This window comes from Apodemus sylvaticus, chromosome 4 (genome assembly GCF_947179515.1).
Source record: "Apodemus sylvaticus chromosome 4, mApoSyl1.1, whole genome shotgun sequence".
Lineage (NCBI taxonomy): Eukaryota > Metazoa > Chordata > Mammalia > Rodentia > Muridae > Apodemus > Apodemus sylvaticus.
In genome coordinates, this window is record NC_067475.1 from 136,042,130 (window position 1) to 136,114,218 (window position 72,089).

At 38.8% G+C, this 72,089-nt stretch overlaps 1 pseudogene; it reads left to right on the forward strand.

Moving 5' to 3' along the window:
* The first annotated feature begins 2,976 nt into the window (after positions 1–2,976).
* Positions 2,977–51,095, forward strand: LOC127683718 (heterochromatin protein 1-binding protein 3-like; annotated as a pseudogene).
* Positions 51,096–72,089: the final 20,994 nt, after the last annotated feature.

Here is a 72,089-nt window from a genome sequence, read left to right on the forward strand (position 1 = left end):
TGTTGATTTTCTCAAAGAACCAGCTCCTGGTTTTGTTGATTCTTTGTATGGTTCTCTTTGTTTCCACTTGATTGATTTTAGCCCTGAGTTTGATGATTTCCTGTCTTCTACTCCTCCTGGGTGAATTATATTCTTTTGGTTCCAGGGCTTTCAGGTGTGTCGTTCAGCTGCTAGTGTATGCTCTCTCGTTTCTTTTTGGAGGTACTCAGGGCTATGAGTTTTTCTCTTAGCCCTGCTTTCATTGTGTCCCATAGATTTGGGTATGTTGTGTCTTAATTTTCATTAAGTTCTAAAAAGTCTTTGATTTCTTTCTTTATTTCTTCTTTGACCAAGGTATCATTGAGTAGAGTATTGTTCAGCCTCCATGTGTATGTGAAATTTCTGTCATTTTTGTTGCTATTGAAAACCACTCTTACTCCATAGTGATCTGGTAGGAGGCATGGGATTATTTCGATCTTCTTATATTTGTTGAGATCTGTCTTGTGACCAATTATATGATCGATTTTGGAGAACGTACCACGAGGTGCTGAGAAAAAGGTATATTCTTTTGCTTTAGGATGAAATGTTCTCTCTCTATATATATCTGTTAAATCCAATTGGTCTAAAGCTTCAATTAGTTTCACTGTGTCCCTGTTTAGTTTCTGTTTTCCTGATTGATCCATTGAGGAGAGTGGAATGTTGAAGTCACCCACAATTATTGTGTTAGGTGTTAGCTCAATGTGTGCTTTGAGCTTTAGTAAAGTTCTTTTATGATTGATTTTGGAGCATAGATGTTCAGAATTGAGAGTTCTTCTTGGTGGATTTTTCCTTTGACCAGTAAGAAGTGTCCTTCCGTGTCTCTTTGGATGACATTAGGTTGAACGTCAATTTTATCTGATATTAGAATGGCTACTCCGGCTCGTTTTCTGAGACCATTTCCTTGTAAAATTGTCTTCCAGCTTTTTACTCTAAGGTAGTGTTTGTCTATGACACTGAGGTGTGTTTCCTGTATGCAGCAAAATATAGGGTCCTGTTTCCTTATCCAGTCTGTTAGTCTATGTCTTTTTATTGGGGAATTGAGTCCATTGATGCTAAGAGATATTAAGGAATAGTGAGCATTACTTCCTGTCGATTATATGATCGATTTTGGAGAATGTACCATGAGGTGCTGAGGAAAAGGTATATTCTTTTGCTTTAGGATGAAATGTTCTCTCTCTATATATATCTGTTAAATCCAATTGGTTTAAAGCTTCAATTAGTTTCACTGTGTCCCTGTTTAGTTTTTGATCCTGTCATTTTTGATGTTATTTTTATATTTGAGTAGTTATCTTCTTTTGTGTTTGATGAAAGAAGGTTACTATCTTGCTTTTTTCCAGGGTGTTGTTTCCCTTCTTGTATTGGAGTTTTCCTCCTGTTATTCTTTTTAGGACTGGGTTTGTGGAAAGATATTGTGTAAATTTGGTTTTGTCATGGAATATCTTGGTTTCTCCATCTATGGTGATTGAGAGTTTTGCTGGGTAGAGTAGTCTTGGCTGACATTTGTGTTCTCTTAGAGTCTGCATGAGATCCACCCAGGATCTTCTAGCTTTCATGATCTCTGGTGAGAAGTCTGGGGTAATTCTGATGGGTCTTCCTTCATATGTTAGTTGGCCTTTTTCTCTTACTGCCTTTAATATTTTTTTCTTTGCTTAGTATATTTGGGGTTTTGATTATTATGTGATAGGAGGTATTTCTGCTCTGGTCCAATCTATTTGGAGTTTTGTTGGCTTCTTGTATATTCATGGGCATCTCTCTCTTTAGGTTAGGGAAGTTTTCTTCCATAATTTTGTTGAAGATATTTGCTGGCCCTTTAAGTTGTAAATCTTCACTCCTATCTATACCTATAATCCTTAAGTTTGGTCTTCTCATTGTGTCCTGGATTTCCTAGATGTTTTGGGTTACCAGCTTTTTGCAATTTACATTTTCTTTGACCGTTGAGTCAATGGTTTCTATGGTTTCTTTGGCATCTGAGATTCCTTCTTCTATATCTTGTATTCTGTTGTTGATATTTGGATCTATGGCCCTTGATTTCTTCCCAAGGTTTTTTTTCTCCAAAGTTGTCTCCCTTTGTGATTTCGTAGTTGTTTCTACTTCTGTTTTTAGATCCAGGATGGTTTTGCTCAATTCCTTCACTTGTTTGTGTTTTCCTGTAATTCTTTAAGAGATTTTTGTGTTTCCTTTTTCATGACTTCTGCTTGTTGACTCAATTTCTCTTGCATTTCTTTAGGTGATTTTTTTTTATTTCCTCTTTATTGGCCTCTATCGGTTGATCCATATTCTCCTGAATTTCTTTAAGTGATTTTTGTGTTTCCATTGTAAGAGCTTCTAACTTATTCATGTTCTCCTGTATTTCTTTAAGAGATTTCTTTATGTCCTTTTTGTGTTCCTCTAGCAGCATCATGACCAGTGATTTTAAATCCCAATCTTGTTTTTCTGGTGTGTTGGTGTATCCAGGACTTGCTGTTGTTGGAGAATTGGGTTCAGATGCTGCCATATTGCCTAGATTTCTGTTAGTAATGTTTCTGCCTTTGCCTTTTGCCATCTGGTTATCTCTGGCATTAGTTGGTCTTGTTGCCCCTGGCTGGTGTTTGAACCTCCTGTGAGCATGTAAGGATATTTCAGCACCTCTGGATGACTGGGTTTCCCCTGGCACAGATTGCTGATGTGCTGCCCCCTTCTTGGGTGCCCTTGGAGCCCTAGTGTGTCCTGCCCCAAGTTGTCTCTGTGAACCTGGTGCTGCCTGTCTGCTCCTTCAGGGAGTGATGATGGCGGATGCTACAGGGACCTTTTCCAAGTGCTGATCCCTCTGCAGGGCAAAAGATCCCCCAACCGGGTTGGTGCACAAAGAGCCCACCAAGCTTCCTAGGCCCCGAGTCCAGGTAAAAGCCTGACAGGCTTAGGCCCAAGTGATGTTAGCTTCAGGCTATGTCTTCTAGCTGGCTGTCTCCAGTAGCCATGATGGCAAGGTGTGCCCCTGCAAGTTCTGGGCAGTCTGCAGGGCAAACGACCCCCAGAAGGTAATGAATTTCTCATACCCATTTTTGCCCTCAACTTTCTGATATAATTTAATAAAAATTGCTGATAAGTGGATGAGTATTCTGAGGATTTAAAGTAGAAATGATGGGTTGTTTTTATATAAAAGTTTAATCTTGTGATTCTTTTAAGATTCTTAAAAGATTACTATTATAGATAAATAATAAAGCAATTGACCCTTTCTTTGTAACCACAAATTGTTGCCTTCCAGTTAGAAAAACTGGTTGAGCTGGGCGGTGGTGGTGCACGCCTGTAATCCCAGCACTCTGGGAGGCAGAGGCATGTGGATATCTGAGTTTGAGGCCAGCCTGGTCTACAGAGTGAATTCCAGGACATCCAGGGCTATACAGAGAAACCCTGTCTCAGAAAAAAAAAAAAAAAAACCAAAAAAAAAAAAAACATTAAAAAAAAAGAAAAAAACACATCAAATGAGGTACAAGAAGAACGGAGGAGTGGCCCCTGGTTCTGGAAAGACTCAGTGTACCAGTATAAGGCAAAACCAGAACAGGGAAGTGGGAAGGGGTGGGAGAATAGGGGGAGGGAAGGGGGCTTATGTGACTTTCGGGGAGTGGGGGACCAGAAAAGGGGAAATCATTTGAAATGTAAATAAAAATATATCGAATGAAATAAAAAAAAGAAAAAAATAAATTAAAAAAAAAGAAAGAAAAACTGGTTGAGAAAAGTACCTCTCTTGCTCACAATTTGTTAATCTATAACAAATTGCTTAGTTATAAATGTACTTGGGTTCTTGGGAATAACTTTTTTTTTAGCCTGTACTATATAATTTTTTTTTCATGTGAAGGTATTGGAGAACACACTGTTTTTTCACAGTCATTTATTAAAAGAAAAATAGAATGTAGTCACATTATAATTCTATCCCACTTGAAAAATTTTTGCTGGGATATGTAAGCTGTGGGAGGCAAACAAAAGGTGTTGGAGCCTACTTATTTGAGTTTGCTCCATCCACCAATATGTATGTGTGTATATATGTATGTATGTAAAATGGTTGGAGCTGCTTATTGGAGTCTGCTCTATTCATCCACTATGTCTGTCTGTCTCTCTATGTGTGAAATTGTTGGAGCTTGTCTTGCTTTATTGACTCAATGTGTCTCTCTTTGTGTGTGTATGTATATGCATGATTCCACCCTCCATTTTCTCTTCTCCTTCTTGTCAGTCCCCAAAGAATTTAAAGACAGTTTCTCACCTGTCACACAGAGAACCAGTCCCAGTAAATCAAGCTCTATTTCCTCGGAGGAAAATCAGCTGAGTAACTCTAGTTACTGGCTGTCATCCTCAGGAGTCCCTCCCCACTCCTCCTCCAATTTCCCAGTCTGCTTTCTGAACCAGTCCTCTATTAGCTCTACCAGTAGTGGCCTCCACTGGCTACTATTAGCACTGACCCTAATCCCCAGCTCCACATTTGGCCCTCCTCAGTTAACCCTGTGGTCTTGAAGATGGCTAATATTTATTAAACAGATACTTTTGAACATATTATTGTTAACATATTATTATATTATACTATATTACATGATATATTATTATACATGCTCGAAAATATAAATTATTGTTAGATAACATTATTAAGCATACACTTAAGCTGACTTATTTTCTCCAGCTGTATACATAGTCCCTGGTTCCCAGACCAGGGAATTTTAGATGTAGAAACATGGGATACAAAAAGAATAGACTTTAAAAACTGGTATAGTAAGAATGGAGGTAAAGACACAGCTCCTGCTATTTTTTTCTACTTGGAGCATGCTGAGAGACGTACTAGCAAGTAATAAGGAGCAAGATTCTGACCTAAAATCCCATCTCATGAAGATGATAGAGGACCTCAAGGAAGATGTAAATAATACCCTTAAAGAAATACAGGAGAACACAATTAAACACATGAAGGAATTAAACAAAAACATCCAGGACCTAAAAATGGAAATAGAAACAATAAAGAAATTACAAATGGAGGCAACCCTGTAGATGGAAAACCTAGGAAAGTGAACATGAGTTGCAGAAGCAAGCATCACAAACAGAATACAAGAGATAGAAGAGAGAAACTCAGGCATAGAAGATACCATAGAAAACACTGATATAATAGTCAAAGAAAATACAAAGTGCAAAAGTTCCTAACCCGAAACATCCAGGAAATTCAGGACACAAGAAAAGATCAAACCTAAGAATAATAGGAATAAAAGAGAGTGAAGATTGCCAATTCTAAGGGCCAGAAAACATTTTCAACACAATCATAGAAGAAAACGTCTAGGGGTGATAGAGCTTGGTGCCTAGCCTGGAGGACAGCAGTCTTGGCGGTAGTCCTCTGTAACATGGCAAGCCAAGTAGAACATAGGTGCCAGAGCTCAGAGGTTGATCCTTCACCACACTGAAGCCATTAGGAAAAACCCCTTGTGATTAACAGCAGAGGCTTCAGTGTTTCACCAGTATTCAGGCCTATAAATTATTTTGAGTGGCAACTGATATGTCTCAAGGTGAGCTCATCCATCCTAAGGCACTCCTACTTCTAATAGGAGCTCAGCTGATGCACAGGGACAAGTTAGGTGAGAGAGCAGAAGAGTTGTAAATTCTACCCAGGAAACTCCACCCAAAGCAAACTTGCTGAAGGGGAGAAAGAAAAATCAGACCCAAATGGAAGTTCAGAGGACTCTATCTCTACTGTAGAAGAGCATGATAATGAGAACACCCCCCCCTACATTCAGTAAGGTAGTAAGTAAGTGCCCAAGGGGGACCCTGAGAGCAGAGAGAATGAAGAGAACAAGTCTGCTGAGGAAACAAATGAAGATGGGAAGGATCAGTCTAAAGAAAAGGAGAATAAAGTGAAAAACAAAACAAAACAAAACAAAAAAAATGATCTTTGCCTGGGCTACTCTCTCTGACAGCCAGCTAGCTAGGACCCAGAACAAACACTAATGGCTTCCTCCCCATTGCCCATGATGGATCCAATCTTAACTGAAATTATTAAGATACGCTTCCAGAAAAGTGATGCATTAGTGGTTGCTATTCAAAAGTACATCATTCATAAGTACCCTTCTCTGTATCTGGAGAGAAGAGGCTATCTCTTTAAGTAAGTACTGAAAAGAGAGTTAAACAGAGGAGTCATCAAACAGGTAAAAGGAAAAGGTGCATCTGGCAGTTTTGTGGTGGTCCAGAAACCAAAAACACCTCAGAAATCCAAAAACAGAAAGAAGAAGGGTTCTGCAGTGGATCCAGAACCACAAGAAAAACTGGAAGATGTTCTTCCATTGACTTTTACTTAACTCTGTGAACTTAAAGTAGTTTTCTATAGTCTCATCAGGAAATATGTGTCTCAGTATTATCCTATGCTCAGAGTGGTCATCAGGCTCCTGTTGTGGAAGAATGCTCTGCAGAGAGCAGTAGAGAGAGGCCAGTTAGAGCAGATAACTGACAAAGGTGCTTTGGGGATATTCCAGCTGAAGAAATCAGGAAAGAAACCCCTGCTTGATGGAAGGCTAATGGAATATGAAATCTTGTCTGCCATTGCTACCATGAATGAGCCAAAGACCTGCTCCACAACTGCTCTGAAGAAGTATGACCTGGAGAACCACCCAGGGACCAATTCTAACTATCAAATGAATTTGCTGAAAAAAAAAAACTTCAGAAATGTGAGAAGAATGGGCAGCTGGAGCAGATCTCTGGGAAGGGCTTCAGCAGCACCTTCCCGGTTTGCTTCCTCTATTACCACAGCCCAAGAGTTCTATTTCCAAAGGAAGAGTCAGATGGCTCTGAGGATGAAGATGAAGATGAATCATCAGAAGACTCTGAGGATGACGAATCACCACCCAAGAGGCACTTATAGAAGAAAACACTAGCCAAGTCCCAAGGGAAGATGGTATCCATGAAGCAGAGAGGATATAAGCCTGAGTGTAAATTCCTTGCTGTCCAGAGAGGGAAAGTGAGGACACTGCATTAAAAAGGTGTGTCCAAGGCCAAGACCCCTGCCAGAAAAGCCAGACCCTCACTCTCAGACATCAAGAAGTGGCTTTTTGGAGGAGCTCCCACAAGGAGGGAAACAACCCTAAGATTTCACCTTACACCAGTCAGAATGGCTAAGATTAAAAATTCAGTAGACAGCAGGTGTTGGAGAGGGTGTGGAGAAAGAGGAACACTCCTCCACTGCTGGTGGGGTTGCAAATTGGTACAACCACTCTGGAAATCAGTCTGGCGGTTCCTCCGAAAACTGGGCACCTCACTTCCAGAAGATCCTGCTATACCACTCCTGGGCATATACCCAAAAGATTCCCCAGCATGTAATAAGGATACATGTTCTACTATGTTCATAGCAGCCCTATTTATAATTGCCAGAAGCTGGAAAGAACCCAGGTATCCCTCAACAGAAGAGTGGATGCAAAAAATGTGGTATATCTACACAATGGAGTACTATTCAGCCATTAGAAACAATGAATTCATGAAATTCTTAGGCAAATGGATGGAGCTGGAGAACATCATACTAAGTGAGGTAACCCAGACTCCAAAGATGAATCATGGTATGCACTCACTAATAAGTGGATATTAACCTAGAAAACTGGAATACCCAAAACATAATCCACACATCAAATGAGGTACAAGAAGAAAGGAGGAGTGGCCCCTTGTTCTGGAAAGACTCAGTGAAGCAGTATAGAACAAAATCAGAACAGGGAAGTGGGAAGGGTTGGGTGGGAAAACAGGGGGAGGGAAGGGGACTGATAGGACTTTCAGGGAGTGGGGGTCCAGAAAAGGGGAAATCATTTGAAATGTAAATAAATATATCAATAAATTAAAAAAAAAAGAAAGAAACACACACAAGAGGGGTAGATGGCAGGAAATACTCAAACTCACTGCTGAAATCAACCAATTAGAATCACAGAGAAAAAGCCAAAGAATCAACAAAACTAAAAGTTTTTTTCTTTGAGAAAACCAATAAGATTTAAACTGTGAGCTAAAGTAACAGACAGCATCCAAATTAACAAAGTCAGAAATGAAAAGGGATATATAACAATAGAAATTGAGGCTATTTAAAACAATCATCAGATTCTACTACAAAAGCCTACACTCAAAAAACCTGGAATATCTAAATGAAAAGGATCATTTTCTAGAAAGATACTATGTACAAAAGTTAAGTCAGAACCAGATAAACCATCTAAACAGTTTCATAACCCCTATGGAAATAGAAGCAGTCATTAAAAGTCTCCCAACCAAAAAAAGACCAGGGCCAGATGGTTTTAGTTCAGAGTTCTATCAGACCTTCAAAGAAGATTTAATTTCAGAAAATTGAAACGGTAGTAACACTACCTAATTCGTTCTAGGAAGTCACAGTTATGCTGATCCATAAACCACTCAAAGACCCAAGAAAGAAAGAGAACTTCAGACCAATTTTGCTTATGAATATTGATGTAAAAATACTCAATAAAATTCTTTCAAACTGAATCCAAGAACACATCAAAATAACCATTCACACAATCATTAGGCTTCATCCCAGAGATGCAGGGATGGTTTAATATATGGAAACCCATCAATGAAATCCACTATGTGAACAAACTCAATGAAAAAAATCACATGATCATCTCACTAGATGCTGAAAAAGCCTTTGACAAAATATAACATCTCTTTATGTTAAAAGCCTTGGAGAGATCAGGAATTCAAGGCACATACCTAAACATAAAAAAAAGGAATATACAGCAAACCAACAGCCAATATAAAATTAAATGGTGAGAAACTTGAAGCAATTCCACTAAAATCAGGGACTAGACAAGCTGGCCAGTCTCCCTATTTACTCAGTATAGCACTTGAAGTTCTAGCTAGAGCAATTAGACAACTAAAGGAGATCAAAGGGATACAAATTGGAAAGGAAGAAGTCGAGATATCACTGTTTGTGGATGTTATGATAGTATACATAAGAGATCCAAAAATTCTACCAGAGAACTCCTACAGCTAATAAACAGCTTCAGCAAAATGGCTGAATATGAAGTTAACTAAAAAATCAGTAGTCTTCTTCTACACAGAGAATAAATGGGTTGAGAAAGAAATTAGGGAAATAACACTCTTAACAATTCACAAATAATATAAAATATCTTGGTGTCACTCTAACCAAGTAAGTGAAAGGTCTCTATGACAAGAACTTCAAGTCTCTGAAGAAAGAAATTCCAGAAGATGGAGAGATCTCCCATGCTCATGGATTAGTAGGATTAACATAGTAAAAATAGCCATCTTGCCAAAAGTAGTTCAATGCAACCCCCATCAAAATTCTAACTCAATTCTTCCCAGAGATAGAAAGATCAATTCTAAATTTCATATGGAATAAAAAAAAGCAATTCTCAACAATGAAAGAACTTCTGGAGGAATCACCATCCCTGACCTGAAGCTGTACTATAGAGCATTGGTGATAAAAACTGCATTGTATTGGTACAGAGACAGACAGGTTGATCAATGGAATAGAATCAAAGCTGCAGAAATAAACCCACACACTTATGCATATTTGATCCTTGACAAAAAAGCCAAAAACATACAGTGGAAAAAATAAAGCATCTTCAACAAATGGTGCTGGTAAAAATGGCAGTCAGCATGTAGAAGAATGCAAATTGATCCATTTTTATCTCCTTGTACAAAGCTCAAGTTCAAGTGGACCAAGGACCTCAGCATAAAACCAGATATGGTGAATCTAATAGAACAGAAACTGGGGAAGAGCCTAGAACGTATCGGCACAGGGAAAATTTCCTGAACAGAACACCAATGGCTCAGGCTCCAAGATCATCAATTGACAAATGGGATCTCACAAAACTGAAAATATTCTGTAAGCCAAAGGACCCTGTCAGCCTAGGAAAAAATGGCAACCTACAGATTGGGAAAAGATATTTACCAATCCTATATCTGATAGAGGACTAATATCCAAAATATACAAAGACCTCACGGAGTTAAGACTCCAGAAACCAAATAGCCCAATTAAAAATAGTATACAGAACTAAACAAAGAATTCTCAGTCGAGGAATCTTGAGTGGCTGAGAAGCACCTAAAGAAATGTTCAAAGTTCTTGGTCCTCAGGGAAATGCAAATCAAAACGATTGCATTTTACACCAATCAGAATGACTAAGATAAAAAACTCAGGTGACTGCAGATGATGGTAAGGATGTAAAGAGGAATACTGCTCCATTGCTGGAGGGATTTCAAGCTGGTACAACAACTTTGCAAATCAATCTGGCAGTTCCTAAGAAAATTGGAAATAATTCTACCTGAAGACCCAGATATACCAGTCCTTGGCATGTACGGAAAAGATGCTCCACCTTATTACAAGGACATATGCTCCACTATGTTCATAGCACCCTTATTTGTAATATCGAGAAGCTGGAAACAACCCAGATGTCCCTCAATGGCAGAATGAATGCAGAAAATGTGGTATATTTACACAGTGGAATTCTATGCAGTTATTAAAAATGAGGACTTCATGAATTTTTCAGGCAAATGGATGGAACTATAAAGTATTCTGAGTGAGGTAACTCAGACCCCAAAGGACATATATGGTATGAACTCACTGATAAGTGGATATTAGCTCCAAAACTCAGAATATCCATGATACAACTCATAGATCATATAATGCTCAACAAGAAGGAAGATCTAAGTGTTGATGCTTCAATCCCACTTAGGATGGGAAACAAAATAATCAAGGGAGGCTGAGGGAGTGAAGGAGATGTGTGGGAGAGGTGAAGGGAAGGGAAAAGGGGGAGAATAAGATCAGGTATAGGAGGAGACAGGAGAGAAGTCCAGAAAGCCAAGAGAATGAATAGAAATATGTAGCAGTGGGGTGTGGGGACAGGGAAGAACCACTAGAAAGTCCCAGATACCAGGGATGCTTGAGGCTCCAAGATTTCAGTGGGGATGACATTGGCTGAAATGCCCAACAGCAGGGAGATGGAACCTGAAGAGATCAACTCCAGTATATAGAACATGGATGGGCCTCTACCCACCTCAAAATTTTTAACCCAAAATTGTTCCTGTCTAAAGGAAATGCAGGGACAAAAAAATGGAGCAGAGACTTAAGGAAAGGCCACCCAGAAACCATCCCACCTTGCTATCTACAGACAACAAACTCTGACACTATTGCTGATGCCTAGATGTGCTTGCAGATAGGAGCCTAGTGTGGTTGTCTTCTGAGAGGCTCTGGCAGCACCTGACTAAGACAGATACAGATATAGTCAACCATTGGCCTGGGTCCGGGGACCCCAATGGGAGAGTTAGGGGAAGGACTGAAGGAGCGGAAGAAAATTGTAACCCCATAGGAAGAACAACAGTATCAACTAACCAGACCCCTCAGAGTTCCCAGGGACTATGCCACCATCCAAAGAGTATACATGGGTGGGTCCATGCCTTCAGCTGCATATGTAGCAGAGGACTGACTTATCTGACATCATTGGGAAGGGAGACACTTCGTCCCGTGGATGCTTGATGCTTCAGAGAAGGCAAATGCTAGAGGGGTGAGATGGGAGTGGGTGGGTGGGAGAGCACCCTCTTAGAGGCAAAGGGGATGGGGGATGGGGTGAGGAGAACATTTGAAATATACATAGATAAAATAATTTAAAGAAGAAATGTATTAAAATTGTATTTAAAATTAATTAAATGTACAAAATATTTAGTGGGTCAGTTCTACTACATTTAAATACAACATCTTTGTAGAAAATCATGAAGCAAAAAGAGGATCTTTTCTCTCAGAGTCTAAAGAAAACTTAACTTTAAAATGTTACACAATGGTATTCTTATGGGTATTTTTTTTTCTTTTTAAGCCTTGCTTTTTGTTCACCAATATTTTGTTGTTGAAAATTCTGGTCTATTTAAAAACAAGAACTGAAACTTCAATGTACTTGCATATTTTTTTCAAATGTCAAATATGTGATAAGGTACATCTTTTTAAGCAGATTTCCATTCATTTCCCTAAATGTTCTCTGAAGAAGTGGAGTGCAACAATGGAATTTCACAGCTGTCTAGGTGGTAACTTGTTCTTTATCTGAGGCAGTAGTCATCTTTGTGGACAGATTAGTTTTCTTTCATCTAAATATCAGAAAAATAGGTTTCTAATATGAAGTAAAATTGAGCCAAAGAAAATAGAAAAAATGTATTCTTATCAATTAACAACCTTCATGAGATCTAAGTAACAAATAAGATCTTGAGGTTTAGAAATTTGTCAATTGCCTACTAGAAAATACTTAAACACAGCAAATATTAGGGAAAAGTCAGTGCTACAACAGATGAATGGTCAGGAGTCTACCGTGGGCCACACTTTAATTTCTTTCCCTTTTATTTATTCTTTTCTCATATATTATATCCTGACTATAGTTTTATGTCACCCAACGCTCTCTCCACCACCTCCCCTTTCTTTCAGATCCTTTTCTATTTCACTTACATTCAGAGAAGAGTAGTCCAGAGATATTGATCAAATATGGCATAACAAGCTACAATACAACCAAGTACATATTCTCACATTAGGGTTGGATGAGGCAACCCAGTGGGAGGAAATGGGTTCCAAAAGGAGGCAAAAGAGTCAGAGACAGCCCCTGCTAACACTGTTGAGAATTCAATAAAAATACCAAGCTGCACAACCATAGTTATATATAGAGAGGACCTAGGTCAGGCTCATAGGCTCCCTGATCTCTGTGAGCCCATTTAGTCTCAGTCAGTTTATTCTGAGGGCTGTGTTCTTGTGGTGTCCTTGATCCATCTGATTTCTTCAATCTTTCCTTCCCCTCCTCTTCGGGACTCCTTAACCTATTCTTAATGTTTGTCTGTGAGACGGCATCTGCTCCCATCAGTTCTTGGATAACGTTTCTCTGGTCTCTCTCTTGGTGATTATGGCTCTGGTCCCCACCCTATCCTATAGCCATAACAAATTGAGGGTTGGAGGTACTGTGCCTTGTTTGGTGCCTCAATACCTTTAGTTGAAGCCTTGCCTGGTTATAGAAGATGGCACATTCAGGTTCAAATGCGCAGAAAGTATTTTCAACAAAATCAAAGAAGAAAATTTTCCTAACTTAAAGAAGGACATGCCTACAAAGATACAAGAAGCTTACCAAACACCAAATAAATTGGGTCAGAAGTGAAAGTTCCCTTGCCAGATAATAATCAAAACACTAAACAGACAGAACATAGAATATTAAAAGTTGCAAGAGAAAAAGATTAAGTAACATTTAAAGACAGACCTGTTAAGAATTATACCTGACTTCTCAACGGTATATATTTGAGACTCTCAAAGCCAGAAGGGTATAGACTGAAGTGCTACAGATTCTAAAAGACCATAGATGCCAGTCCAGACTACTATATCCAACAAACATTTTAATTACCATAGATGGAGAAAACAAGATATTCCATAATAAAGTCAAATTTAAACAATATATATCCACAAATCCTATCCTATAGAAACTCCAACTGAGGAGGTTAACTATACCCATAGAAAGAAAGGAAATAATCTTACCAGCAAAACCAAAATAAGGAAACACACACACACACACACACACACACACACACACACACACACACACACCCCGCTACCACCACCGATAACAATAAGAGCAGAACATTTCACCCAAACACAAAATATATCTTCTTTTCGGGAACTCATGGAACTTTCTCATATCAGCAATTGACCACAGACTCAGACACAAAGCAAGTCTCAACAGAGACATGAAAATTTAAATAATTCCCTGCATTCTGTCAGACTTACCTGGATTAAAGTTGGATATCAACAAAAACAGAAACAATAGAAAGCTTAAAACTCATCAAAAGTGTGCAACTCTCTACTGAATCAAAAATGGGTCAAGACAGAAACATAGATAGATGGCTAGAATTCAATGAAAATGAATATACAGAATATCCAAATTTATGGGATGCAATGAAAGTAGTTCTATGAGGAAGTTCATAGGAATAATTGCCTACAAGAAAAAAATTGAAGAGATGTCATACTAGCAACTTAACAGCACACCTGCAGTCTCTAGAACAAAAATAAAAGAAAGAAAGAAAGAAAGAAAGAAAGAAAGAAAGAAAGAAAGAAAGAAAGAAAGAAGGAAGGAAAGAAGGAAGGAAGGAAGGAAGGAAGGAAGGAAAGCACGCCCAAGAGGAATAGATGCCTAGAAGTAATCAAACTGGGATGTGAAATCAATAAAATAGAAAGGAAAAGAATCATACAAAGTTAGTGAAACAAAAAGTTGGTTCTTTGAGAAAATAAAGAAGATAGACAAACCCTTACCCCAACCAACTAAAAGAGAAATAATAGCCAAATTAACAAAACCAGGAAAGAAATGTGGAGCATAAAAACAAAACCCAACACCCCTTCATGATAAAAGTCTTGGAAAGATTAGGGATACAAGGAATATTCCTTGTATATAATAAATGTAATTTACGACAAGTCTATAACCAATAACAAATTAAATGCAGGGAAACTCAAAGCAATTTCATTAAGATCAGGAACAAAACAAGGCTGTGCATTCTCTCCATATCTATTCAATATAGTACTTGAAGTTTTAGCTAGACATAAGACAACTAATAGGTTGCAGGGAATTATTTGAATTTTCTTGTATTCGTTGAGACTGAATATGAATTTTCTTGTATCTGTTGTGTCTGAATATGTGGTCAATTTCTGGTTTGAGAAATTGAGGTCCAGCAGAGAAGGTATATTTGGAAACAAGTCAAAATATATTTTCTTTTGGCAGATGGTATGATAGTATACATAAGTGACCCTAAAAATTCCACCAGGAAACTCCAACAACTGATAAACACTTTTAGAGAAGTAGCTGAATACAAGATTAATTTTAAAAAGTCAGTAGCCCTCTTATATACAAATGACAAATGGGCAGAGAAAGAAATCAGGAAAATAACACCTTTCATGATAACTTTAAATAACATAAAATATCTCGGGGGTAATTCTAACTAAACAAGAGAAATATTTGTATGATAAAACTTCAAGTCTTTAAAGAAAGGAGTTGAAGAAGGCATTAGAAGATGGAAAGGTCTGCCAGGTTCATGGGCTGCTGTTTTAACATAGGAAAGATGATCATCCTACCTAGAGCAGTCTACAGATTCAATGCAATCTCCATCACAATTACAACAATTCTTTACAGAACTTGAAAGCAATTCTTAACTTCATATCGAGAAATAAGAAAAACCCAGACTAGCTAAAATAATCCTGAACAATAAAAGAACTGCTTGAGCCATCATCATTCCTGACTTCAAGTTGTACTACAGAACTACACTAATAATAGAGTATTGGCATAAAAACAGACATATTGATCAATGGAATTGAGTTAAAAACCTAGACATAAACTCAAACACATATGGACATCTGATTTTTTGATAAAGAAGCCAGAAATACATACTAGAAAAAGGCAGCATCTTCAACAAATGTTGCTGGCCATACTGAATTTCTGCATGTAGAGGAATACATCACCCTGCACAAAATTCAATTCCAAGTGGATCAAAGACCTAAACACAAACCAAAATCCACTGAACTTGCTAGATGAGAAAGTGGGGAATAGCCTTGAACTCATTGGCACATTAGGTGATTTTCTGACTAGAATACCAATGAAGCAGACACTAAGATTAACAATAAATGGGTCATCATGAAACTGAAAATCTTCTGCAAGGCAGAGGACACTATCAGTTAGACAAAGCAGCAGCCTACAGAATGGGAAAAGATTTTTCCTAAGTCTACATCTGACAGAGGACTACTATCCAGAATATAAAGAACTGAAGAAACTAAATATCAAAAATAAAACCAAACCAACTAACCAACCAAATAATCCAGTTTAAGTGGGGTATAGATCTAAACAGAAAATTCTCAACAGAGGAATCTCAAATAGCTGGAAAACATGTAAAGAAATGCTCTCTCTTCTTAGTCAATAGGAGAATGCAAATCCAAACTACTTTGCGTTTCTATGTTATACCTGTCAGAGTGGTTAAGATCAATAACACAAATAACAGCTCATGCTGGATGGGGAAGACTCCTCCGTTGCTGGTTGAAGTGCAAACTTGTATAGCCATTATAGAAATTAATATGGCAGTTCCTCAAAAAATTGGCAATCAATCTACCTCAAGTCCCAGCAGGAGCACTCTTGGACATGTTCCCAAAGAATGCTCCATCCTTCCACATGGACACTGGGTGGCTTTTCTTTCATTCTCTGATCCATCTTCATCCCAGCATTTCCTTTAGACGGGAAAAATTCTGGACCAAACAATTTGAAGATAGGGTGGTGGTCCCCTCAACTGGGGGCCATGTCTATCTACTGGAGTTGGTAGCTTCAGGTTCCTTCTCTCTAATGTTGGACATTTTGGCTAATGTCATCACTTTGAGTCCTGATAGTCTTCCCCATCCTAGGTCTCTGAGATTAACGGTTCCACCCCGCCTCCATCCCACCCCACACTGCTACATATTTTGATTCATTCTCCTGACACTCTGGACTTCTCTCCTGTCTCTGCCATACCTGATTCTGCCCCTCCTTTTACTCCTCCTCTCTCCTACTCAGGTCCCTACCTCCCTCTGCCTCCCATGATAATTTTGTTTCCCTTTCTAATCGGGTTTGAACTATTCACACTTCTGTTTTCCTTCTTCTTGTGAGTTGTATCATGGGTCTTTTCAATATTTTGGCTAATATCTACTTATCAGTGATTATATATCATACATGTCCATTTGGGTCTTGGTTACCTCACTCAGAATGATATTTTCTAGTTCCATCCATTTGCCTGCAAAATTCATGATGTCCTTGATTTTAATAGCTGAATAGTATTCAATTGTGCGAATATACCACATTTTCTGTATTCATTCTTTAGTTGAGGGGCATCTGGGCTGTTTCTAGCTTCTGGCTATTATAAGTAGAGCTGCTCTGAACATAGTGGAGTAAGTGTCCTTGTGATTAGGTGGAGGTTCTTTGGATATATGCCCAGAAATTGTATAGTTTCGTCTTTAGGTAGAACTATTTCCAGTTTTCTGAGGAACTACCAGTTTTATTTCCAGAGTGGTTGTACCAGTTTGCAATCCCACCAGCAATGGAGGAGTGTTCCTCTTTCTCCACAACCTCGCCAGCATGTACTGTTGATGGAGCTCTTGATCTTAGCCATTCTGATTGGTATGAGGTGGAATCTCAGGGTTGTTTTGATTTGCATTTCCCTGATGACTAAGGATGTTGAACATTTATATTTTATGATGAAAGAATCTATGTTCAACAACAACAAAATGGAGGCTGAGCAAGCCTTGATGAACCAGCGAGTAAGTAGCAATTTTTGATGGCCTCTGTGTCAGATCCATGTTCCTGCCCTGCTTGAGTCCCTGTCTTCATGACTTTTGATGGTGAACTGTTACATTGAATGGTGAGTGAAAAAAACTCTCCTCTTCCCCAACAAAATAAAATACTGTTAAAAGTATAATAGAATAATAATAAAAAGAAAACAACATGGGGATACCCCCACAAAACCCCCCAAAAGAATAAAGATTGATAATGAAAAATATTAAAATTAGGTTAATGTATTAAGAGAAAATTTTAAAATCCAAAAAAAGTGATGTTTGAAGTACTAATAATATTTAGTAGAAAAAAGTTTGGAAATCAGGGGGTACAAAGAAAAGGTAAGGAAAAATGAAACAATTTCTTTTTATATCCTCAGAAACTAAGATTGGCATTCAAATGTTGGGGTACAAGGACTGGGCTAGTTGTATCTGTGGACTCTCCTGTCCTGATTTATGCGGGTGTCTGCCAGAGTTGCCTTCATTTGGTTGTGAGCCAGTACTTCTTCTCAGACCACACTTAGCTTCAGTCTAAGGGCTGAGCAGGATCTCCCACCTTCCGAGAACTCCTACTTCATATTCCCTGGGGTGGCTAATGTTCTATCTGTGGGTATCTCTGAAGTGTTTCGGGAGTGCAAGAGGCTAGCAGGGCACTGAGATCCACACAGGTGGAGGACTCTTCTTGCTACAAAAACAAAAACAAATCACAAAACTTGATGAGCATTAATCGCTCTGCTGTGGGTTGCTCCATGGATGTCTAGTAGGTCTGTATGGCATTAGTGTTTTCAGATGAAGAGCCAGTGAGCCTCATGGGAGATAGGTGACATTAGAGGTTGATCCACCTGAGCTGCACAGGCTGTAGTTCTCAGTTGGCAAGGTCAGCTTACCACCAGGGGAGGGGCTTCTTTTACAGTGCCTGGGCTGACCCCTCTGCTGCAGGCTGCTTGTCATCGGTCAGCCTTTCCACTCTCCACAACTGTCTCAAAGATGAGAGTGAGGCATATTGACTATAGACACTCTGTTTTGTGGTTCTTTTTCTCTATACTGGGAACCAAACTTGGGTCTTAAGGAAAAGTAGCAAGTGATTTCACGTGCTGAGCCATTTCTCCATCATCCTTGTCCTGTGTTTGTGTGCCATCTGTTGTACTCATTTTTTTACTGTTATTAATGCATTTTTTTAAAAAAAATTCTGTATTTCATAATATACATAATGCATTTGGATCACGTTCACTCTCTCTGGCTGCCCTTCTCCTCATCATCATCTCCTTCTTCTTCTTTCTTTCATGTCTCCTTTTTCATGACCCTATGATTTTAATTAGTGTTACTAATTAAAAACTCAGATAAGGCATTATTTACAAGAGCATTGGCAATTACCACCCCTGCATCAGTGATGAAAGTGTCTCTTTCTTCCCCATTACCTTTTGAAAAAATATGTGCATTTTGCTTAAATAGTCATCATTACTATTTCTCTTATATATATTTTTAGGAAATACATGGAGTTTACATATGGTAAAAATATAGTGTTATACGTCACCAGCTCTTACTCTGAGTGCAAAGTACACAGTAATAACAAAGTGTAAAGGAAGACACATAACCTTTGGTGTTCCTCATTATATTTTTAAATAGCCTACTTGGTTTCATTGACTTAAAACTAGCTATTTCTAAATTGAATGGTGAATTGGGAAAGTGCTAATCATTGTCTTAGATATTTTAAAAATAAAGCCCATCTGAAACTGGACTGTTAGAACACTTAGTCTTTAATTCTATATCCTTTGTCTGCTTTGGCCTTGTCTTGACTATAGCTAAAATATCCAAGTTTTATTATGGCCCCATTGATGGTGAGTCACCAGTGACCTGAAAACCTTATTCACATCTGAGTAAATATTTGTGAACTAGATTAAATGTTAGAAAATAAATCACATAAATCACATTAAAAGAAATACTTTATTAGCTAACATCAGGATTACTCTTGTGAAAAGAATTGTATTGCCTAAAAATGCATCCTGATAAATTACTTTAAGAATAGGAGGATGCTTGAGAGAAAGCTGTCCAAATAATGAGCCAAGGTGCAGGTAAGCAAAGTGGAGGGCTAAAAAGCTATTTTATTTGTGTGACATAGGTTCCCAAACCAGTGTGACAGGTGGTTTGTCAACTCAGGAGGAAGGAATAAAATTTGACATAACAACAGCCGCATGTTTAATTCTACTGATACCCCACTATAATCTACCTACTGATATATCCAATCTACCTACTGAAGTCCTAGCTGTGATTGTTTGTATTTCTGTAAGACCCCAGAGGACATGGCTTACTGAGGGTAGTGCATGATCCAAACTGTGAACCTACCACTGTGCACCCCAAATTTGTTCAAAATTACGTGTAAAAAATAACCTTAAGGGGGATTTTAAGAAATATTAATAATGGAAATTAGGAAGAACATACTGTTTTGTTGATTTAGAGCAGGAAGAAAAGAATGATCATAGAAAGTGAGACATAAAATACAGTGATTTGGAGCTAGGGAGATGGCCCAGTGATTTTATTTTGAATTTATTTAGTTATTTGAGGGTTTCATGTTTCTTACAATATTTTTTTATCATATTTGCCACCTAATTCTTCCCATTTTGATCCAATTTTGTTTCATTAAAAAAAACCTTTCAAGACCCATTTGTGCTACCCCAAGTAGTTTTGGATGTGTGGATGTTCACTGGAATGCAGTAAATTACCAGGCCCTCCCTGAGAGATCTGAAACGAGCAGCATAAGACGTGAAAACAAGACGTGGGCTCTGCCCTACAGACTTGACTGCTTTTTAGAGAGATGAACTCTTCTATCCTATTAAAAGATAAAAATGCCAGCTCTAGATATGTAGTTTACATGGAGGTATAGATGTAGGCTTAAAGATCCCCAAAGCCTCAAAGATGACCTTTAGTCCAGATCTTGAGGTGGGAAGACACACCTTTAATCTGGGCCACACTTCTGCTAGAAGCCTATGGAAGAATGATGCTTTTCCTGTTTGCCTGCTCTTTCCTACCTCAGTAGCAAGTCCATTTATTCACTGGCATTAGAGACTACTTCTTTAGGATTCTAGTGTCTACTGAAGACCAGCTGAGACTATCAGCCTTATGCCTGAGCAAATTCTTGAACTTTCTGTTCATAGCCAGACATTGTTGGATTAGTTGAACTACAGCTTGTAAGTCATTCTAATAAATCTCCCTCCTATACTACATATAAACAGAGAGATTCATTCTATAAGTCCTTGTACTCTAGAGAACCCTGACTAATACAACTGCAAAAGAGACAAACCACATTGACCCATCACAAATCAAGAATTATTCATGCATAAAGTGAGTAAAAGCACCAGACAAAGTCTGTACAAACTATCTCTGTACATATCTAATAGAAAATGCTTGTAATGTATTTTAAAATTCTAGAAATTCATTAAAGATGGGAAAAGAATGAGTTGAGTCTGGGGTTCCTGGGAATTCTGTTATTTGTTAAGTTGCTATCTCTAGCAACGTTAATAAGGTCTTAGTTTTCATGTTCTGTAGAGGATACAATCGTCACTGCTTTTAATGCAGAAATCATAGCCATCTCTATTCATTCCTTTTTACTTAATAAGAGCCAGTTCTATTTCAGACTCTTGCTATCTTCCTGAACTCTAGAAATAACCTCTTAATTACTATCACTACCTTCTGTGCTTTAGCTCTGTAATGATTAACTTCTCCCCTTCTCCCCAAGAAACTAATCTTGCTAAAACAAAATATGGGCTGTCATCATCAGAAATGAATTTGTTCATAGTTCTTAGTCATAGTTAGATGACTATGGTTGTCTTGATCTTCAAAACTTCAGAATCCATTTTCTTCATGTAGCTTAACTGTTGAGTCATAATGTACACCTTCGCACCCTTTATCTCCATGGCACCCTTCCATTATTTTTTGCTATAAAAGCCTAATCATTTGAAAAGTCTGATCTTGAAATGGGTTTGCAGCACCACAGGAAGACCAACAATGTGAGTCACCCAGTATTCCTATAGCTCCCAGGGACAAAATCATCAACTAAAGAGTATGCATGGAGTTACCCATGGTTCCAGACACATAGGCAGCAGAGGATGGTCTTGTTAGACACCAAAGAGAGGAGAGGCTCTTGGTCCTAGAAAGACTTGATCCATATTGTAGAGGAATACCAGGACAAGGAAGCAGGGGAGGGTTTATTGGGGAAAGGAAGATGGCTTATGGGATTTTGGGGGGAGGGGGGAACCAGGAAAGGGGACAACATTTGAAATGTAAATAAAAAATATATCTAATAAAAATAAGAAATGGTCTTTAACCTCAACTCTTCTGTGCTCTAGCTATTTCCCATAGGAAGTGTCATTTTATTTTATTTTTATTCGATATATTTTTTATTTACATTTCAAATGATTTCCCATTTTCTGGCCCCCCACTCCCTGAAAGTCACATAACCCCCCCTCCCCCTGTTCTCCCATCCACCCCTTCCCACTTCCCTGTTCTGGTTTTGCCCTATACTGCTACACTGAGTCTTTCCAAAACCAGGGCCACTCCTCCGCTCTTCTTGTACCTCCTTTGATGTGTGGATTAGGTTTTGGGTATTCCAATTTTCTAGGCTAATATCCACTTATTAGTGAGTGCATACCATGATTGATCTTTTGAGACTGGGTTACCTCACTTAGTATGATGTTCTCCAGCTCCATCCATTTGTCTAAGAATTTCATGAATTCATTGTTTCTAATGGCTGAATAGTACTCCATTGTTTATATATACCACATTTTTTGCATCCATTCTTCTGTTGAGGGATACCTGGGTTCTTTCCAGGGTCTGGGTATTATAAATAGGGCTGCTATGAACATAGTGGAGCACATATCCTTATTACCTGCTGGGGAATCCTCTGGGTATATGCCCAGGAGTGGTATAGCAGGATCCTCCGGCAGTGATGTGCCTAGTTTTCTGAGGAACCGCCAGACTGATTTCCAGAGTGGTTGCACTAAAGGACACCATAAAAAGGACAAATTGGCAACCAACAAATTGGGAGAAGATCTTCACCAACCCTACATCAGATAGAGGGCTAATATCCAATATATACAAGGAACTCAAGAAGTTAGACCCCAGAAAACCAAATAACCCTATTAAAACATGGGATACAGAGCTAAACAAAGAATTTTCACCTGAAGAACTTCGGATGGCTGAGAAGCATCTTAAAAATGCTCGACTTCATTAGTCATTAAGGAAATCAAAACAACCCCGAGATTTCACCTAACACCAGTCAAATAGCTAAGATATCGTCTATCTAAGTGACCCAAAGAACTCCACTAGAGAGCTCCTACAGCTGATAAACAACTTCAGCAAAGTGGCAGGTTATAAAATCAACTCCAGCAAATCAGTGGCCTTCCTATACTCAAAGGATAAGCAGGCTGAGAAAGAAATTAGGGAAATGACCCCCTTCACAATAGCCACAAACAGTATAAAGTATCTTGGGGTGACTCTTACCAAACATGTGAAAGATCTGTATGACAAGAACTTCAAGACTCTGAAGAAGGAAATGGAAGAAGACCTCAAAAAATGGGAAAACCTCCCATGCTCATGGATCGGCAGAATCAATATAGTTAAAATGGCCATTTTGCCTAAAGCACTATACAGATTCAATGCAATACCCATCAAAATCCCAACTCAATTCTTCACAGAGCTAGAAAGAGCAATTATCAAATTCATCTGGAACAACAAAAAACCCAGGATAGCTAAAACTATTCTCAGCAACAAAAGGAAATCTGGGGGAATCAGTATCCCTGACCTCAAGCAATACTACAGAGCAATAGTGTTAAAAACTGCATGGTATTGGTACAGTGACAGACAGGAGGATCAATGGAACAGGATTGAAGATCCAGAAATGAACCCACACACCTATGGCCACTTGATCCTCGACAAAGAGGCTGAAAACATCCAATGGAAAAAAGATAGCCTTTTCAACAAATGGTGCTGGTTCAACTGGAGGTCAGCATGCAGAAGAATGCGAATTGATCCATCCTTGTCTCCTTGTACTAAGCTCAAATCCAAATGGATCAAGGACCTCCACATAAAGCCAGACACTCTGAAGCTAATAGAAAAAAAACTGGGGAAGACCCTTGAGGACATCGGTACAGGGAGAAAGTTTCTGAACAGAACACCAATAGCGTATGCTCTAAGAGCAAGAATTGACAAATGGGACCTCATAAAATTACAAAGTTTCTGTAAGGCAAAGGACACCATCAAGAGGACAAATCGGCAACCAACAAATTGGGAAAAGATCTTCACCAATCCTACATCAGATAGAGGGCTAATATCCAATATATATAAAGAACTCAAGAAGTTAGACTCCAGAAAACCAAACAACCCTATTAAAAAATGGGGTACAGAGTTAAACAAAGAATTCTCACCTGAAGAACTTCGGATGGCGGAGAAGCATCTTAAAAAATGCTCAACTTCATTAGTCATTAGGGAAATGCAAATCAAAACAACCCTAAGATTTCATCTTACACCAGTCAGAATGGCTAAGATTAAAAATTCAGGAGACAGCAGGTGTTGGAGAGGGTGTGGAGAAAGAGGAACACTCCTCCACTGCTGGTGGGGTTGCAAATTGGTACAACCACTCTGGAAATCAGTCTGGCGGTTCCTCCGAAAACTGGGCACCTTACTTCCAGAAGATCCTGCTATACCACTCCTGGGCATATACCCAGAAGACTCCCCACCATGTAATAAGGATACATGTTCTACTATGTTCATAGCAGCCCTATTTGTAATTGCCAGATGCTGGAAAGAACCCAGGTATCCCTCAACAGAAGAGTGGATGCAAAAAATGTGGTATATCTACACAATGGAGTACTATTCAGCCATTAGAAACAATGAATTCATGAAATTCTTAGGCAAATGGATGGAGCTAGAGAATATCATACTAAGTGAGGTAACCCAGACTCAAAAGGTGAATCATGGTATGCACTCACTAATAAGTGGATATTAACCTAGAAAACTGGAATACCCAAAACATAATCCACACATCAAATGAGGTACAAGAAGAAAGGAGGAGTGGCCCTTGGTTCTGGAAAGACTCAGTGAAACAGTATTCAGCAAAACCAGAACGGGGAAGTGGGAAGGGGTGGGTGGGAGGATAGGGGAAGAGAAGGGGGCTTGCGGGACCTTCGGGGAGTGGGGGGGCTAGAAAAGGGGAAATCATTTGAAATGTAAATAAATTATATCGAATAATAATAAAAAAAAAAAGAAGCAAAGAGCAAAAAAAAAAAAAAAATTCAGGAGACAGCAGGTGTTGGCGAGGATGTGGAGAAAGAGGAACACTCCTCCACTGCTGGTGGGGTTGCAAATAGGAAGTGTCATTCTTATTATGAATGTCTAAACTACCTCTCTGAACCTCTGTGGCAGTTCTATCTTGTCTTACACAACAAATATGGTACACTTGTTTAAACCACTTGTGTATCTTAAAGTCTCTACTGAGAAAGACTATATATTGCCATCTTTCTATCTTCCTAGCACCTTGCTAACGGGTGCCACATTAAACTCTGCTGATTTGAAGGTGTATTTAACTCAACCCTGACTTGTCCAAAGGATTGTGATTGACACACATCTTATTGGGAGAAGTTGAAGGATTCAAATACTATCTTTGAGTTCCTTGCACTTAAGCATTTGTATTATTTTTTAGGTCATAGTTCAGAATAAAATATTCTACCTCAAGTTGATAAAACTGGACATTGAATGGGAAGCGTGACAGAAAAGAAAATGTACAAACTTCGCTTGTGAATGTGACGCGCTAAGGAGAAGGAAGCATCTGCTCCAGAAATATCTACCAGTTGAGACCCAAGAAGTCAAATATACCTAATCCTGCAGATCACACTCTTCCAACAGGAGGTGCTTAAAGGAAAGGAGCAGCCTGCCATCTGCTCACCATCTGCTTCAGAAGACCTACTCCTTAGTTAGTGCCACTGGGGTTGCTGTTGCTTTAAAAATGATGAGCATCATCAAGGACCCCAAATAAAAGCATATGATAACATCGACTCATAGCTGTCTCAGATGGTGGCAGCTTCTGGGTTTTATCAAGATATTTTCCCATTGAATTATGTCCTTCAAAATATGTACAATGTGGGGGAAAAGACATAATCTGTGAGTCAGTAGCTTTCAGCCTGAACTCTGCTTTTAATTCATGTGGGCAATTACCTCTATCTGTCACCTTAAAATTCATCCCATGTAAAATAGAAATCTATTTGCTTCCTGGAATGTGAACCAAAGTGTAAGCTCTGTGTAGGCAGGATCCTCCACTTCTTTCTGTTCACTGCTGCATTTTAAGATTATAATCAGGATATGACGTGGCATGGAGAAAATGTGACAAAATATTTACTGACTATGGCAGTGCTGAAAGGAGGAGGAATTATCTATCTATCTATCTATCTATCTATCTATCTATCTATCTATCTATCTATCTATCTACATGTTTAAGTATTTCCTGTGTTACCTATTGTATTGTATATTAGGTAGAATTAAATAATTTTAGTTTTGTCTTAAGCAATAAGACTTGAAGTACCCTTTTGCAAGCAATGTATTTTAATACATGTTAAAATACAATTGTATATTTAACTGTGATCTAAAACATTTGTCCTTCCAGTTTGAGCACACTACTTAATACTAAACTAAGTAATGATGCTATTCTAGTGTCCCATTAAGGATAATAAATCAACAAAGCAACTTTGGTGTCATTTGACCAAGAATGAGGCCGTATTTGAATTCTCTACTCTACTTTCCTGTGTCTTCCATCCTTCTATCTTGAATGAGTCTGAATCTGTGCCTGCTCAAATCTGTTTCTGCATCTGTGCATGTCTTGTGTGTGTGTGTGTTTGTGTGTGTGTGTGTGTGTGTGTGTGTTCAACAAAGGGCTATGATCTCTCTTGTTTTGAGCAACACAGAAAGTAGCACATGGAAAAGGAATGAAGGATGCTTTACAGAAATAAGAAACAGTTGTACAAGGGAATAAATCACTGACTTCAACTAACTCCAAATGAATCATATAACAAACAATATTATGAACAATACTATGTTACATTCAACATTCAGGATAAATATTCATTTTATAATTGCTTTTAGCCTCTTTTCTGCAAATGATTATCATAACACACATGCATTACTCTTGAGTCAGGGCCATGAAAGGATACATGTTTACAGCTATGCATTTGCTTAGGTTATAAAAGTTAATACATGAGAAATTCCACATATACAAGGTTGGTTGTTATATTATTCTCATAAAGGTAGGTTACCCAGCCTGAGTATACAGCAGAATAGCAGTCGTAAGTCTTAAGTAACCTCAAGGGGTATTATTACCTCTGGCTGTGAAATCCAGTTTCTTAGAATGTGAGAGAAAGTTCCATCATAATGCATTGCCATAGTTTCACCTGTTTCATTTTCTTGGAGAATGGCGCCTGGAACCTTCTGTGTAGAATTATCAATATATGGTCATTCTTTGTGAAATAAAGAAGCAAAGATGTTTTCAGTAGTCATTTCACATGCATTTGAACAGAAATATCATAACTTAGATGATCAAAGAATCAGGGAATCAACTTGCATTTCTTCTTTTCTCAGGGGAGATAGAAAGATTTCATGTTATCGTAGGGAAGACAATGGAGATGGAGTCAGATCATAGTGCTATTGTGGAGGATACACTCTATACTTGGAACTTGAATTACAATAATAGACATGCATTTTTCTAAAATAATAGAGGTTAGCCCTTGAATCTCCATTCCAGTTACTGTTGGAGAATGCAACTGCATCACTAAGAAGTCAGCATAAAGTTGGTACAACCATGCTGGAAATCAGTCTGGTGGTTCCTCAGAAAACTGAGCATGACACTTTCGGAGGACCCTGCTATACCTCTCCTGGGCATATACCCAGAGGATTCCCCAGCATGTAATAAGGATACATGCTCCACTATGTTCATAGCAGCCCTATTTATAATAGCCAGAAGCTGGAAAGAACCCAGATGTCCCTCAACTGAGAAATAGATACAGAAAATGTGATATATATACACAATGGAGTACTACTCAGTCATTAAAAACAATGAATTCATGAAATTCTTAGGCAAATGGTTGAAACTGGAAAATATCATCCTAAGTGAGGTAACTAATTCACAAAATTACATACATGGAATGCAGTCACTAATAAGTGGATATTAGCCCAGAAGCTCTGAATACCCAAGATACAACTCACATAGCAAATCATTCCCAAGAAGAAGGAAGTAGAGGGCCCTTGTCCTGGAAAGGCTTGATGCAGCATTGTAGGGGAGTACCAGGAGAGAAGTGGGAGGGGATTGATTGGGGAATGGGCAGAGGGAAGAGGGCTTATGGGACTTATGGGGAGGGGGGGAACTGGGAAAGGGAAAATCATATGGAATGTAAACAAAGAATATAGAAAATAAAACAAAAAACAACAACAACAACAAAACCAAAACAAATTTAGAAGAGGACAAAATCCACATCAGGAAAAAGAAAAAAAAAGAATGAAAAATTTAAGTTTAGATCAGGACAGGATGGATGAGGGTGGAGAGGGTGCTACTTTCCTGGCTTAAGCTTGCACTGCCCTTGAAATTCTTCTCAGTCAGCTTTAATTTTTTCTGCCTTCCCATCTCCATTCTCCTCTATCTGCTCTCTTGGTGTATGCTAGACTCTGGGGTATACAGATGCCTGTCAAAGTAACTTATTTCTTCAGATGAAGGAATGAGATGAGAGTCATGCCCAAGCTGTCCAAATACACAGCTTGGGCTGAGCCCAGAGCATTTAGTATTCTGCCCTGTCTCTAGGCTTATGCCTGAAAGCTTCCAGTCTCAATACAATCTGATCCTCCAAGATGACTGATAAACTGGCTTCTCCCAGCTTCTGCTTGGCCTCAAACTAACTTTGGCAACCTGTTATCATCTTCCAGCGCCTTCACACTCTCTGGCTGCTCTGTCTTCACTTGTGTTCAACTTGTTTTCACTGCAACTGGTCTCTGTAACACTCTCCTGGTAAAACTGTCTCCTCTTCCTCCTCCTCCTCTTCCTCCTTCTCTTCCTCTTCTTCCTCCTCTTCCTCTTCTTCCTTCTCCTCATCCTCTCTCTCCTGCCCCCTCTCTCCCTGCATCATTTCTTAAGTTGCCTCTCTTTTCTATCTGTTCTCATGAGAGACTCTATCTCTGATTCATTCTGTCAAATCTTTCTCTGATTCATCACCTTGTCTACCTTTCAATTAGATGTCATTTCTCACGTGGCTGCTTCCTTCTATAAGCTATTATTGTTTAGGATTCAAGGGGTGTGTCTGAATTCCATGCAGAGGAATTCCTCCAGCTAGAGGGGTTAAAGGTATGTGGCATTGCTGCATTCCAGCCAGATCACGAAGAACTAGGTCTTTGGATGTGATCCTTTTCCAGGGCTGCCATATTGCTGGATTATAATTACTCTACAGCAGCCACCATGTTAATTGACTGTGACATCTCAGCAAAGCCACACAGTTCAGCCTGGTTGACTGACTCTTCCCAGACTTGTGGTGTCAGTCATTGCCAGGGGATGGAGTACTCTTTGTGGCAGACCTCATCTGTGGAGTGTCTTCAGGGATTTTCTGGATGTCTACCTTGACTTTTGTGGGTCAGTGGCTTTTCTTTCTTTCTTTCTTTCTTTCTTTTTTTTTTTTTGTATTCTTTCTTGGAAAGTCAGAGATCTTTTGCCTTGTGATTTCCCCAGGTTTGTTTGGAATTTCTGTTTTATTCTCATCCACATGACCTGAGCCTATGTCTATACGTAGAGATGCTCACAATCATTCTTTACAGAATCCTTCCTTTTAAGGCCATTAAGAAATCTTTTCACATGTGTGGGGGAACCACATACACTATTGCAACATACACTATTTCATCATGTTCATGGTGTGAACTGTAGGACAGAAGTATCTGGCTGTTAGACTTATATGAATAATAAGATGCTTTCCCCCTTCGATTAGCAGCCCGAGTATCACATTGAAAAGCTTTTTATTTCAGGTTTATTGACTCCTTATGGTCTTGGTGGAAGTGAACAAAGTGAACATCTGAACACTGAACATTCCTGATTCTAAAACATTAATTTTGATCACATGTGTCTACATGAATAGAGGATTAATTACATGCTGGCCATGGAAGGAAGGCACTTAAAACCATCCAAACATTGCACACGAATGTACAATGCACTACATGTGAACATCCTTCCTGTGTCTATGCATCTTAAACTTATTTTGTTATATTAGTTTTATAGGCAAAATCGATGTAATCTCTATCTTTTTTAGTTCTTACTTTTTAACTTACTTAATGAATTCGCTTATTTTGTTGTATCTTCATATAAAATCATAGTTACAATTATTTTTAGTTTTAATATGAAAGTCTTATAAATGCACTAATTTTTCTTCATAAATCCACAAGAGTGGTATTATTCACAAACACAAGGAAATTAGGCTCATTGAAGTTTATCTAAAATAAGAAGCTATTATAAAACTGTACCTATATATAATTATTCCTTGCAACATCAAGACAGAACACTTTAATTAATTATTTGAAAATTATATATCTAAGTCAGATAGGTGGATAGTTTAAAAACTACATTTTTAAAAGTATGTACTAAAAAGTTCTCTGACCCACCCTATCTTTCCATTACAGAGGAAGGTATGCAGAACAGTTTCAGCTTGAATTTGCCTTTATACTCCTAAAAGACAATAAGCTTACACTCATGTTTTTTGATCTAGTGATGCTAGGTAATATCTATTGATTTCCTGTTGAGCAGTTGGGGGTTTTATCATGGCAGCAGTACCATATGTTATTTTGATATAGTAGTTGGTATTTGCAATGTGCAAACCAGATAAAGGGTGTACTGAAGAGAGCAGCATGACAACATATGTTTACTTTCACATAAGACTTCTGCGTTCTCAGAGTTGATGACTGTCATGATGGTTTTTAGCATTAATGTGAGTGTGTGAACCTAAGGAGCTTTGGATATGGAGAGAGTTTGTTAGAAATTGAGTTTTTTTTTTAATTTTCTATATTCTTTGTTTACATTCCAAATGCTTTTCCCTTTCCAAGTTTCCACCTCCCCATATGTCCCATAAGTCCTCTTCTCTCCATCCATTTTCCAATCACCCTCTCCCTTTCCTATGTCCTGGTGCTCCCCTACAATGCTGGATCAAGCCTTTCCAGGATCAGGACCCTCTCCTTCCTTCTTCATGGGAATCATTTGTTATGCTAATTGTGTCTTCAGTATTCAGAGCTTCTGGGCTAATTAATATCTACTTATCAGTGATTGCATTCCATGTGTATTCTTTTGTGATTGGGTTACCTCACTTAGGATGATATTTTCCAGTTCCAACCATTTGCCTAAAAATTTCATGAATTCATTGTTTTTAATTGCTGAGTAGTATTCCAGCAGCCTTATTTATAATAGCCAGAAGCTAGAAAGAACCCAGATGTCCCTCAATGGAGGAATGGATAAAAAAATTGAGTTTTAAGTTATTTGTTTGTCTAAAGATGTCAGTTACAAAGCTTGGTTTATAAAGGTATTTGACATACTTTATTATCTTTTAAAGTCAAGAATTTCTATATTCTATACTTTCACTATACAACTTGTTAAATTATTTTAAGCATTAAAACTTTATAATTTTAGCAGATTTGTTACGTTACTCTTTAAATGTCCAAGAGGGGAGATTCATGGCCATAATTCACAAAATATTTTAAATTATTTAGCAATATTTAAGGAAATAAATTAAACTTATAAAAAAGTCATAAGTATTTGTCTGTTTACAGAATTGTAAAACCTGCTACAACCGAAACTTTAAAAGCAAAAGACTGAACTTTGGATTTTTTAGTAATATCAAAAGATTTAAATAACAAATAACCAGATTATATTAAAATGAGTTTAAAAATATCATTAGTAAGAATGTGTCACTTTTTATGACTTTGTAATTAGTTTTGAAGCTTCCCATAGTTCTAAAGTTACTTAGTAAAATTAAAAATTTGAAATGGTTTTTTTTTTAACATATTTGCTTAGAGGTCAGACACTCATGGTTGGATATAAGGACTTTAGGGTTATAACGACCCAGATAGCCCCAGATTCTATCTAAATCATTAATGTGCACCTCACAGTCACACTCATAGTCACATTCACACTGTCCCTGGGGTCTAGAGTTTACACTCCATGAGGTTGAACTGACTATGTTCCAATGAGTGTGTGTGTATGTGTGTGTGTGTGTGTGTGTGTGTGTGTGTGTATCTATACACACACACACACACACACACACATACACACACATATTCATTCACTTTTTTTTGTGTGTGCGAAGTCAAAAGGGTAGACTTGGGAGGACTGGGAAGTGGGTGTGATTGGGGTCCATTATGTGAAATTTCTAAATAATACAAATATGTTGGGGAAAGAAGAAAGAAAGAAGGAAAGAAAGAAAATCTTTCACTGCTCTTTAGTGCCTTCTTCAGGTCTCACGTTTGGATTTGGGTAGATGGAAAGATGGCCTCACTTTGGCTGCATGCAGCTGGGTAGAGGTTAACTTTCTTTGTTCTTTGATTGAGATCAAGTTATATTTTTACCCTCATTAGAGTTTGCATAACATTGTTCTTTTCTTTTTTTTTAAAGTTGTGTTATAGTTTAATTTTGGTTGTTCTCTGGGCTACAACTTTAGAGTCATTTTTATGACAATTATTTTCAAGGTGACTTTTAGTAATTTTAGTGTGTCATCAGATCTTTGAAGTCTATTAATAATTTTTTGAATGATCAGATACAGTGCTGCTCAGTTTGCACTTTTTCTTTTCAGCCCTGCAGTCCTCTCTTCTGGAGACCATTATTATTGTCATTCGCCTGTTTCCAATTCTGTTTTCCTTTTGTGAACTTCATATATGGAAAGTTGCTTGTGTTTTCTCTCAGCATGTTTCTTTTTAAAGGGAGTTTTAAAACTTATTTCCCCCCTTTTTTCTTTTCTATATTCTTTGTTTACATTACAAATGATTTCTCCTTTTCCAGTTCCCCCCTCCCTATAAGTCCCATAAACCCTCTTCCCTCTGCCTGTTCCCCAATCAACCCCCTCCCACTTCTCTGTCCTGGTACTCCCCTACATTGCTGCATCAAGCCTTTCCAGGACCAGGGTCTCAAAGGATAAGCAGGCTGAGAAAGAAATTAGGGAAACGGTACCCTTCACAATAGCCACAAATAGTATAAAGTTTCTTGGTGTGACTCTTTCCCCTTTTATTAAACAGATTTTTCCCCCACAACATAATTTAAATAATTTCCCAACCCCTACTCCTCCCAGTTGCTTCCCACCTCCTCTTCTATTCTGATAAATTCCATATCTGTCTCTCATTAGAACAAAACAAGCTTCTAAGATATAACAACAGAACATAACAAAATAAAATATAAGTAAAGTGATAACTATCATGATGAAGTTTGATATGTCAACAGAAAAATGAAAGACCCCCAAGAGAAGGCACAAGAATCAGAGACCCATAAAAGTACTAAACTGAAACTTCATGTATGCAGAGGAGTTGGTGCAGACCCTTGAAGGCCTGTGCATGCTGCATCAGTCATGTGCTCTGTGGTCACATGAGTCATGGTCAGTTGATCTAAAGGGTCTTATTTTCCTGGTGTCCCCCATCCCCTCTGGCTCCTACACTCTTTTTGCTTCCTCTTCCATGGGGTTCCTGAGCTCTGAGCAGAGAAATTTGATGGAGACATCCATCTCATTTAGAGGTCTGAGTTCCAAAGTCTCTTTCTTTCTGCATAATGTCTAGCTGTGAGTCTCTGCATCTGTTCCGCTCTGTTGCAGGGAGATTCTCTCTGATGATAGCTGAATAAGGCAATGATCTATGAATATAACAATATCATAAAGAGTCATTTTATTGTTACTTTTTTTTTAGTTAGTAGTATTTGGTTTTATCCTAGGTCTCTTGGCAGTCTAGACTCTGGTTCTTGGTCACAAAAACAGTATCCGGTATGAGTTCCATTTTGTGGAGTGGATCTTAAGTTCCACAAGTTTTGTACCACCATATTTTGCCTTAGCATATTTTGCAGGCAGGACAGATTATAGATCAAAGGTTTTGTAGTTGGGTTTATGTTTACTTTTCTCTTTTTGTAGCCTGTGGAGTACTTTTACGTGTCATAGACATTAGAACATGAAGGTGAAGATTATCTGTGAACACCTTTCTGTGTTGTCTTCAGTAATGGGGCCTCTGCTGTTACTTTGTGGAAAGCAACATATTGTCTTGGTAGAAAGTTATTTCTATTGCCTCCTGTCTTAGGTTCTATGTATATGGGTTTGTATGTGTGGTAGGGCTATTGGCTTATTTTTATTTATTGTAATTACCTGCATTTCAACTTTTTAACCCTCATTTTGTTGGTAGTTATTCTTCTGTTGGCTTTCCATTTTTCAGAGCTTTTGTCAACATTGGTGATTGAACCCATCACCTCCAATATAGTAGGCAAGTATTCTCCTACTGATCTATACCTCAGCCTTGTCTTCATTTTAGTGGAATTGACACTGTATTTGAGTGGAAGTTTCTACTTTCATCTTGAATTTCTTGCTCTTACCATTTCTTCCACCTTTACCAACAACCAAGTGCAGTGATTGTGAAGCAATAGATATAATCCTCAGTTTACAAAATGAAGGATGCATGCCCAAGGTCCTTGGTATTCTTATAATCTACAGTAGGAAACTATTCAGTGTCTTTTGTAAAAGAATATTTAGTTGTAGGTCCAAAAATTTTAAAAAGTGTTATGAACAGATTATTGTCTTTTGGAAGGTTTTTGATGAATGCATGAATGCATTGGGGGCCAGTATATCCCTTGGATCTCTACCAATAGTGAGGTGAAGGAGTATTCACCAGTGGTCCTGCTGCATGACTGAAAGCAGACAGAGGTTCAGGGAGAAGCCCAGCTCCTCCCTAGCAAGCTCCTTCATTAAGGCATAAAGTATATCCATGGCTGTGTTCTCTGTAAAGAGAACATTCTCAGTTTTCAAAACTGGGGGTGTTTTTGTGGAACCTGTCCACTCTGAAGCATCTAGAGGAGTCTGGGGAGTTTCAAGTGTGCATAGAGCATACTGTTGTAGTCTCTCAAGGCCTGAATCACCTCTCAGAGACTTATCTCCTAATACCATAGGTTGGTAATGATTTAATCATGAGAAATGTGAGCATAGTGAGTTCATGACAGGGATATAGACTGCAATATACAGAGAAAATTGGAATGCAGTTCTGGGGGATACCCAGAATGCTAACAGATTTATAAGATGACTACTGCTTGTCAGTGCCACTTCAAATAACCAGACTTTATCAGCTATATGCAAAAAATGTGGTATATCTACACAATGGAGTACTATTCAGCCATTAGAAACAATGAATTCATGAAATTCTTAGGCAAATGGATGGACCTAGAGAACATCATACTAAGTGAGGTAACCCAGACCCAAAAGATGAATCATGGTATGCACTCACTAATAAGTGGATATTAACCTAGAAACCTGGATTACCCAAAACATAATCTACACATCAAATGAGGTACAAGAAGAAAGGAGGAGTGGCCCCTGGTTCTGGAAAGACTCAGTGAAGCAGTATAGGGCAAAACCAGAACAGGGAAGTGGGAAGGGGTGGATGGGAGGACAGGGGGAGAGAAGGGGGCTTACGGGACTTTCTGGGAGTGGGGGGGGCTAGGAAAGGGGAAATCATTTGAAATGTAAATAAAAAATATATCAAATAAAAAAAAGAATGTCAATAAAACTGGTATGTGATGTTTAAGCCTCCATATTAACCAGAATGGGAAATAAAATGTGGTACCTTTCCACAGTGGAATATTACCAGCTGTTAAGAAAAGGAAAGTAAGAGGTAAATGGATGGAACTAGAAACAATCATTCAGAGTGAGATAATCAAAACCCAGAAAGACAAGTTGAAGTTTTCTCTCATGTGTAGGTATTAGCTTTTAATCTATCTATTTAGTTTTTAATGTCCCAAATTAATTAATTACCCCAAAATTTCAGGTAGTCTTAAATTTTGTTTCAATTGTGCTTTCTGATAACTCCATGTAATATCATGATTACAATGGTAATAATTCAATTTTATCTCAATTTTCATGGAAATTCTGAATATTTTCTGTACCTTTTAATGATGCTATTTTCATTTAAGACAATTGGGTAGAATTAAGCAACATCAACAAATTCTTTTTAGCCCATAAACTCACATATGCTTTAGTAGTTATCATATGAAATAATTTCATTATTAAAGAGTTAGAACTACTATTATTTTATAAATGCTTAGACCACATGCAGACCCAAATAGGCAAAGAAGTGTACTTGAAATATTATTGTATCTTGTTGAGATTTTGACCAAAAATTTTTGATGGAAAAAAATTTAAAACCCATTTTTACTCGACTATGGAGACAGTATGTCTATTCTCCTAGAAAAATTATTGGTGTATTGTTCTTTTTAACCTTAAAATAATTGAGGTGTGCTCAGCTATAGTCTAGTTGGGTAGAGTGATGTGTCCAAAGAGTACACTCCATCTACTGATCATCCTTTTCAGACCTTGCTCATAGGTCACTTGTTACCCTGATCTTGGGAGTATGCTTACCACCCTGCGACCCCCACTACAACTACCACCACCACTACCACCACCACCACCACCACCACCTCCACCACCACCACCACCACCACCACCACCACCACCACCGCCACCTCCATCACCACCACCTCAACCACCACCACTTCCTCTACCACCACTTCCACCATCATCATTATTATCATCATTACACTAATAGAGATCTCTTCTTTGGCTAAATTTATCCTTAGGTATTGCTATAATTTGTTTTCTATTGCTTTCATAAACACTATAACCAAAGGCATCTTTTGGAACAAAGGGCTTAATCTTACAGTATATCATGAGGCAAGGAACTGAAGCAGAAGCCATGGAGGAATGCTGCCTACTGGATTGCTTTTCATGACTTGTTCAGCCTAATTTTTTTTTATGCAAACCAGTAGCATCTGCCAACATGGCATGACCCACAGTGGGATGGGCCCTCTCATCCCAAGTTTTAAAAATGCCTTTCAGATTTCCCATAGGCCAGTCTGATGGATATAGTTTCTCAATCAGGGTTCTCTCTTCCTTGGTGATTCTAGTTTGTGTGAAGTTGACAAAAATCTAAACAGCACAGGCATTTCCCTTGATTCTATTTTTAATGTAGTCTTTCTATGTAGTTTGATTTTTTTAAAGATTCAAGTAGCATTGCAATCATTACTTTAAAACAATCAAAACTAAGGGTTTGGCTGTAGATAGTATTGTGCCCTCTAATCCCAAGCATTTAGGAGGCTGAAGTAGGGATATCTTGTGAGCTTGTGGACTAGGCTGAGCAACAGAGTAAGACTGCCCTTTTCTGTGTGTTTGTTTTACTCAGTTTGGGTTTTCAAGATAAGGTTTTACTGTGTATCCCTGGCTGTCCTGGAACTCACTTGACTTCAGAGATCTGCCTACCTCCGCTTCCCATGTATTGGGATTAAAGGCATGTACCACCACCACCTGGCTGCAAGACCCTCTCTTAAAGGAGAAAAAAGAGGATAATTTTTTCCAAGATATGAATAGAAATTTTACAAAATAAATACATTATCAATGATCTGCAGAAAAAGCAACATCAATACCAACAGTGTGGCTAAATTTTTAGTCTTTTCAATGGCAAATTTTATTTTGTCATCAATTTTTGATTAATAATTCAAAAAAAATTGATTTCAAGTTATAGTCTAGTAGTAGTCACAGGTGTAATCGATATTATTACATCTTGTAGTACTGGGAATCAAACCTAGGGATTCATATAAAATAAGTACTTACTGACTGCATGTCCTCAGCTTTAATATTATCAAAATACTAACTCTTATGATTTCCAATTCAGAAGTGCCATGCTCAGTTGCTTAAATTTCACAGCAATTCCAGGGTTAAAATGTTGAGTGAAACATTAAAAATGTAGATTTGGCATGTTCCCACACTTGTGCCTCTACCCCTGTGGCTTGGCTGACCATGCACTGGCAGGCAATGGCCAACCTGTTTTTCACTCTAGGAGATTCTAACTGAACTCCACAATCTCTCCACTTAGCTCTCTAGGTTCCCACTGGTGAGCTGCCACCACACTACAACTATGCTTCAGATCCCCCACGGCCTTGTGTAGCACCTCAGGCAAACACAGGCTTGGCCACCATACCTTTCTTTCTTGAAACCAGACAAACTGCTATGTAAAGGAAAATGCAACACAAACTTAGTTCAGAAACAGTGATAACTCAATTACTGGGCACAACAATTAAAATCTAATCTTGTGAGTCTTATTAATATCTGATCCTTCCAGTGGCGGATCCTTGTGGATCCACCATGATACCAGGAAACTCTAGCAGCTAAATCTTACCCCTCTGCTGACCCAGTTCCAAAGAGGACTAAATATCTCCTGTTTCCTCTCTCCTTTCATCCAACCCGGAAGTCCTGCCTACTTGCCCACTGATTGGCTCCTTTATTCATTAGGGAATTGGTTCACAAGAACAGCACCAGAACCATCAACAACATTAAGACATGTAGGGCATTTACTATAAGGCCAACAAATCAAGAGTATCTACAACATTGTCTGTGTATGTTCTTTTTTATTAGGAATTTTGCAATATTGAATATTGTTACTTTTATTATACCTAAGATGTATTCCAAACTGAAAAAAATAAATTACTTAGAATCATAGTGAAATGTGAAGGATATATATTTAGTCTTTTCCATACTGTATATGACTTAGTCCCAAACTCCAGTGTCTACCTCACATGATTTAGCAGGGTGTTGTTTATTAGAAGTACAGAACAAAAAACCTTAAAGACTAACCTTATTACTGCCAACATAGTTTTCCTTGCACAATAAAAGCCACAGAAAAGATCTATTGCCAGTCTTTGTTTTTTCTAGTGACACCAACTGCTCCGCTATTTTTTAAGCCAGATCTTTGCTTGACACACAATGATTCTGTAAATACCAAAATCACTTGTGCATTACAATTGTGCTTGAGGTTGATGTTCACTCTTCAGAAAATGCCTCCTTTAATGGAGTTCATTTCCAACATTCATGGCTTCACCTTCAGACTTGAGGATCCACCAAGGAGATTAAACTGTCTTAGAGGCTGGAGAAATGGCTTATCTGGTGAAATGCTTACCTTGCAAACATAAGGAGTTTGATCCCTAGAGCCTACATTAAAGCAGAAATGAACTATGAGTAGCTACTATAAAGTAGACATGATTAGAAAGAGCTGTGAATTTGACTGGCATTTGTCAGTGTTACTGAAACTTTAAACATGAGTGCTTTTAGTTTCCTCACGGTCTGCACTCACCATAGAAGAGCTAGTTGCTAAATATTCATTCTTACCCCTTCCATAGATATGCCCATCTTCTGGAGAGTTTGAGAACACTATTTTCTTTAAATCTTCTTTATTGTTTTTAATTTTTTATTATTTTTTTTTATGCTCCAGATTTTATTCCACCCCCTTGGTTTACACTCTGACTGTTCCACATCCTATACTTCCTCCACACATCCCTGTCTCCATGACGATGTCCCCAGCCCCAGCCCCTCAACCCTACTGACCTCTAAACTTCCTGGGCCTTCAGTCTCTGCATAATCTCTGAACACAGATCCAGCAGTCCTCTGCTTTATATGTGTTGGGGGCCTCATATCAGCTGGTGTATGCTGCCTGTTTGGTAGTCTAGTGTTTGAGAGATTGTGGGGGTCCAGATTTATTGAGACTGCTGGTCTTCCTACAGGGTCGCCTTCCTCCTCAGCTTCTTTCAGCCTTTTCCTAATTCAACCATAGGGGTCAGCTGCTTCTGTCCATTGGTTTGGTGCAAATATATGCATCTAACTCTTTCAGATGCTTGTTGTATCTTCTGGAGTACTGTCATGCTAGGTCCCTTTTTGTGAGCACTCCATAGCTTCCGTAATAGTGTCAGGCCTTGGGACCTCCCCTTGAGCTGGATCCCACTTTGGGCCTGCCTCTGGACCTTCTTTTCCTCAGCCTCCTCTCCATTATCATCTCTGTAATTCTTTCAGACAGGAATAATTATGGGTCAGAATTATTCTCCCACATTTGATGCCCTGTCTTCCTGCTGGAGGTAGATTCTATAAGTTCCCTCCCTACTGTTGATCATTTCATCTAAGATCCCTCCCTTTGAGTCCTGAGAGTATCTCACCTCCTAGGTCTCTGATGTATTCTGGAGGGTGCCCCAACTTCCTAACTCCTGAGGTTGACAGTTTCCTTTTTTTCTGCTGGCCCCCAGGGCTTCAGTCCTTTTCCTTCATCCAACATGAGATCAGGTTACCCTTTATTCCTCATCCCCTGTTCACTTTCCCTTCCAGATTCCTCCCTCCCTCCCCACTTGTGATTGCTTTCTTTTCCCTTCCAAGTGGGACTGAGGTGTCCTCACTTGGGCTTTTCAGTTGTTGACCTTTTTGAGTTCCATATACTGTATCTTGTGTATTCTGTACTTTATTTATTAGTTCTTTTTTGGCTAATATCCACTTATTAGTGAGTACATACCATGCACGTCCTATCTTGAATGACTGAGAAGCACCTAAAGGAATGTTCAAAGTCCTTAGTGATTAGAGATATTCAAACCAAAATGACCCTGAGATTCCACCTTACCCCAATCAGAATGGCTAAGATCAAAACCTCAGGTAATAGCAGATGCTGGTGAGATGTTGAGAAAGAGGAAAACTCCTCCATTGCTGGTGAGATTGCAAACTGGTACAACCACTCTGGAAATCAATCTGGAGGTTCCTCAGATAATTGGAAACAGATCTACCTGACGACCCAGGAATATATCTTGGGAATATACCCAAAAGATGCCCCTCCATGCCACAGGGGCATATGCTCCCCTATGTTTGTAGTGACCTTATTTGTGATAGCCAGAAGCTGGAAACAACCCAGATGTCCCATGACAGAAGAATGGATACAGAAAATGTAGTTCATTTACACAATGGAATACTACTCCGCTATAAAGAACAATGACATCCTGAGTGAGGTAACTCAGACCTAAATCTTCTTTATTAGATTACAATTTTAATACATTAAAGGGAGAAGTATGGAGATCATAAAAAATAATATTAATCCTGAGAGATAAAAAATGCATGTAAATCTGATTTTATCTATTGTAACTTCTAAATGATTTCCCAGAAGCAATTATTCATGAGGGTATTGAACAAGCACAGAATTAAAACAAAGAAAATAGGTGTTTAAAATCCTATAATTATCTCAGATCTGAATTAAGACCAGAAATAAATATTTCTTGACAGAAGCAAGATATTTGGAAGTATGTCTGGCATTCTCTAGGATGCTTATGCTTGCCCAAATTTACATTGACAATACTAACCTGTGAATGTTTTCTGATGGGAGAAATGTTTACATCTTGAGAGGGAGTGGAACTCATCCTCTAAAATCCCATTTCCACAGCAACCTTAGTGGGTCTGAGAAGTTCATCTCAATAGAGACACCGTGTCTCGCTTTCCCATGTGCTACATTTGATTGAGGATTATCTATAGTTACAAAACTAGAATTTAAAAATCCTATTAAAGTTAACTTCTACAGTTATTGATTTACTAATGTTGAAGCAATCAACTGAGCTCTACCAGAGACCACACCAGCAGCAGAAGTCCATGTAGGCCACCCACCTGTGGACCTCTCCTACTTTCTTGGTGTCCATCCGATCCCCAATGTGTCCACTCCTTGTAGCCATGTCCCAGATCCCAACTCTGGTGGAGACCCCAAGTGACAAGAAGCCATACCAGCCTTCTCATTATCTCAAAGAATTTTCTCCAAAATTAACCATAGCAAATATGAATAGATACAAGAAAATTGAAATAACCCCTGTATCCTATCAGACCACCACGGATTAAAGCTGGATTTCAACCGCAACAGAAAGCCTACACACTTATGAAAACTGAACAACTTCTGACCAAATGAAAACTGGGTCAAGACAGAAACAAAAAGAAAAAGTAAAGACTTTCTAGAATTTAATGAAAATGAATATATAACATATACAAACTTATGGAATGCAATAAAAGTGGTGCACTAAATGCCTACATAAAGAAACTGGAGAGATCTCATACTAACAACGTAACGGCACACCCTGACACTCTAGAACAAAGAGAAGAAATCAGACACAGAAGGAATAAACAGCATGAAGTAATCAAACTAAAGGCTGAATCAATGAAATAGAAACAAAGAAAGCAATACAAAAATTATGAAACAAGGAAAAGTTTTGTTTTGTTTTTTTGAGAAAAGCATTATGATAGAAAAACTCTTATCCAAACTAACTACAAGATCAAGAGGGAATATCCAACTTAACAAAATCAGAAATAAAATGGGGTATAACATACACCAAGGAAATCCAAAGAATCATTAGGCCATACTTCAAAAACCGTATTTCACAAAATTTGAAAATCTGAAAGAAATAGGTAAGTTTTTTCATAGATACCACTTGACAAAGCTAAGTCAAGATCAGATAGACAATTTTAAATAGACCCAGAACCCCTAAGGAAACAGAAGCAGTCATTAAAGTATCTCAGCTCTTTATAGTATTCCACATAATATAAACAAAAAATTCACCCAATTCAGTTTATGAGACCCTGATATCCAAACTACACAGAGTCAACAAAGAAAGAATTTCAGACCAAATTTCCTTACGAACATAGATACATAAATACTCAATAAAATACTAGCAAACTGAGAAGAATAAATAAAAGGAAAAGAAGAAAAGAAACAGCCAATGACTTGGATACAAGATACAGGAAACTGAAATTGACAGCAGCCAAGCAGTTGAGCACAGGGTTTAGAGGATTAAGAATTAGGGCTCCTTCATAAACTGATTTGAGCATCATCTGAGATCATCACTGCTGCTGGAGAGGCAGCAATGGGAAGGTATTAGCATTAGACTATTTGTTTAAATTGTGCAATATACTTCCAAACCACAAGGTCTCGCTCTTTTTCCTACTTATCTACCCTTCTTCTGTTTTATATATATATATATATATATATATATATATATATATATATATATATATATATATATATATATATATATAAAACTTCTGTTACAATATTATCAATAGAAGTAGTTGTAGCAGTAAAGATTAATAGCATAATGTCTCTGGAGAGAATGGAATCAGGAGTCAGGGAACACTATCCCTTTAAACTCACATATCACCTCAGCTTAGGTTAACCTTGAACAGGAACTGAAGCAAGGAAGTCAGGGTGTGGATATTGAGAGTGTTGTGTGTAGCACCCCTAGAGTTTCAGCACACATGTCTGAAGAAATCAACCATGTGCTTCAAACAATCAAAAGGTTAGAATGGGAGACTGGAGCTTCATATTCTGGTTACACTCTCCTCATGGCTTGTGTTGCAGGCTACTTGGAAAGGAATGTCAGTCTTTGTTAAATAAATGCTTTCTGGTTATGAAACACTGGGAACTAAACACTGCTTATTACTAATATCATGTCCACCTTGTGTCAGCCGCACAGAGTGACAGACGCTTCTCATTGACAAGGTCGTCTGGTTGTTCCTCACCCCACTCTTCCCATCCTAAGTGTGAACCATATCTGGTGAGTCCCACGAGAAATCTGACACCTGGGAGATGCTCAGCAACCGTCCTTCATAGTCAACACTTTCCCACAGGGACTCGGTTCTTTTTTCATGAGAGTTTTGCATTCAGTTTCCTCTATGGTTTCCAGTGGCTTAAAACAAGGTCAGACACACATGTTTTCCTGAATGGACTGAATTCACAAAATTACATCGTTCATTCTTTGCCCCCCGCCCAATTTTAAAACTTGTAAACAATTTAGGAATAGGATTTATCTAGGTTACCATAAAACTATTTATCACTTAAAGATTTTGTTAACCTCTGAGGACAATGGCAGCTACAATGTATACCAATACTTACATTTGGCATTGCCTCCTAAGAATTGGTTTGATAAAGGAAATAGGAGATCAGTCAGTCATTGGCAGGGATCAATGTATTTCTTTAAAATAATCAGAACTACCTGAACTTTGATATATATAAAACATATGATATATATGTATATCCAACAAAGCCAACTCATTTTGACAAGGAGTAGGAAGCTTCCCTTAAATTATGATTCTGTGTTGCTTTACACAGTAATCTTCTCTTGCATTTATCAAAGCCCTCGCCCTATAACTGACTTTTCTTGGCTATATTTTATTTCACCAGCCTGACAACTTACTCATTAGACTTTCAAACATTCCTCTTTAAGGTTCAGTGAAAGCTTGTTCATATTTGGGCCATTTTTTTTTCTGTTTTACTTTTCTTTCTTTCCTGTTTCAATTTCTTGATTGAAATTCAGTAGAGCAATAATTACTTAGTATTTTATCAGTTCATTATTATGACAGTATTAGTTACTGACATAATCTGAAGCTGCGCCATAACTTTTTTCTTTTCTGAGTTTTTGGCTTTTTTTTTTTTTGAGATAGTTTCTCTGTGCAGTCCTGGCTGTCCTGAAACTCTCACTCTGTAGATCAGTCTGGCCTCGAACTCAGTGACCCACCTGCTTCTACTTCCTGGGATTAAAGACATATATACCACTACTGCTTGGCTCACCATAACTTCTTTATCCCTTCCGTTGATCTTTTTATTTCTTCTCACCATCAAACATGTTGAACATTTTTAGCTTTCTAATGTACATGTCTTTTTTTCTATCTGTCCCTTCCTGAGGACAGGAGACAGTGGCTATTTGGTCTTAATGTAAGTACATAACTCCTTGTTCAGAAAAGTTGGCAAGTTCTTGTTTAAAGACCACGAGAGGAAGCAATCCCTCTTACATGATAAATCCTAAGAAGTAGGGATTAGTGGCAGCAGGATATTATTTATTGTGTATATGCACTCATCTACATAATTTACAAGCATCATCTTACATAGTGCCTAATAACTCACATATGACTTCAGTATTTTGAAGAGAAATAATTTTCTTACTTTATGTATGATCAAACTAGAAGGGGGTCAAGGTAGACTGCACACACAGCTACTATGCAAAGGAGCTATAATTTAAATCCAGTCTTGTTTAAAGACTGCATTAGGATAGCCTTTAATGGTTGAATCACAGCATGTTTCTCTAAGGTCAGAGATCACTGTGATCCCCATCAGTGTGTCCCCCTACCTTGCTGCTTAAGTACTTTCCTAGCCAGGATCATTATCCTTACCTAGGCATTTCTTTGAAATTTTGGGACCCAATGGAGACCCATCAATGAAACCTACTATTTGTCAATGTCTCCAGGCACTTTTCATATTGAAACTTGAACATCCAAAGTCATCCACGATATATTTTTAACCTGACATTGCAGGTTAAGCTTCTGACAGCTTCTACCCAACTCTTTTCTTTTCTGGTGAATTGGAATGAACACTTAGACAGTGTGGTAGCACACGTCTACAATCTCAGCACTTGGGAGGATCATCAGATCAGCAGCACAATGGGACATATATCAAGTCTGAAGCAACCTGGGCTATCTAGTTAGACAATGACAAAAATCATCCAACAAATAAATGGTTTGATAGAATTTCTATACCCATCAAATTATGGGTTGTTTCTTTCTTAGAAAATTGTTACTGTTTCCAATTATTGTTTTTTTATAGATACATTGAAGTTGTTGGGCAGTTAATTTTAATAGATTATATATGTGTGTGTACTCTGGATTATTTAATATATATTTTTATAGCTTTCCTCTGTTATTTCTCTGGATCCAATAGATACTTCTAATTTTATTCATCTACATCTACTTTTGGATATATTGGTTAAGAATTAATCATTTCTGTTAAGTTTTCATATAACTAATTTAATGTTTGAGTATTTTTTTATTATTCTTGAGGTTTCCATTTCATTAACTTCTATGCTAACCTTTACTAGTTTTTTTTTCCATATTCTGATTTTAGAGGTTTCCCTTTCCTTGTTTTGTAAGACTTTGAGGTATATTGTTCAATTATTCACTTGAGTTGTGTCAGACCTCTAAAAATTGTTAATTCTTTCAGAATTTTATTCAATGTATTTTGAGCATATTCATTCACCCCAATTATTTCCAGGTCCTTCACTATATCCCTACCAACCAAATGTCATGTATTTTGAGCAAAGTTCTATGGGTTGCTGAAAGAATATGTATTCTTCAGCTCTTGATGAAATGTTCTATAGAAGCCAATGGAGTTCATTTGAACTATGGTGCAGTTTAACTCTAAATTGTTATGATGATTCTTGCCTGAGTAGTCCACTTATTGAAGTGACTGAGATATAGTTTTTGTTTCTAAAATTTGGTATGCTAACATTTAAAACACATACACATACAGAAATAACCACATACACAGGTACACAACACAGACACATACACAGAAACACTCAGATACACACATGGAGACACATAGCACTGACACACATAGCATTTTGTTGATAAACATTTCCCTTTAGAAATATATTTTTTCATCTTTGTGACTAATTTTAATTTAATACTTGCTTTATTATATGTGGGGAATCACTCCTGCATGTTACTAGCTTCTACTTGCTATAAAGATGTTTTTTCTTCCATCCCTTCACCCCCAGTCCTTGCATATTTTCCCAATTATTTTCCTTAAGATGGAAAACTGCTGGGTTTTGTTTTTAATCGAGTCAGACAATCTATATCTTTTACTTGAAACATGCCAACAATGTATAGCTAGAGTTGTTACTGAGAGGGGTTGGTGATTTCTGTTATTTCTAGGATGTTTCCCTGGTTAATTCAAATATTAGTTGATCTTTCTCTTCTCTACTAATGCTAAGGGAATTGTTGCCTACTTAATTGTACATGTTTTATTCTTTATTTTGTTTATCTGTTCTTTTTATGAATTTTCCTCTTTCCTGCACCCTCATGACTGTACCTTAAAGTAGAAATTTCTGGTTTCTCTGGAGGCTCAGTTAGGTTATAATGATGTTTCGTGGCGGGGGGGGTGCAGAAAGGTGAAAAAATGTTTTGCTAGAGCAGATTCATGAAAGAATGTTTTGCTGAAATTCTTTCAGACAGGAGCAATTATGTGTCAGAGTTGTGACTGTGGGATGGTCCCCCTCTCCCTCATTTGATGCCTTCCTGCTGGAGGTGGGCTCTACAAATTTCCTCTTCCTACTGTCCAACATTTCATCTAAGGTTTCTTCCTTTGAATCCTGAGTGTCTCTCACCTCCCAGGTCTCTGGTACATTCTGGGTGGTCTCTGCAACCTCCCTATCTCCTGAGGTTGCCTGTTTCCCTTCTTTCTGCTGGCCCTCAGGGCTTCAGTCCTTTTCTCTCACCCAATACCAGATCAGATTCTCCTCTCCCCCCTACTCCCCTACCCCTTCCACTTTCCCTCCCAGGTCCCTCCCCACTTGTGATTGCTTTCTTCTCCCTCCCAAGTGGGACTGAGGCATGTTCACTTGGGGCACTTTAGTTTGTTGACCTTTTTGAGTTCTGTGGCTAATAGTCACTTATTAGTGAGTGCATACCATGTATGTCCTTTTGTGTCTGGGTCCTTTTGCCTCACTCAGTGAGGTCTTTTTGTCTCACTCAGGATGATATTTTCTAGTTCCATTCACTTGCCTGCAAAACTAAGGATGTCCTCATTCTTAATTGCTGAGTGGAGAGGAGCCCGAGGAAAAGAAGGTCCAGTGTCAGGTCCAAAGTGGGATCCAGCTCAAGGCCCAAGGCCTGACACTATTACTGAGGCTATAGAGCACTCACGAAAAGGGACTGTAGTGGCTATTCCTGGTTGTCAACTTGACTATATCTGGAATGAACTACAATCTAGAATTGGAAGGCTCAATTATGATCCTAATCTGGAGGCTCAGAGATATAAATTTCTGACCTGGATCTTGGCGTGGAGATCTTGAAGCATAGTGGCTATGAATTCCAGAAGATTAAGACAAGGAGATCTCCGAGTTCAAGATCATCTGGGATTAAAGGCATGGAGGCACACACCTTTAATCTGGGCCACACCCTCTGCTGGAGACCTACAGCCTTTAATCTGGGCTACACCCTTGCTGGAGATCTATTTAAGGACATTGGAAGAAGGAAGACTCACTTACTCTTCCTTGCCTACCTGCCTTGTGGGACTGAGCAACTGCTAGATCCTTAGACTTCCTTCCACAGCTGTTGTTGCCCATTTTTGGGGAGTTGGACTATAGACTTTAAGTCATCGACAAATTCCCTAACTATATAGAGACTGCCCATACATTCTGTGACTCTAGAGAACCCAAACTAATACAGGGACCTAGCATGACCTCATTCCAGAATACCCAACAAGCATTTGAAAGAGTCAGATGCACATATTTGCACCCAACCAATGGACAGAAGCAGCTGACCCCTGTTGTTGAACTAGTGAAGGCTGAAAGAAGCTGAGGAGACCAGTGACCCTGTAGAAGGACCAGCAGTCTTAATTAATCTGGACCCATGAGATCCCTCAAACACTGGACCACCAAACAGGCAGCATATACCAGTTGATATGAGTCCCCTAACACATACAGTAGAGGACTGCTGGGTCTGTGTTCAATCAGAGATGATGCATCTAATCCTCAAGGGATTGGAGGCCCCAGGGAATTTAGAGGTTAGGTGGGATGGTGGGTCGGAATATCCATGTGGAAACAGGTGGGTGCGGAAGAGGTATGGGATATGGAACAGTTGGAGGGTGGACAGGGGTTGGGGGAGGATAAAATATTGAGTGTAAAATAGATAATTCAATTAAATTCTAAAAAGCTAAATAAATCAGTAAGTTGTCCAATAAAAAAGAATGTTTTGCTGAAGCAGACACAGGTGAAAGGATGATTTTCTGTAGCAAATACATGAAAGGATGCATGGTATTTACAAAGAATAAAAATGTGACCCCACAGACAATGGCAGCTTAAACATTGATTCACTTTCATGGCCTCACTAGTCTTCATTGACTAAGAACATGTATTGGTTCCTCTTACATTGCATTGCTGAGGTTTGCTTGAGGTGACTTCACAGAGAGAAGCTCACCATAGAATTTTTCTTGAGATCCCTGTGGCTTCTTGTCATTTTTGCAGACTTGGGCCTGTTGGTGAGCCTCATGGTTTCTTCTGGATTGAACTGCCTTTGCTGAATTGTGTGTGGTGTCTGTCGAGTGGACTGGACTGCAGCTGCTGATTCCTGTTTGGTGTTTGCTAGTGAATGTGATTAATAACATCGAGGATTAGAATCATCCCAAATAACTATTTCTAAACAGATCCATTTCCCCTATATCCTAATAACCTTTCTTTTCTACTACCTCTGGAGGGACGTGGTCTAGTGGGGAGGTTGGACCCTTATTAAAGTAGGTTGTGAAAAACTATGCCTACAGTACCATCTTGCTTCTCTCTGTGTAAACTCTCTTTAAATATCTTCTACAGTGACAGATTGTTGTATATGAATTGGTTTGTGGTTGTCTTAAATTGTTCTCTTTTTTGGCATCAATTAAAAAGATGATTTGCTCAGTATAGTAATTCTGGTTGGAAGTTATTTACTCAAGTGTTCAATTTCTTATAGTTAGTTACTATAAGTGAAATAAACTCACTGTTCTATGCTTTCAGCTGAGGAGTCAGACATCATTGTCCATGGTTGTCTTTGTGAGCCAGCATTTGTCTCCTGAAGTTTTGAATAGCATTTTTCTTCTTATTATTATTTTGTTGTTGTTTGCAGTCTTAGTATTTGAACTGTGTATCCTGCTGATGTTCCATTTTTCTTTGATCCAGTCTGTTATTGGTGTATCTGTGTTTGTAATTTGTTCGTTGAGGTTTTTACATTTAGTTATTATTTTCATTTTATGGGTATGAGTGGTTTGCCAGCACATATGTCTGTGTACAGCGTATATACCTGGTGCCTGCAGAGGCAGAAGAGGGCATTGGATTTCTTGAAATTTTAGTTACAGGCAGTTATGAGTCATCATGTGGCTGCTGTGAGACAAATCTGGGTTCTCTAGAAGAGCCACCAATGCTTTTTACTAATGAGCTATTTCTCCAATCCCCTCTTTGAGAGTTTCATTTCTTTGTTTTTTTTTATTTCCAATATCAATTTCCCTAATGAACTTGTCATTCATGTTGTCTGGTTTCTCATAGGTGTTTCTGAAAATACTATTGAGGTCCTGGACTGATCTGCACATTGAAGTCTGATCATTTTTCATTTTGTGTTCATTAGTTCACTCATTTCAGAATCTTTAGATTTGTAGCTGAGGAGTGATGCTCTTCTGCATGTGTCATGTTCCTTTCCCTTTTGAGTTTCTTGTCTGTATTTGGTACTATTTGTGCATCTATCCATATGGATATCATCTCCTCTGGCTTTATTTGGGGATCTTAGTGAGAAGGCATCTCATACATGTTCAATTTCCAGTGCCACTGAGAGGAAAAAACAAATTTCTGTAGCTATCACAAAATAAATATGTGCCAGATTAGAAATATCCTTAAAAATTGTTAAATCAAGTATCGCACAGCCAATACACATAGAACGGCTAATTGCAAAAAAAAAAAAAAAAAAAAAAAAAAAAAAAAAAAAAAAAAAACTGTGAAGTTAAAAATTATGTCAGGTAAAGGTAAAACGTAAATGAGTTAAATGAAGGAAGGAGGCAGGGAAGAAGCAAAAGAGAGGAGAAGAAAAGTAAAATAAATGTTTATGTATAAAGAAGGGGAAGGAGAAAAATACCATAATGATAATGACAACAATGATGAGGAGGAGGAGGAAGGAAGAGGAAGAGGAGGAGGAGAAAGAGGAGGAAGATATTATTAGCAAAAGTGAGAATAAAGACTGGGAGACTTGAAATCTAAGTGAAAAGAAAAAAATATATAAAGAAAATCAGATAAATATAAAAGAGAGGAAAAGCTTTTTAAACACAAATAAGATAATTCTGAAAGTGTGATGAAAAGAAGAAACACAAGAACCAAATAGTAAGTAGATAAAATAGTATTTTAAAAACATGAAGCTTTAGAGCAGATACTTCTTGAGACCCAGTCCTGGAATCTGGTGGGTGGAAGGGGTGTGGTTCTCTTATCCTTTTCACCACAGAAGGTGGTACTGCCTACAGACACATCAAGGGTCTGATGTGGACTTCTTCTTCTTCTTCTTCTTCTTCTTCTTCTTCTTCTTCTTCTTCTTCTTCTTCTTCTTCTTCTTCTTCTTCTTCTTCTTCTTCTTCTTCCTCTTCCTCTTCCTCTTCCTCTTCCTCTTCCTCTTCCTCTCTTCTTCTTCTTCCTCCTCCTCCTCCTCCTCCTCTTCTTCTTCTTCTTCTTCTTCTTCTTCTTCTTCTTCTTCTTCTTCTTCTTCTTCTTCTTCTTCTTCTTCTTCTTCTTCTTCTTCTTCTTCTTCTTCTTTTCTATGGGGTTTCTAGGAGCTTCTCCTAACTACACTGAGTTTTGCAGTTTGTATACCACAGATGCTGTGGTTTTTAAATCCCAAAATTCCTAAGTGGCCAATTCCAAGCCAGAGTTGGTCTTGTGTGAACTAAAAGCAAACAGAGTAGGAAGATTAAGCTTGAGGACCAGTTGGAGAGGCACTGGGCCAGAGCCTCAGACTTCTCAGTCCTGCCAGGACTCTCTGATTTCAGAGTTCTCAGCCAGTACCTTCAGGAGCTATATCTGTTCCTGGCCATGGAAGGCGGGGTTCCTGATCACTCTGCTCTCTACCAGCGGAACCTCCTGTACCTGAGCTTCTCAGTGTACCCACGACTGGAACTCCCCAAATGAGCTGTAGTTGTCTCCTGCCTCTTACTTGTTGTTCCTCTTTTTCTTTTTAGCCCCCACCCCAGAGAATATATTCCTTCCTACTGGGGTGCTATCCACAGCCCCTGAGAATGTAGGAAGTGGCTGAATGGAGCTCATCTCTTCTGCTCAGCTGGCTTCTAATCAGAGGAGTCCCCGTCTCTGTGTAGTCACATCAGTGGAATAGCTTGTAAGCACCGTGGGGTTCCCCTGTAGGAAGGATTTCAGTCTCCTCACAGGACCTCCTGGCTTACCTCAGGGACAAGGGTTGTTTGTGCTCACTCCTCTGGGGAGCTGGGTTGCCTCTCACTTCTCACTCCTTCTTGCTGTACCTTCCTCCTTGTCCCTCACATTCAATTGGGGCAGAGATAAGCTAATACTATTGCATACACATCATAGCTGTATGTGAATGAGTCTAACAAATATATATTTATCTGTCTTCAAATGCACTTATTGAGTTTAACATCCTTAAAAGTTTAGGCTGACAGGCATTAATAATTTCCAGGTATGTAACCTGCTTCTTTGTGAATAAAATAATACCAGTTTCACATGTTCAGATGGTAGGTTAGCTTTGGAAGTTAAGTCACAGATCTTTAAAGTATTAAAGGAATTTACAAATGCACTTACTCTCTCTTGTTTTGTCCCTTTATCTGCCTCTTCTAGTGTTCTGGAGCTCCGTGACTTTGGTTGGCCATGTGGTAAAGCATGTTTGTTTACAAGAGGAACTGACAAGCATATCTGGACCAGTGCAGAGCATCTAGCAGTTCAAGGTAACTCTTCTTGGGGCACCATGGTGAGGCCAATGGCTGGGAAGACAAATTAGAAAAAGAGACAATTTAGCTGGTACCTATGAGATGCTGTCTTCCATCATAGCTGAGAAGTGTGAGCTCCTGCTGCCTGATTGGATTTGGTTAATTTTAAAGTTCTGTTTAATTTAATTGGGTTCATGTGAAATGGGAGGCTCAGTGACCTTGAAAATTTTCTATGTTTCAACACAGTAAGAGAAAGTTTCCTCATAGGGTCTCTGTCACTCTTTTGTTCTGCTCCTTGTGCTCCAATTATTTTAAACATTAGTAGGATGCTTTCCCAAGATGACTAAGGTTAAAGAAAGCCCTCAGGCATATTCAAGGTATATTCTTTTGGCTCAGCTGAAATAGATATAAACATTGTTTAACCAGTATCTGAAAAGAAACAAGGATGAATGTGATGTCTACTCTAGACTTCATTTCATGCCAAACAACAGAATAATGATGCACATCACATCTCAACACATGCAGCTCAACATTCTTTCCTTTTTGTCATAATTACCCTCTCCTAATTATAGTCCTTCACCTCTTCTCAGTATGGATCCTGGCAAGAAATAGATGGCACATGCAAATGATATCATTTGAATAGCGATTAGAAGGCACTGATTTATAGCAATGTAGGGGCAGGATGTAGAGAAAGCACAGGGATGTGGTCATCTAGTATAGCAACTGAGATCTTCCTTATAGGAGGTTCAGACTTAGTTGACAGTCACTGGCCAGGCCCCAGAATCCCACAGGGGGAACCAGAGGAGAATATCGTTCAGCCTCCTCTCTTCCTCCCTTGCTGATGTTCTCCCTCTTATTGACACCAGCAAGAAGCAAGAGAAGAAACAGAAGCAACTTGCAGGAGTTGTCTACAGAGGGTCACAGTACATCCTTTTCATTGTCAGAGAGCCAGGGAGCATGAGTAGGGGGAGCAAAGGAAAGCTGTTAGCATTCTTTCAATCTTTGAACCCCTGATGGATTCTGTTTCCTCTCCATCTTCCGTACACATTGATGCCTTTTAGCTCTTAAGCTATGTTCCCCTGGGGTTCCTGTCCTTCCCTTTCTTATTTTCTCACAACTATCAGGTTCTGCCCATTCTATCTAAAGCTCCATTTCTGTCTGGCTTAGTTGTTGTTTCGATGTTCTTATAAACACAAAACCCATAGACATCCTCAGAACCACTGTTGTCAACTGTTTATCATGTGAACTTTGAGTTGTGATGTTCCCAATCTGCATTCTGCTCAGTGAAAAAGCTAAGTAACTAAGGAAATAAATAGTAACTAAGGAAATAAGTTATCCCTCCCCTATTAGTAGAACTGAAGAGTATTATATCATGTATCTCCTGTTCAGTACTGCTGACTCAGGTTGCAGGAATTCCTCCTCAAGTTGCTGGTATAATTGGCAAGAATTCCTGACCTTTCTAGGGTAGATGAAGTTAAAAAGACTTTCTGAGATAAAATGTTCAATGCAGGGGGAGTGGTGGCAGCTACATGTGGATGTCCAATGTCCTCAGTAGTCTAGTCTAGAGCCTACAATTTGAAGACTTCTCAGTATTTGAAGTCAGAAGGATAGGGGATACCTGAGTGGTTGGAATGTGATGAAGATCACAGTGGCATTACGTTTTGAGGGGACAATGAAGAATTTCATTTGAATTTATGATGCATGATGGGGAGAATCCTTTACACAACTGGATATGGAGCAGGAATGACCTTGAAAATGGGGGTTTTAGGACTCTTGGCCTCACAAGTACAGTGATGTCATAGGAGCTGTTACTGGGGGAGCCCATCATTCTCCAGGGCCATTGGGGTCAAAAGGAAAAGAGGCTTGGCTTTCTTGTCTCTGTGTCAGCATCGACCCTAAGATAGAGACCCCAATGCTGTTAATCTAGCATGCATAGCCTGCAGCTTGGGTAGCATTTTAAATCTTGGGACATTAGTGTTCAAAGCCTTCCATTTTCTCATTTCACCTGGAATGACATTAGAGGAACTATTCTGTAAGGCTCCAAGGCTCTCCTTCAGTAACTTTATCTTAAGTTATTGTCTCTTTCACTTGAAGTTTAACATACTGCTTCTCTTCACAGTCCTGGCAAATAAACTATTTTACACACCAGAGCCATCACTCTGACCCGTCGCCTGCTATGTCTGCTTGTGCTTCACTTACTAGCTTAAACGTCAGTCGCTCCACGGAGTTGCTCTACGCCCAGACGTACAGGCCTCTATCTACAGATTATTCTTATGCTTTGGAGCATTTAGCTCAGTTTAGAGTTACATAGTGATTTGTGTGTTTGCGTTAAAAATCTCCCCACCCCATAGTAGATGGTATGAAACTGGCTCAACCGTCCTGAAACACACTAAATGCATATGTGTAGAAGTAATATGTCCACATCCATCTATGCTAATCTATATGCAAGTGAGGATTCACTACCCGTTTTTACTTTTCTATTATTCATTTACACCATTGTTCATTAGGTTGAAAGGAGATGGTGTGCTGGGCCTCACAGTTGCCCTTTCATAGTAAGGTCTCATCTGTCCTCAGGAAAGCAGCTGCAGATAGATTTCTGTCAAGATCAAATGAAGGCAGAAGCAGTCAGTCAGAAGCCAGGAATAACCTTCGTATTTTGCCTAGGGAAAGACCCTTTATTTTCTTACAACTGACAATGGTATTATCTATAAATATTATACGAATATCTGGAGCCCTCTGGTTCAAGCTAGGTTGCAATGAAAAATGAGTAACTTGGTCCCATAACATGCAATACTTGGGGTTACAGAATGTCAGAGTTCACGGAGTAAAGGCAGACTGAGCAGACCGTCTTCTTTTATAAGAGGCCTTATTAATTCTTCACTGAATTCATACTTGCCTCTTGCTTCTTCTGGGGAATCATGGTAACAGGAGGGAGGATCTATGGGAAAAGCTGAAAAATCTTACTGTAATCTGGATATAAGAGAACTCTGATAAAATCCCCCTGGTAAACAAGGCACTGGGCAGCTCCTGCTGCCAGGCTCACTCCACAGCCCAGCTCCTCCCCTGGCTGTAGAGTCCCAACCTCTCGCGCTCTCTCTCTTCCTTCTTGATTGCTATATTTCTGGCTAGAAATTGTAGAATAACTTGGGTCAGGTAACTCCTCAGTGGCTCCCATAGCCTCAGAGAAACTCTTCCTGGTATCTTGATATGGGAAGGATAGGGAGTCTCTCTATCTCTTTCTCTCCTACCAGGGCAGGTCAGATACCCTGATAGCCATCTGGAAAAGGTAGGCCTCCATTTTCCTGTTCCCAAGTACCCCAACATCAGAACCAGATATGAGGGTCTTTCAAGCATTCTCTTTTTGAAGTGTAGTCTCCTTGGTCACATCAAGATGCTCTTCTGAGTGTTATAGTATCGACCCTGGATGTGGGTCATCTATATCCTCTTCTTAAAGATTCTCTCAGTCTTCAGAACTGGTCATGTAAGAACCTGCTGGTTTTAAAGACAGCCAGTAAACTTTTTATTTCTGTGAACCCAAGTGCCCAGTCTTCCTCCTGCCCTGTATTCCCACTGCAAAGTCCCTTCATAACAGGTACTTTTCTTATAAAACCAGACAAGCCTTTGACAATGTAAGTTACCTTTGTTCACTCCACTGCTCAGAATTGTCCCTCAGTGTAGTCTGCTGTCTCATCACGGTCCTTCGACATCTGACCTGCCCCTGCATGATTTCTCTGATCCAAATTTTTTTCTGTTCCTTTTCTTGAATGCATTCTTCTCTTCTCTTTTCTTTGAATATACTAGATCATGCTCCTTTCTGTGTGCCTAGAATATTCTTCTCTAAGCACACATCATCTTCCCTTGCTGGGGCATCACCTCTTTGGACCAACATATCTGAAATAGTGATTCGGTGGTCAGTTTGGGATTTTAAGATTTGAAGTTCCAACCATTCATTTTTGTACTCGAATCTAACATGAATATGAGGTATTCTCTCTGGCTGATTGGTTAACTCATCCATCATTGACATGGTCATGGGAAGGCAGGATCACAACGCTTATCTCTATTTAATACATGTTTCAGATGGCCTAGAGAAAAATCCGTGATACAAAATAGATCAGCAGGACACATTTCTTATTGATTATATTTGATGATTATATAGTTGGGTGATTAAAAGTTATGAATTTGTGTGATGCTTTCTATACAATGGTTTTTACTTTAACATCCTTCACAAAAATTGCCTTCATCTTTTTCTTCATTGGAAACATTTAAAATCATGAGTGTTGGTTATGCCTGTGCTCATGTATACATGTGTATGTCAGGTCAAGCCAAAGATGCCTCTCCCTTCTTCCTTGCTCTCTCCCTGATTTCTCCCTGCATTCTCTCCTTCCTCCGCCTCCCTGCCTCTCTCCCTCCTTCTCTCCATCTCTTCTTCCTTCTTTATCACTACATTCGTGAATAGCATTATAAACCAGGTCTGTTTCAGGTACCTTAACTCTGAAAGCATCTTGAAAACTTCACAGTCTCATGTTACAGATGGTAAATACTTGGCTGGCCTGGGAAGGCAGGTTGTTGCAGAATCCTTCCTGGGGACAAATCTGACTGTTCCAAAGCTGCTGTGCTAATATCTTTCCAACTCAATAAACTCAAGGGTAACTTTTGTTTGTTTGCTCTTTTGACTTTATTCTGTTCAATTTTTCATGGAGGTATAATATGGATACAGTAAAGCATAGAAACACTAAATGTTTAGTCCAGTTGACTTACTCACAGATGCTCATCTGGACAGCTAAGACCTCCTGGGCAGCTACAGAAGATTCCCAGTGCTTTAGATAGATTATTTTAAGGGAAAAGAACTTTTATTCATAGCTGCACAGTAAGAACTGGTTATTTTTTACTAAAATGAGCAGAACAATATATATAACCCCTTGTATTTGCAGTTCTTATAATAAAAAACAGATTTAGTGTTAATGTAAGCAAAATTGAAAATTTAATAAAATTTCAATTAGTATAAATTGAGACAAAAGTTACATGAAACCAATCTTGGTTCACTGTGTAAGTGTCATATTGATCTTGTAAGTCACACCTTTGCGATCATTCTGGCCCTGTCATGTATCACCTTCCCATTTGAATTTCTTTAGCATCTTTGCTTGCCAATGCTTTACAGTGCTGTGTAGTCAGTGCTGGTATGAATATACCATTTATATTTTCAATCAGATTTTCTTTGTTCTCAGTAACTAATGCAGTTTGTACCATTATGTTCACATAATCCACAAATGTGGTAGGATGCTGAAATCTGTTATTGGTTCTTGTTAGATAGTCATTTGGACATCTAGGTAAGGTAATACACACATACACACACACACACACACACACCACATATGCTTATATAGTCAAATGAATGAAATTGTAGGGTGTGCTATTTTATAAGTGGAGCACTGAAGTTGTGTCAGTGGAGATTCAGTGTGTGCTCAGTGCACCAGGCACACTCCAGTGTCTGAGCTTCACGTTGGGTGAGTCCTCTTTATTCAGAAGGCACTGCTGACACCCACAAATGCTTTCTGTTCTTGCTACTGGTGTCTTTACTGTTGTGGAACTTTCCAGAAAATTCTTCTCAGAGCCACCACCCATCTAATGCTGAGAATTCTTACAGTCCCAACATTTAGTCATGGAACTATAGATATGAGCATTGCAACCTGCAGCCAGGCTGAAGGATGCTCATATTTAAAAGCTAGCTTTGGGCATTCTGAGTAAGCACTTTGGTCTAGTGACTTTTATGACAGACATTTATTCTGTGCTGAAAAAGAGTGTTTCTGTAGCTGGCTGCGGACAGATTAGGGAGTCACAGAGCTGAGAGGACATCGAATTCTTAATCAATCCTTACTCTGTGATGCAAGAACCAAGAAAAAAAAAAGGAAAAAAATGACCAGCAAGATGGTACCACAGGTAAAAGTGCTTGCTGCAAGTCTGATTACCCAGGTTTGAGCCCCAGATCCTACCCATGGAAGGAAAGAAATCGTTGCTGCAAGTTCTCCTCTGACTCTCTCCCCCCCCCCCCGCATGCTGTGACAATGTGTACCCAACCCCATACACATGCACATTTCCTGCAGAGAGCCTTATTGAGGTGCCATGTCACCTGGCAGGAACGTGACATCAACAAATGTGAAGTTCCTCTCCCAGCCTTTGAGCAAGATCTCCTGTGTTAGCCATACTCCCCTCCATCTAGGGTGTGTGCTCAGACAAAGGTGAAGCTTATTGTTCTCAAGGATCTGCAGTCTCCTGAGAAACACTAGCCACCTGTGAAGCAACTGAACTGATTCTGCTGAGAAACTTCCAGCCTTTTACCCCTGCCTATATATATTGGGAGTTCTTCACCGAACTTTGAGACCTTGAAGAGCAGGTGTTATCTTGGTCTCCATCTCTTTTTTGCTGCCTTCCCATACATCCCCAGCTTCCCTTCCAGGTAACCCGTTCGATGTAACTGCGGGCAGTTACAATTCCCCTTCCACCTACACACAATAAATAAATGCTTTTACAAAATGCTTACAGATGGATCCCTGGAGAACTCAGGTTGTAAAGAAAACATGGCGTTAAGAATGAATTACTTATTAAATATATGATTGTACCATAATCTGAAGTCCACACTACTCATGTTCTACCAAACACTCAGGAGACATAAATTGTTGGAAGAAAACAGTTGTATTCAAAATTAGCCATGGGGGAGGCTTACCATTCCTGTTTCTATCTCAGGGACTCTGAGGGGCCACAGTGATATAGTAGGCTAGATGGGGATTGTTCTCTCCATCTATACCCAGTGGTCAGTCTTATTCTTCTAAGCTTCTATTTCGAACCCAACTTCCTGGAGCCAGAATCTCCATTTTCTCCTTAGACAAAAGCATCTCCATTGTGTAAGTCAACTCATATGGCCGGAAGAAAGGAAGGTAGAGAGGTTTTGAAGAGCATCTTGCAAAACTGGAGGAAAGCAAGAGAGTCCCTGAGTTTTAAGACAGTAGGAGCATAGCGATAGAGATAAATTTATCTGAAACATTGAAACCAATAATATATAGGGCATCATGTCTGGCACCAGCAGATCATTAGTGGAAAAGATGTGTTTTCTAACTAGCAGATAAGGGAAGGGGCATTAGTAACATGTTGGGCCTTAAGAAGTTCCATGCTGTTGCACAAGGCAGATAAAGATGGGAGGAAGCTTGACTTCTTAAGACAGCAAGCATGGAATAGTTATCAGGAGCTTCTGATGAGGGAGTGGTTAGAGTTCAGATGGACCTATGTTAAGACAGCAGCCTTGTTGAAAGAAAACACTGAAAGGACAGTGATATTGTTCTGAACACTTAGATGTTATTTTTTGCCTTTTTCCCTAAAAATGAAACAGTGAAGGAAACTTCTAGTAAAAGCTCTTGTCTGATCAATGATTAAAAACCTGCTTGATGATATGGAAGTATGAAGGGCTGGGATTCAAGAGTTAGTGTGCTATCTGGAGTTGTAAGGTAGTGGAAGGGAGTGAGAGTTGTAGGCCCACTCTATCCTGCTGTGCAACAGCACATCTTAATGAGCAGCTGTTGTGTGTAGGATCTCTGCCTAGAGTGTAGGGTTTTATATCTACTGACTCTTGTATTCCTCGTAACAATCACACTTTTGTATTACAAATAGAAAGTCTGAAGTCCAGGATGTTATACAGAAAGTTAGTGGTGGAACCAGATTCTCATCCAAACTGTCTGGATTTAGCATTCTCATTCACTCTGTCTCTGTCTCTGTCTCTGTCTCTGTCTCTGTCTCTGTCTCTCTCTCTCTCTCTCTCTCTCTCTGTGTGTGTCTGTCTCTCTCTGTTTCTCTGTCTCTGTCTCTGTCTCTGTCTCTGTCTCTCTCTCTCTCTCTCTCTCTCTCTCTGTGTGTGTGTGTGTGTGTGTGTGTGTGTGTGTGTGTGTGTGTGTGAAGGCATATTTCTGAGCTGCATTTAGAAAGAAAACATTAAGATCAGACTGAGGATACATACATTATGGCTGATATTGGAATACCAATATCAGGTCCCAAGGTGATGGCTAAAAGATTTAAATTACATGAGACAGGATAAACAGGAAAGGTATTTCTTGTTAAAGTCTGAGGCAAGCAATAAAAAGCTGGTGTGGTATCTGTTCTACAAGGTTCTGGTGCATACAGAGGACCTTTTTGTGACTTTTCTTCACAAATATTATGTTAGGTTTTCAACTCTGCAACACCTGAAAAAAACAAGTGAAAAAAGGTTTTTGTTTTTGTTTTTTTTACATCTGTCAGGGTTTCAGTAAGATGTCAGTCTTTGATGCACTCTTCCCAAGATGCTGTGAGGCTTGGAGAGAAACTCTCAAAACATGAGATTTGGGGGGAACATTTCAATTTTATACCATAAGAGACATCATCCTTAGTCTATTGGTCTATCAGTAGCAGACTTCATGTGATATTTCAGGTATCAGGAAGATGGAGGGCAGAAGGACCCACCCCAACAAAAAAATTCCCTAAAAGATACTTCTATTCCCTTTGGCTAGATTTAGTCAGAGAGCTACATCTAGCTGTCATGACAGTAAGAAAGACAAGCTTTACATAGATACATTTACAGCTAAGATTTCAAGTTCTTTTAGCAAACAAAGAGAAGAGTGATATATTTGGGGCAGCATTGGCTTTGATTAACTTTTCTTGGTATATATTTAAGATAAGCAGAAAAACAAGGTGACAGTTTGTAGGTGGGAAAATCCTGACTTTTTAACAGGCAATAGGGAAAGAGCTGAATTAGCTCTTTGAATTGTTTTAAATCCCCTTCATTTAGAATACCAAGCTAGAAGAAGAGAATGCTAAGGGAGACAGGCCCCACATGGGACATGACTTGAAGCTGCACAATTAGAACTTCCTGAAAACCTAATGGAAGATCTTTCTCACAGTCTGACATGCATTTTCTGCCCTCAGTCTTCAATCTAATGGCATGCATGTATGATTGTCATATATGTGGAATGCTCAAGGAGTCCTGAAGTAGGCATTAAATCCCTAGAACGGTAGTTGAGGATGGCTGTGACCTGCCCTGTGGGTTCTCCAACCAAAGACCTTCTCTAAAAGAATGGGTGCTCTTAACTACCGAGCTATCTCTCCTACTTCATATTTTTCTTAATTCTCTGTGATTTATAAGACTGAGTTCTTCCCTTACCTCCTTAAGTCTCTTTCATGCCCTTTGAGTTTGTGGTACCCAAGTTGTTCTTGTTTTCAGAATGCTAAACTTATTAATCCTTGTGTAGTCACATTTCTTTTCTTAGTGAATCACAGACAGCCTTTTAAAGCCAGCTCATATATGTCTACTTTATAAAGCAACACACCTAAAACAAATCAAGTGCAGTCTTCTTAGGGCTGCTGTACATACGTAGGTGTGAGACAATTTACTAAAGCAGATTTACACCCAGATCCCTAAAGAAAATGGCTTTTTCTCCCCAACAACCATCAGTTACCAATATCTCCTCAACTAGAGGCAGTACATTGCGATTTTTATCCGTGATGGATTTTATCTGGCTGATCTATCCTAGGCCTTGTGCAGGAAGTCACTGTCACCGTGAGTTCCTGTGTGCAATGGCCTTGTCATGTCTGAAAACAACGGTTTTATTGCAGTCATCTGCTGTATGTAGATCCTGCAGTCTTTCTACTACCTCTTCTAAGATGACTCCTGAGCCTTGGTGGGGAGAGCGTGGTAGTGGTGTCACATTTAGGGACAGGCATTCCACTGTCTTTAATTTTATTCACAGTATTAATCATTATCCACTACAAAAAGCTTCTTTGGTTAGGGTTGAGCAACGTGCTAGTGTTTGTGTATAGAGATAAGTACTGGGAGGCCGTTTAATTCCATGTCCACTTAGCAGAATAATTGTAATAGGTTCTCCTATTAGGCCTATCACCTACACAGGCACAGGTTATTTGCTCAATTCATGGTACTGGACATGAGTTCTGTCTTTTGGAGATGGTAAAGGAATTAGAGAGGAGGGAATGGAGGGTAGATTTGATCAAAACACATTATATGCATGTATGAAGTTAGAAAACAAATAAAAACAATTCAAAGGTAGATTGTTTCTCTTGTCATGAAGTAGATATTTATTTACTTATATAATCTACGTCTTTGCTGAACTTTGAGTTCTCAAAAGGAAATAGTTTTAAGCACATTGCTTAACACTTGGTGAATGTTCAACATGTTGGTTGACTGACTGAGAGAACATACAGGTAGTCTACATTCATTTGAGTCTTTAGGGTCAACTGAAATATGTACATGCTGTAACAATACTAAATTCCATTTGTGATTTTAAGGGCTATTGCTAGGTATCTGGAAGGAAATTTGGGTCACTGAAGCTAGTGATAGGCAATGCCCTCACTTCTTTCTTTTTTAAAAAGGGCGATAGAAGTATTTGACTGGAATTGTTTGATTGATGGGCTTCATATTTTCACAGAAATTCACATTATTAAATCTCATAATGTTACATTAAAATATCTCAAACAAATAGAAACACGCAATTTCCCTTTTCTTTCTTCCCTCTCTACCTTCTCTCAAACCCCTCCCATACCCACACTCTCAAGTTGATAGTATCCTTTTCTTTGAAGATATATGTATATATACATATATATGGTCTATCATTGAATATGTATGTATATATGTCCATGCATAGATATATTTAAATACAACTTGCTGAGTCTGCTTTTGTTGGTGGTATGTATATGGTTTCAAGGCTGAGCACTCTACATTGGACATGGTACTGGAAATCTAGTCAGTTTCTCAGAGTTATTGAGCTTATGGACCTTACAAAAGAATCTACTACTACAACTCTGATAGGCCAGTATAATTCCTTACTACATTCTAAATCTTATCCTAATACGCACAGATAAGTGTAGCTCTCACCCCTCCTCACAAGGATACCATCAGATAAAGTTACAACTTGGACACAATGCATAGATCAAGAGATTGTGGGGATAGATCCCAGCCCCAGTGGATATATCTACATCACAGCTCTTGCATCAACTGTTCAAGAAACATTGTGGAAAGGGGATGGAACAGTTTTAAAAGGATGGTAACATAGAGGGAGGAAGCATCTTAAAGGTAAAGAACTGCAGGGTACTGATGCCTTCTGGGAAAAGGAGAATTATCCCACCCCAGGGATGAGCCCTCATATTGATTGTCCTAATATGAACAATGAGTGCAAAAACACATCAGAGAAACCACAGACTCAAGTTTAGGGCCCTGCATAAACACAGAGGAATGTATCACATAGTTTGTAAGCTGTTAGGAGACAAACACTGAAGGTGTATTTTTGTGGGTATCTTTACCTCTACCTACTTTTATGAAGGATCAGTAACAGGTGTTGACTTCTTGGAAACTAGCGTTTTACAGAAGAAAAGTAAAGTTATGTGAAAATTTTCCATCATTATTTTTGAAACTTAATGAGGATCATGGCCATGTGTTCTAAAAGACATTTGGTGCTTTCTTCCATGTGCTCTCTATAGTGGCTTTATGAGGGTTGCACTATCTACTTAAGTATTGCAAGCTATACAACTCTATAGTGGGCTTTCCATGATTTCAGTTGTCTGCATAGAACTTTCATAATTTTTTCCATATTTGTCCATCCTCTGAATTTTTAAACACTCAAATTTATAGTTTTTACTTAAATGAAATTAGCCTCACTCTAAGGTAAGAGAAAGACCACAGCTCTGTAGTGTTCCCAGGAAGCATTTTTAATGTACATTATCATGAATGCATAATTATAATAAAAATGCGATCCTATTTATCATCCTGCATGAAACTGCTGTATACACTTAGCTTTGCATGCTATAATTGTTTTGGAAAACAGAGACATTTGGGATAATTCAAAATATCAATGCAATTTTTATCTATTACACTCTTGCTTGGTACACAATGAGAATTAATTAATGGAATTATATCTAGCAGGAGGGCCATAATCTTATTTTGATATGCCTGCTATTTTTATGAGTGACCTAAAGACATAGGAGGTGAAGGTGCTTGATGTGTGACTTCACCTTGTCTGGCAGTAACTGGATGACGGAACTGATTCAGATTAATTTTGACAGGTTTATGTTGCGCAAAGAAACGGGAACATGATAGAAATTAATGTCAAGGATACACAATTAAGTAAACAGGTGTTCAAATATGGAAGGGAGATGATCTGATAAACAGGAGATTCCACTGACTGCAAACTCATCAGGAGCAACAACGCAGCACATCTGCTGAGCAACGCGTGCAAAACTGAGTTCCAGGAGATTCCCTCAACACAGTAGTTTCAAGTCACATGCACTTAAGAAAGTTAACTAGTCTGCTGTTAATTAGGCTTATCAATCTGCATCTCAAGAGTTGTATTCAAGTCTAGGATATCATCAGCTTTGTTTCTGTTATGTGAAAGGCAGTAAGATGAAGTGGGAAAGCATAATCTAAGAAACATTATTACAAGGCAGGCTTAGGGATGGTTTTGCATATTAATCTAACTGGACTAAGGATACTAATCTGATGTGTAGATGGGAAGGCATTTCGTGCTTTTTTTTTTATACAATGTATATTTTATTTTATTTATTTACTTTTAAAAATTTTTCTACATTCTTTGTTTACATCCCAAATGATTTCCCCTTTCCAGGTTCCCCCCTCCCCATATGTCCCATAAACCCTCTTCCCTCCGCCCATCCCCCCAATCAAACCCCCCCAATTCTCTATCCTGGTAATCCCCTGCATTGCTGCATCAAGCCTTTCAGGACCAGGACCCTCTCCTTCCTTCTTCTTGGGAATCATTTGATATGTGAATTGTGTCTTATTTAGAGCTTCCTGACTAATATCCACTAATCAGTTATTGCATTCCATGTGTGTTCTTTTGTGATTGGGTTACATCACTTAGGATGATATTTTTCAGTTCCAATTTGCCTAAGAATTTCATGAATTCATTGTTTTTAATTGCTGAGTAGTAGTCTACTATATAAAGAAACCACACTTTCTGTATCCATTCTTCCATTGAGAGACATCTGGGTTCTTTCCAGTTTCTGGCTATTATAAACAGGGCTGCTATGAACATAGTGGAGCATGTGTCCTTATTGCATGCCAGGGAATCCTCTGGGTATATGCTCAGGAGAGGTATAGCAGGGTCCTCTGGAAGGGTCATGCTCAGTTTTCTGAGGAACTGCCAGACTGATTTCCAAAGTTGTTGTACCATCTTGCAATCCCACCAGCAGTGGAGGAGTGTTCCTCTTTCTCCATATCCTCGCCAACACTTGCTGTCTCCTGAGTTTTTAATCTTAGCCATTCTGAATGGTGTGAGGAAAAATCTCAGGGTTGTTTTGATTTGCATTTCCCCAAAAGACTAATGATGTTGAACATTCTTAAGGTTCTTGTCAGCCATTCAAAATTCTTCAGGTGAAAATTCTTTGTTTAGCTCTGTACCCCATTTTTAATAGGGTTATTTGGCTCTCTGGAGTCTAACTTCTTGAGTTCTTTATATATATTGGATATTAGCCCTCTGTCGGATGTAGGGTTGAAGATCTTTTCCCAATTTGTTGGTTGCTGTTTTGTCCTTTTGACAGTGTCCTTTGCCTTACAGAAACTTTGTAATTTTATGAGGTCCCATTTGTCAATTCTTGATCTTAGAGCATAAGCTATTGGTGTTCTATTCAGGAAATTTTCCCCTGTGCCTATGCCATCAAGGGACTTCCCCAGTTCATTTTCTATTAGTTTCAGTGTGTCTGGTTTTATGTGAAGGTTGTTGATCCTCTTGGAGTTGAGCTTAGTACAAGGAGATAAGAATGGATCCATTTGCATTCTTCTGCATGCTGATCTCCAGTTGAACCAGCACCATTTGCTGAAAAGGCCATCTTTTTTCCACTGGATGGTTTTAGCTCCTTTATCGACGATCAAGTGACCATAGGTGTATGGGTTCATAGTCATGAGTTCATGACTACCTGCCTGTCACTGTACAGATACCATGCAGTTTTTAACACTATTGCTCTGTAGTACTGCTTGAGGTCCAAGATACTGATTCCCCCAGAAGTTCTTTTACGGTTGAGAATAGTTTTAGCTATCCTGGGTTTTTTGTTATTCCAGATGAATTTGAGAATTGTTCTTTCTAACTCTCTAAGGAACTGAGTTGTGATTTTGATGGGGATTGTGTTGAATCTGTATTTTGCTTTTGGCAAGATGGCCATTTTTATTATATTAATCCTGCCAATCCACAAACATGGAAGATCTTTCCATTTTCTGAGGTCTTCTTCAATTTCCTTCTTCAGAGACCTGAAGTTCTTGTCATAGAGATCTTTCACTTGTTTGGTTAGAGTCACACCAAGATACTTTATATAGTTTGTGACTATTGTGAAGGGTGTCATTTCCCTAATTTCTTTCTCAGCCTGCTTATCCTTGAGTATAGGAAGGCTACTGATTTGCTTGAGTTGATTTTATAACAAGCCACTTTGCTGAAGTTGTTTATCAGCTGTAGGAGTTTTCTGGTGGAGTTTTTTGGGTTACTTAATTATACTATCATATCATCTGCGAATAGTGATAGTTTGACTTCTTCCTTTCCAATTTGTGTCCCTTTGACCTCCTTATGTTGTCTAATTGCCCTAGCTAGAACTTCAAGTACTATATTGAAGATATGGAGAGAGGGGAAAGCCTTGTCTAGTCCCTGATTTTAGTGGGATTGCTTCAAGTTTCTCTCCATTTAGTTTGATGTTGGCTACTGGTTTGCTGTATATTGCTTTTACTATGTTTAGGTATGGGCTTTGAATTCCTGTTCTTTGCAAGACTTTTAGCATGAAAGGATGCTGAATTTTGTCAAATGCTTTTTCAACATCTCATGAAATAACCATGTTGTTTTTTTTCTTTGAGTTTTTTTTTTTTTTTGATGCAGTGGATTGCATTGATGGATTTCCGTGTATTGAACCATCCCTGAATCCCTGAGCTGAAGCCTACTTGATCATGGTGAATGATCATTTTGATGTGTTCTTGGATTCAGTTGGCAAGTTTTTTATTGAATATTTTTGCATTGATATTCATAAGGGAAATTGGTCTGAATTTCTTTCTTTCTTTCTTTCTTTCTTTCTTTCTTTCTTTCTTTCTTTCTTTCTTTCTTTCTTTCTTTCTTTCTTTCATAACATCTTCATTTACCTTGCCAAAGGTAAAGCTTTTCCTGATATCCCCCCTCCCCTAAACCCCCCAACCATTCCCCTTCCCCTTCCTCCTTCCCCCTGCCTCCAGGTATATGCCCATCCACCCAACACGTGCCCTCCTCCCTCCCCCCTTGGTTTCTCTTTGTTCAGGTCTCTCTTGAGCCTTTACCTGAACAAGGACCATTCCTCTCACTGATGCCCAACAAGGCCTTCCTCTGCCACATTTTTTGGCTGTAACCATGTGTGCTCCTTGGTTGATGGTTCAGTCCCTGGGAAACTTGGGGCATCTGGGTGGCCGAAATCATTGTTCTTCCCATGGGGCTGTAAACTCCTTCAGCTCCTTTGGTCCATCCTCCATTGGGGACCCCATGCCCAGTCCAATAGTTAGTTGCTAGCATCTGCCTCTGTATTTGTAAGGCTCTGGTAGGGCCCCTCTGGAGACAACCATGGCATGCTCCTTTTGGTATACACTTCTTGTGGTACATAGTAGTGTTGGGGCTTTGTGACTGTTTATAGGATGAATCCCCAGGTAGGATAGTCTCTGGGTGGCCTTTACTTCAGTCTCTGTTCCACACATTTTCTTCTTTATTGCTTCTGTGACTATTTTGTTCCCTTTCTTAGAGGAACCAAAGCATCCTCACTTAAGTCCTCCTTCTTCTTGAGCTGGTTGAATTATAACTTGTTTATTTTGAGTTTTTGGGCTAACATCTACTTTTTAGTGAGTACATACCATGTGGGGCTAACATCTACTTTTTAGTGAGTACATACCATGTGTGTTCTTTTGTGATTGGTATGCCTCTCTCAAGATGACATTTTCTAGTTCCAAGAAATTCATGAATTCATTGTTTTTAATAGCTGAATAGTATTCCATTGTGTGTGTGTGTATATATGTGTGTGTGTGTGTGTGTGTGTGTGTGTGTGTGTGTATAAATAAGGCAGCCATGAACATAGTGGAACATGTGTCCTTATTACATGTAGGAGCATCTTCTGGGTATATGCCCAAGAGTGGTATAGCTGGGTCCGCTATGTCTAATTTTCTGAGGAATCACCAAACTGATTTCCAGAGTGGTTTTTCCAGCTTGCAATCCCACCAACAATGGAGAAGTGTTTTGTTTTCCCCACATCCTCCCCAGCAACTGCTGTCCCCCTCATAAAACTGCCAAGCTTCTGTAAGGCAAAGGACACAGTCAATAGAACAAAACAGCAATCAACAAATTGGGAAAAGATCTTTACCAACCCTACATCCGATAGAGGGCTAATATCCAATGTATACAAAGAACTCAAGAAGTTAGTCTCCAGAGAGTCAAATAACCCTATTAAAATGGGGTACAGAGCTAAACAGGTAATTCTCAACTGAGGAAACTCGAATGACTCTAAAGCACCTAAAGAAATGTTCAGCATCCTTAGTTATCAGGGAAATGCAAATCAAAACAACACTGAGATTCCACCTTACACCAATCAGAATGACTAAGATGAAGTTCTATTTCTTTGTTGGATCTTTGTGTGGTTTTGTTATCAGCGTAATTGTGGCTTCATAGAATGAGTTGGGTAGTTTTCCGTCTGTTTCTATTTTGTGGAAGAGTTTGAAGAGTATTGGTGTTAGGTATTATTTGAAGGTCTGATAGAATTCTGCACTGAACCCATCTGGTTCTGTGCTTTTTTTGGTCGGAAGACTTTCAATTACCCATTCTATTTCTTTAGGGGTTATGGGACTGTTTAGATGATCTATTTGATCCTGATTTAATTTTGGTAGTTGGTATATGTCTAGGAAATTGTCCATTTCCTCCAGATTCTCCAGTTGTGTTGAGTATAGGCTTTTATAGTAGGATCTGATGATTTTTAGAACTTCCTCAATTTCTGTTGTTAAATTTGCCTTTTCATTTCTAATTTTGTTAATTTGGATACTGTCTCTGTGCCCTTTGGTCATTCTGGCTAAGGGTTTATCTATCTTGTTGATTTTCTCAAAGACCAGCTCCTGGTTTTGTTGATTCTTTGTATGGTTCTCTTTGTTTCTACTTGATTGATTTCAGCCCTAAATTTGATGATTTCCTGTCTTCTACTCCTCTTGGGTGAATTAGCTTCTTTTTGTTCCAGGGCTTTCAGGTGTTAAGCTGCTAGTGTATGCTCTCTCCATTTTCTTTTTGGAGGCATTCAGGGCTATGAGTTTTCCTCTTAGCACTGCTTTTATTGTGTCCCATAGATTTGGGTATGTTGTGTCTTCATTTTCATTGTGTTCTAAAAAAGTCTTTAATTTCTTTCTTTATTTCTTCCTTGACCAAGGTATCATTGAGTAGAATATTGTTCAGTTTCCACGTATATGTGGGTTTTCTGTTGTTTTTGTTGCTATTGAAGACCACTTTTACTCCATAGTGATCTGATAGGAGGCATGGGATTAGTTCGATCTTCTTATATTTGTTGAGGTCTGTCTTGTGACCAATTATATGGTCGATTTTGGAGAAGGTACCATGAGGTGCTGAGAAAAAGGTATATTCTTTTGCTTTAGGATAGAATGTTCTATATATATCTGTTAAATCTAATTGGTCCAAAGCTTCAATTAGTTTCATTGTGTCCCTGTTTAGTTTCTGTTTTCCTGATTGGTCCATTGAGGAAAGTGCAGTGTTGAAGTCACCCAAAATTATTGTCACTGTACCAATACCATGCAGTTTTTAACACTATTGCTCTGTAGTACTGCTTGAGGTCCAGGATGCTGATTCCCCCAGAAGTTCTTTTACTATTGAGAATAGTTTTAGCTATCCTGGGTTTTTTGTTATTCCAGATGAATTTGAGAATTGTTCTTTCTAACTCTCTAAGGAACTGAGTTGTGATTTTGATGGGGATTGTGTTGAATCTGTATTTTGCTTTTGGCAAGATGGCCATTTTTATTATATTAATCCTGCCAATCCACAAACATGGAAGATCTTTCCATTTTCTGAGGTCTTCTTCAATTTCCTTCTTCAGAGACCTGAAGTTCTTGTCATAGAGATCTTTCACTTGTTTGGTTAGAGTCACACCAAGATACTTTATATAGTTTGTGACTATTGTGAAGGGTGTCATTTCCCTAATTTCTTTCTCAGCCTGCTTATCCTTGAGTATAGGAAGGCTACTGATTTGCTTGAGTTGATTTTATAACAAGCCACTTTGCTGAAGTTGTTTATCAGCTGTAGGAGTTTTCTGGTGGAGTTTTTTGGGTTACTTAATTATACTATCATATCATCTGCGAATAGTGATAGTTTGACTTCTTCCTTTCCAATTTGTGTCCCTTTGACCTCCTTATGTTGTCTAATTGCCCTAGCTAGAACTTCAAGTACTATATTGAAGATATGGAGAGAGGGGAAAGCCTTGTCTAGTCCCTGATTTTAGTGGGATTGCTTCAAGTTTCTCTCCATTTAGTTTGATGTTGGCTACTGGTTTGCTGTATATTGCTTTTACTATGTTTAGGTATGGGCTTTGAATTCCTGTTCTTTGCAAGACTTTTAGCATGAAAAGATGCTGAATTTTGTCAAATGCTTTTTCAACATCTCATGAAATAACCATGTTGTTTTTTTTCTTTGAGTTTTTTTTTTTTTTTTTGATGCAGTGGATTGCATTGATGGATTTCCGTGTATTGAACCATCCCTGAATCCCTGAGCTGAAGCCTACTTGATCATGGTGAATGATCATTTTGATGTGTTCTTGGATTCAGTTGGCAAGTTTTTTATTGAATATTTTTGCATTGATATTCATAAGGGAAATTGGTCTGAATTTCTTTCTTTCTTTCTTTCTTTCTTTCTTTCTTTCTTTCTTTCTTTCTTTCTTTCTTTCATAACATCTTCATTTACCTTGCCAAAGGTAAAGCTTTTCCTGATATCCCCCCTCCCCTAAACCCCCCAACCATTCCCCTTCCCCTTCCTCCTTCCCCCTGCCTCCAGGTATATGCCCATCCACCCAACACGTGCCCTCCTCCCTCCCCCCTTGGTTTCTCTTTGTTCAGGTCTCTCTTGAGCCTTTACCTGAACAAGGACCATTCCTCTCACTGATGCCCAACAAGGCCTTCCTCTGCCACATTTTTTGGCTGTAACCATGTGTGCTCCTTGGTTGATGGTTCAGTCCCTGGGAAACTTGGGGCATCTGGGTGGCCGAAATCATTGTTCTTCCCATGGGGCTGTAAACTCCTTCAGCTCCTTTGGTCCATCCTCCATTGGGGACCCCATGCCCAGTCCAATAGTTAGTTGCTAGCATCTGCCTCTGTATTTGTAAGGCTCTGGTAGGGCCCCTCTGGAGACAACCATGGCATGCTCCTTTTGGTATACACTTCTTGTGGTACATAGTAGTGTTGGGGCTTTGTGACTGTTTATAGGATGAATCCCCAGGTAGGATAGTCTCTGGGTGGCCTTTACTTCAGTCTCTGTTCCACACATTTTCTTCTTTATTGCTTCTGTGACTATTTTGTTCCCTTTCTTAGAGGAACCAAAGCATCCTCACTTAAGTCCTCCTTCTTCTTGAGCTGGTTGAATTATAACTTGTTTATTTTGAGTTTTTGGGCTAACATCTACTTTTTAGTGAGTACATACCATGTGTGTTCTTTTGTGATTGGTATGCCTCTCTCAAGATGACATTTTCTAGTTCCAAGAAATTCATGAATTCATTGTTTTTAATAGCTGAATAGTATTCCATTGTGTGTGTGTGTATATATGTGTGTGTGTGTGTGTGTGTGTGTGTGTGTGTGTGTGTGTGTGTGTGTATAAATAAGGCAGCCATGAACATAGTGGAACATGTGTCCTTATTACATGTAGGAGCATCTTCTGGGTATATGCCCAAGAGTGGTATAGCTGGGTCCGCTATGTCTAATTTTCTGAGGAATCACCAAACTGATTTCCAGAGTGGTTTTTCCAGCTTGCAATCCCACCAACAATGGAGAAGTGTTTTGTTTTCCCCACATCCTCCCCAGCAACTGCTGTCCCCCTCATAAAACTGCCAAGCTTCTGTAAGGCAAAGGACACAGTCAATAGAACAAAACAGCAATCAACAAATTGGGAAAAGATCTTTACCAACCCTACATCCGATAGAGGGCTAATATCCAATGTATACAAAGAAC